The sequence below is a fragment of the Pleuronectes platessa genome, chromosome 15 (assembly GCF_947347685.1).
Source record: "Pleuronectes platessa chromosome 15, fPlePla1.1, whole genome shotgun sequence".
NCBI lineage: Eukaryota > Metazoa > Chordata > Actinopteri > Pleuronectiformes > Pleuronectidae > Pleuronectes > Pleuronectes platessa.
Window position 1 is genome coordinate 8,234,215 of NC_070640.1, and position 60,583 is coordinate 8,294,797.

The 60,583-nt window shown below is 42.0% G+C and overlaps 1 protein-coding gene across 1 annotated transcript; it reads right to left on the minus strand.

Moving 5' to 3' along the window:
* Window positions 1-25,829: 25,829 nt before the first annotated feature.
* On the minus strand, window positions 25,830-38,651 carry LOC128457629 (glutaredoxin domain-containing cysteine-rich protein 2). Its single transcript, XM_053442409.1, has 6 exons — window positions 38,633-38,651; window positions 31,166-31,227; window positions 30,653-30,833; window positions 29,170-29,279; window positions 27,360-27,587; window positions 25,830-26,003 (listed from the first exon to the last, which is right to left on the minus strand). The coding sequence occupies exons 2-6, from the start codon at window positions 31,220-31,222 to the stop codon at window positions 25,830-25,832; spliced, it is 750 nt and encodes a 249-aa protein (XP_053298384.1). The 5' UTR covers window positions 31,223-31,227; window positions 38,633-38,651.
* Window positions 38,652-60,583: the final 21,932 nt, after the last annotated feature.

A 60,583-nucleotide genomic window follows, 5' to 3' on the forward strand; every position in this document is an offset into this window, starting at 1 on the left:
GTCTTTTTTTGCCCCCCCCCCCCCTCCCTTCCAACGTGCCTATCTCTCCGCGGCCGCCCCCAAGTGCTCTGCTGGAGGGAAGCATTTGCATTTGTGAAATAAAGAAAGCAAACAAACAACAATTAGCTTCCTGTTGACATGGAGAGTTGTGGACTCATCTCCTGCAAATTATCCCTCAGTGAGGAATGGGCCTGGGAGACGGTAAAGCATGGGCTTTAGGTGTGCTTTAATGAACTGTCTACGTGGAGTTACAGAGGCACAAATTGTGAATTAAATATGTTTGTCTTCGTGCCTTCAAAGAGGAATACAAGGCCTCTAGCAGTACCTTCTTGTGTTTAAAACATTTGACCAGAGCCACATCTGAACCAACCGGGTTAACAGCTGCCGCACAGAAACGATCGAGAAGGATTCTGAAGTTCTTCGCACGGACGGATTCAGGAGGCTTCAAACTTTCAAACAATGTGTGATTTGTCAAGGTTGAGAGAGGAGAGAGTTCGGTGCGGACCAAAACACACGCCCACCAAGGCCAGAGGGACCCGTGGCTGGGACAATGCATTTTAACAAAAGTTCTGATGAATGGAGTTCTCTCACAAAAGAATACAGATGTGGTACAAAAAGTGTTTTTTGTTTAGAGTTGTTTTTCATTGCCTCTCGTCATAGACACAGGCCTACAACCATGACACAAGAGCATGGAATTCTGTTCATCCCGTGTTTCATGAGCTAACGTGCTCCTTGGCGTCTCACTGCACCATATTCATCAACTGCATATTTTATCTCTCCCCCCCCTTCCACCATGGTAAGAGCCCCCCCGTCCCTCGGTCAAAGTGCAGTAATGCGTCAGATAAGAGTCGGGACTTTGATCGCTCTTTGACTTTGAGCCGCAGCCCTGCTCCGCACTTCTCATCTAATGAATTTACCATTTCAACAGGCTGCACCACAGATCAGCTGAGGACTCTGCTCTCCTCCCTCTGGTTCATTATACATCACAGGAAGTGGATGAGAACTTTTTTTAAGGCATCTTCCTGAATACTAAGCAGCATCATAATTAAGCCACATTACACACACACACAAAGTTTGACCTTGACTGGTCAACATTTCTCTGGTGATATAAGTTTTTCTTGCAATCTAGTAGTAAGCAGAGAATATTAATTAAAGCACTGCATCACCAGCATCGTCTCACATGGCTTGTCTTGATCTGGCCGTGTCTGGCAGGTAATATTACATCCCACTCCTAATTATTTGAGGAATATCAGCTTTTGCCATCAAGCCGAAGAAGAGTCCCACATGCTCGACTGAAGAGACCGCAGAGCCGATTTGTTCCTCGGTCTGTCAAACTGTTAAATCAGAGTTTGATCTCTCGGCAGCCTCAGTGTTCCCGTGTGGACCGAGCACTGCAAGTTCAAGGGAGGGATAGTATCGATTGTACCGCAGCCACTTATTCATAATGTGTGTCGCGGTGTGTATTTGCTTTGTTGCTGTGCTTTTTTGGCTTGTGTTTTTTATACAAGATTAAACATTTCCAACTTTTTAAACCGGTTTTTAATTTGCTTAATATAAAATCCCTTTGTTTTTCGAGACACCAATGCAGCCAGGTCTGAATGATATACAACACGATTAAAAGTAATTTCCTTTTCTCACAGAGTCAAGGAGGCTAAATAATTTAACACCTGTCCTATTTTGAATTATTTATCGACTAAATGCAGAAGCATCCCTTCGTACACAATGGCACCTTTGATATTACAGGGAGACACTTTCATTCGCTGTGTGCTTTCGCTAATTGGGCAAACAATGGTGGAGTTTATTACAAGACAGGAGAAGCCAGAGAGCTGAGCTGAGATCCTCACTCGTTCCACTCTTTGCTCCCAAAGCCTCAACACACAGTTAAACTATGATAACACATTGGAATTGATGCAAGGTTCATTAAGCAAAATCAAGGGTGTTCGAAGAGCAAATTTTAAATAAATATAAGGGTCAGCGAAACGCTATGGATTTATTCAATTCAAAGCTTCACACACCAAAGACATGGTGTCATTATAAGCACTGCCTGTTTTGAATTGATTGTCCGCTTGACGGCGCAGTAGAGCAAATGAAGCACCATGAAGCTTCGGCCCATTCGTGCACCAATTGGAGGGAAAGCTCAGTACTTCACTACTGAATATACGTCATGTGTTTGACCAATGTCGCGCGCACATCGTCCGTCACACTTTTCACGTGACACCCACCTTCCTCCTATTGGTTCATTTTACTTAACCTCAGCCAGTCGTAAACAATGTTAGTGCAATGGTTTCACACGAAATTATGAGATCAGCCAATCTGAGTCAAGTTTATTTTATTATCATATTTTCGAATGTTGAACAATCAACCCGAAACCAGAGAACCTTGAGAAAACACATTTCTTAAAAGGCACTTTGCATAGAAGGTCCAGACCTTAAGAATCATAGTGAAGCACACAACGAGCAAGCACTTTGGTGACACCGGACAGAAAAAAAGTAAATGTGGGCCATCTGCCTTGACCGGTTATTTTGAATTAAATTAAGTATTTGGGGAAGCCAAAAATTTAGAAAAATCCACAGGAACTTGGCGACATAAGCTGATCTTGAAAGGAAGATACAATATATTATTCAAGTGCTGGGTCTTTCATTTCCAATTTTAAAAGCACACTTACAACACTGTGCCACTTTTTGCAGATTTTTTTGAAAATGACTGTCAAGGCGTTTCATCGTTTCTGGGTTGATCTCAAAATTTTCATCCTCGATTCCGACCCATATGTTTTCGAACAGACGCTCGCTGATGATGTTTGGGGATCTGAGATCTACGAACACCTTCACTTTATCAAAGATCCTCGAATACAGCTTCATAACAATTATCCTGAAGACTAATTTCCTTCCGTCCTCTGTTGGCTCTTGCTCTTCGCTGTATTCAGGAGTGGACACCTCGCTTTCTGAGCCAGACCCTTGAATAGCTGCCGAAGTGAGAGTTACTGACTGTGTGTGAAGCCACCACCTCATTACTCCAAGGAACCACCACACCATGGCAAGGATATCAGCTGATATGATTGCACATGCTGTAAAACCATTATGCTTATGCGCTTTGGTTGTGAGGGGTTCTTAGGTCTCATCCTATCAATGTGATTGTTGAGGATATTCTTCAGCTCATTGGTTAACTCGAGGGTTTCACCACTGAAAATATCATCAATCCATTGAGACACATTCTGCCCCTGCTGTATCTCAACAGCTACTGTTGGAAGCAGAGCGTCGATATCACTCATGACTGACTGCATTGACTGCCTACTTAAAACCTTGTCAAAGGCTGGGTTGTCAGGGCTGTCAAAGTACTTGTTATTCAGTCTCTACACAATATGACTAATGGACGCTTGGGCAAACTGCTTTGCAGTGCATGTCTTAATCCTTCCACACACTTTCTTCAGAGAGGGTGAGCTGTGGGCTGTTTCTAGATCATCTTGGTTTTGCGACATGATTTCATCCACAATCACCTCAGCAACGTCATCTGCAACATTCTTAATCTCCAGAGTGGAGCCAGACTCCAACTGCTCATAATCAGAGTCGGAAATTTCATCAGAAGAAGATTCGGTGAACTGAGAGACCTCATCCTTACAGATCTCCTGGACAGTTTTCGATGTTTCAGACAAAAGACTTTCTCTGTCTTCTGAGATTGTCTTCCGGGATGAGGATGATGATTGACTGACCTTCTTGAACCCTCACCCTAACCCTTAAGGAGAATATTGTGCATCTATGTGATTCCTACACACATCTCTCTTGTGATGTTAAATATGCATCCCTGCAAATCTTTGAGACCATTTTTAAGATGATTCAGGTTTGTGTGGGTATGTGCATTTTTCCGTCTCCGTGTGTGTGTGTGTGTGTCTGTGTGTGTGTGTGTGTGTGTGTGTGTGTGTGTGTGTGTGTGTGTGTGTGTGTGTGTGTGTGTGTGTGTGTGCAGTGGGATTTGCCCAAATCAAAAAACCTATTCGGCTTTCCAGCCCAGTGAAACTCAATGGTGCACACATTCAACGGGAAAGTGAGAAAACCGCTGAATCATCATGAGGAAGGGCGAGAAAAAGCCAAAGACGAATATTTTAACATTTTCAGCACATCAAGCTTTTGAGACTGCTCCTACTGTAAGATGTGATAAGTTATATATTATGTTTATTTTATTTATTTTTTACTGTAAAGTGTCTCCAATCATTTCCTTGAATTATGAAGAGCAGTTACAATGAATAGAGTCACCTGGAGCATCAGCACTCAAATTACCTTTGCATTACCCTTATTTATATCGGTGAATTATAACTGATTAGGGTTGAAGTCTTTTTCCAGTCTCGAGAAATAAATAAATATGTATGTATACTTTCAGCTTAAGTGGCAGAAAATTAGATGCATGCATTTGAAGGATCAACATCCCAGGGAGTTAATCAATTCAGCCCACACCACTTACACCACACCCGCATAAGAACCCTTATTTCACAGCTCGTGGATCAACACCAACGCAAGATGATTGAAAACGACCAAAAGGAAAATTAGACCAGCCAATACAAACAATTAATTCACAATTAGCATCAATGCAAATACTGCGTCAGGTAGAGGGGAAACAAGCAGCCAGCAGATGCCGGGGAATTACCCGCGAGTAGAGAGGAAAACAATGAAACTGTAGCGCTGGGAGCCTCCCAGCTTAATGATGTTGCCAAGCACACAAACGTGACTGAAGAGAGGTAAAGACAACAACTCAAGATGTTTATGTTAGCTCAGTGAGATGCCAGACATGCAGGAGGAGGAAAACCACTGTTTCAGCACGGTCTGGCTCTCTGTAGACACAAAGTGTAAACCGGACCCTTCCGACCTGGTACCATTTTCAAAATCCCCTTTGCTAATGAAGACAACAGTAACCTACATGCTTTTAAAAGGAGGATTTGGATTGTGTCCATTTGCACGGATTTAAGTTACTGTAAGACTACAGTGGGTGGTTGAGTTTAGTGCGGGTGAGACGTCCTCCATCCATTTAATCCAATATGGGCATTCGAACCCCAGTAACCCCCACTGACTCGCCGCCTATGACAAAGTCGATATATGTATATTTGTGATACGTCTGCCAATGTGAGACTTTACAGCATTGAGTGCATGTTTGAGACCCATAGCCCAAGTCATGGATAACCTCTGGATAGAAGGTTCCTCCCAGACAGATGTTTCTGGTATGTAAGTTTAAAGTTTAGCTTTTGTTGCGTGAATTTTTCTATATTTGATTCATGAGACCATAAAAAAAGCAGAGAAAACTGTTGTCCTCATAATGTGGACTGGGTTTAGGCCTCTAGAGATGTGTTGTATTAACCAGAGACCCCCACCAGAGAGAGATCCCGCCATACCTACTTAGAGGAATAAGTGGCTTTTCATCCCACTTAGTCCCCCCCCCCCCACCCATCTATGTCAGGTCCCACAGTAACAGGTGGACCCAGTCCTGCACATCCCCTCGCAAAGAAATCACAGCGACACACGCCCCCCTGAATGCAGATGTTTACATGTACATGCATTCATGTGGAAAAGGGCATTTGTCAATGTAAAGTCCCAGATGAATGTGAGCTCACATGTCAAAGCCCATCACTCAGTCAGAAAAGGTATTTCCAGGCAACAACCCCCACGAACATGGGCAGCTGTTGATTAATTTGCAGTTATTTGGCATTCAACTGAGCTCACAGCAAAACTTCTGCAGGATAAGTTATTTATCCAAAAAACGTCTGCCATCAGAACACTCCCTGTTAATCCTCTACAATCGTGTGATCTGCTGCGCTTGATGTGAATTTGAAAGCTTTAGAGAATGTGGTGTCTGATCTCCTCGGCCTGTTCTTACAATAACCAGCAGCTCCTCTTTACTGGCCGGTGACTAATGGATCAAATAAATCATTAAGGAGTTTGTGGGAAGGTAAGAGGGGGAAAGTGAGTGATGGAGCGATGCTGGGAGGGAGGGAGGGAGGGAGGGAGGGAGGGAGGGAGGGAGAGAGACAAAGACAGCCGAGTGATGTCCCCAGCGCACTTGAGCGGGAGAGGTAAAAAGAGGGGGCGAGCTGGGAGGAGAGAGAGGCAGGATGGGTACTTGATCGATTATGGCTTTATCTCCTGGAAACTTAACAGAATAAGAAGGAGAGGAGTTTCTTAACCACAGATCCCTCAGAGACCAGAGAGCGACGCTGCCACATACTGTAATACACATTCTGTCAAATGGAAAGTTAAGGAATTGATTTAAAATGAACCGAGGGGCCCTGAACTTTCTACCCAAACTTAGGAGAGTAGAGTTCTTTTTACAGACGTAAGCAGCACACTGTGGACTACAGAAAGGGCCGAAGCGATATAGTTTATTTTATATTTGACGTTTTCCTTTTCTAGCAGTTTCGTGGCAGAACTCCATGAGCACTTTGAAACCGTGCTCGGAGGCTGTGTGCTCTCGGGGGTGTGGACAGGAAGTTAATTATTACAAAGGACGCGAAGAAATATCAGAGAAATTTGCACGTTCAGCGTTCTCAGGCCGACAGTTTAAACTTTGTTAAATTATTATGAATTATTCAGGCCCTATTCAAGAACAAGCTATTTTTTCCGGGGCCCTAAAACAGTCATTGTCTAATTCCCTTGCTAGTCATTTTTAAAGGGGAAAAAAACAACATACATTATTAATTCCATTCATTAAGAGCCATTCCATGCATTTATATTCAATAATTACCTCTGTATGGTATGTAATCATTTATTTTATTGTATAGATACAGCCTCACCTTTTCTTTAAGACTACATTCTGTAATGGACCAAGCACCGTCCTCCACACGTTCCACTTCCTCTCCTCAGAGGAACCAGCACTTTGAATTGTCCCTTGGCCGCACTTAGCATGAAATCAGTTCTAAATTGTTTATGGTAAGAAAAACTAAATACTTTAGAGGCTATAAACCAAATGCGGGTGCCTAATTTTCAGCACTAATAAGACGGGTTATTGTCATTATTGTTGTTAGTTGTTCCATTGTGCGTATATGGATGAGTCGTGTTTTAATGCGAAAAAATGATTACAAAATCCAGATTAATGTTGTCTCATGTCTGTTAAACGCATATCAGATTTGGATTGAATGTACTCATTAGGCTAGATTGTAAATATGAAATATACAGCCAGAGCTCCCAGGGGCCCTTAACACAACTTTGCTAAGGGCCCCTTCTGCCTAAATGATCCATGACACGGTTATCTATAAAAACTAATTGCATTGAATAAATGATAACACTGATCTTTGGCTCTGCTGCCTGCTGAATATTTACCAGTCCAGTTTCTCTTCTACCAACCAACACAGCACCTGTAAATTATTGATGACAATACCGTTGTTCATTTTCAGCAGATTCTGAAGGCCCAGGAAATTTGTGGCCACAATTGTGTTGTTATCGTTGACCTGGAGAAAGGTTGTAAAGGGCAGCGAGGAACATAGAGGGCTGTTACTTGGGAGCATTTCCTTTAAGAGTCTGAACGGCAGCATACACACCGACTCTGGTGTGGAGTTGAAGTCTGGTTCCATGTTCAAACGCATTTCCCCCTTAATCTAACCTGGACCTAACTTCACCCGGGGGCCAGGTCATAATGGGAAACACAATTGGAAAAAAAAACACATCTTGGAAAAGGAAATAGACTTCGACACATCAGTTCTGGGCTTTGTCCTCTGATGTTAAAAACATGTTTTCATCAACAAATGTCTCATACATGGCCTCTGGAGTCTTCAGCGAGGTTCAAAATAATGAATATTTCTCAGTATTAATAGTTGCATCTCTCGTGGGCCACATCTTATACCATCATTCCTCTTTTATTCAGTTGCTCAATGTGAAATCCGCGATCCTGCGGCAGTAAAAAAAAAACACATTGCTAAAACAAACTGCAACTGTTTTGATCTGATTCTCATTCGTTCAAGTGCGGAATTTAATAAGTGTCATTCTTAATTACCTCATGACAATAAACCCATAATTAACTCACTGAGCGTTTTCATTAAGGGTTTAATTAATATGCACCAGACGCACCGAGATCCTTACAAGAGCAAGTAGCTGCCCCTTCCTTCAAAGAGCTTCACCGTCTACTCACATCGCAGCAAGCTGTCATCTGTTCAGATCTACGAGAGAAATGAAAACACAGCTGTTGAGTGTACTATAAAGCTAAAGCACCTTAGCCTGTGCTCTCACACACACACACGGGCATAGTGCCACACAAAGCACACATGAACACATCCTGACTACACTCCTGGCATGACTCCACAAACACTAGTTAATCACCTGTGTTCCCGGTGACGTCCCGATGCTCCCTGCTGTCAGTCGTCAGGTTGAACCCTGCTGCATTAAAAAGGGAAGAAAGGAGAATCTGTTCAACCCACTGCCACACACACTGTAGTCTTGTGCATATTTGCAGTCGCTGTTTAACTGGTTCTCTTCTGCAAACAAGCTTCTCAATGAGTAGCTTTAGAATGGAGGAGGCTGGAAATGACAACAGAACAAAAACTATTGTACTTATTCAGTTACTTTCATGATTTGGGTTTGTACCAGATTAAGAGACTCTTGGACCATGGTGCATTTTGGTCCATATGCATTTTTACATTCTTTCCTGATCCATCATCATTTGGCTCACTTCCCCAGAGGCCACTAGTCAGTCGATGCACTTTAATTGTCGGTTTTCTCATTTTCTGTGAGATACATTTTTAGCTGTTTGACGGATTTCCTGCCCCTTTTATTTTGCTGTAGTGACATCACATGAGACCACAAGTTCGATTTCCCTTCTCGTGAATTTAATTCCTCAGTGGCACTTTCCAAAAGCCTTGAGGTAGTGTTCAATTTGATTAAGCAGACAGGTGGTAGGTAAACAAGTAAACAAAAGTCCAAATAATAAACAAAGGAGCAAACCTGCAATCTGGATGTTATGGAGAAATTCAAGGATGTTACCAACCAGACTGAGGAAAGTGAGGAGCAGACACTTGTATTTGCTCAAAAGGAGGCAGGAGTAGTAAAACTCAGGTGGGACAGAGAGCAGGAGGAGACTATCATGAAGGAGGGAAACCCAGACAAAGACAGGAAGTAAAGTAAGAGACACATGCACACACACACACACACACACACACTCACGGAAAAAAACTTCAGAGTAAAACAGGAACTAACCAATACAAAAAACTAAATCTAAACAGAAGACCAAACAGAATGACAAATTAAATGACAAAAAAAAACAAAATTGAATATGTCATCATCTGGTATAGTCTTGTTAATCTTATTCTCTTCTCTGTTTCTGTTTAATTGTCTAATTTTACTTACTGTTGCATATTGTGGATCAGCATTTATGTTATGAATAATATATATATATATGTAAGTTTGTTATCATTTCTCTTTTTAACATCAACCTGCCTGGGACTGCGGATAATTAATTAATGTACACTGTCCCTTTAAAATAAATAAAAGTAATTAAATAAAGTTAATTATCAATCATTCCACCAATTCAAAAACTATTCTAAGACAAGAACAAATCCAAGGTCCAAACAGCAGAGGTCAACAGAAAGGGTCCAAGAATCTTCAGCCTAGTGACCTAATAAGGCTACAAATAGTTTCCAATGCAACAGGAACACCTACTGGTTGTGGTACTAACGTATCCAGCAACATCTCCCTGCTGCTCACACACCTGGAAGTCGCCTGAACTGTCGCACTGCGATGCCACCACAAATCTATCCTGCCTCCCCACAGTAAAATATGTGTGGCACATCTGATTGATTCTGTCTGAGAGCAGAGTAGCCATCTTTATTCATCACACAGAGGTTAAAAGACCAATCAATATGTGTCTATATTGTTTAAATGAGGAGAAACTGACATTCAAGCGAAGACAAGCAGACTCCACACATGACAACAGCTTACGACGGGATTCCTCTGGTTTTACGAGGTCATCAAAGTGGAAACGATACAACCAGCCGAGATATATATTCACATCCAGCTGTAAAGTGGAAACATTTCTTCTGAGGTCCCTGTGTCTCCTGAGAAAAGGGCCACACGGGTGACATTATATATTATGGTTGTTCTGTTGCTCAGGGCCAATAACCAGGGAAACTAGGGACTTGAGAAGCATCCCCACTGATGGAATATAGATCACATCCCTGCAGATCAGAAGATATCTGTTATATGTACATGGACACATCTAACAAGCACTTACACAGAATGCAAACCCCTGCACATCTCTGATCATTCATCTTCTGCCGAGGAAACCACGCTGTAAACATTTCTTTCTTAACTAGTTCAATCTCATTGGGTGTCACCCAGCTGATGACCTTTAAAACACATTTAATAGGTATTCTATCTATCGCTTTTCTGTCTTTTATAGATATCTCTGGCGCACAGTTGGCTGTAAATTGCAAACTGTAAAGTAGCAGCACATTTTCCCAGCCCCCAAATTGAAATTTTTTTTCTTTCATCATCACTGAATAACTTCTAAATTGAGGACACCAAGTTTTAAGGACCCCCCCCCCCCCCCCCCCCCCCCCCCCCGCTGAAATATTGAAGGGACACAAAAGGCACATTTCAGTGAGTGAGGCTCAGAACCACAGCTTGAAATCCCCGGGTGACTCCAGAGAGATTCCTGGGCACTCCAAAGCACCGCATGCTCATCTGATAGGAGAACTCACACAGCCACATTTCGTCCGACACTGTTATGCCCAAAAGGGGACAACATCAATTTTTTAATTCCCCACAAACAATCCAAGTTTAAGCAGAAGAAAGCCTAGCTGCTACAAGGCTAACCAGCATGATTGAGGTGAGGGGAATATCGGCGCATGGAACCAAGCACGCCTAAGCCCGTTTCCCCGATCACAAGCCTTGCCACGGAAATGAATTCATAGTTGTCCAGATCCGTTGGCAAGCCCGGTGGCACGGAGACGACAGCCGTGTCGGAAACCACAAAAGACTGCGATGTCCGCTCTGCCAAGTCACCTGTTTAAACCCAGCAACTTAACCGCTCACGGCAAAGAGTCACGAACCAGCGAGTTGGACCAGACGCTCTGTTTACTCTGCCCCTCCTCGGGCTCAGTGTTTTTCTCTCCAGCCTTTCGGGTGGTTACAAGCGACCGCCCTCTGTGAAAGAAGATTAACTCTACCTCACGGCTCAAAGAAAATCATTTGTTTTCTTTGCAGAGACTCTTTTTTCCAAGTCTGTCTTGTGTTTGTCGATGCACACCTTGGCTTTTTTCTCTTTTGTATTTGTCCGCTGATCTAAGATACCAATAGAAATCACCAATGTAAGGCAATTTTCCCATGTGCCTGTGCTGTCCCATAATGAAATTGTTCTTCGTGTGGTAAGCTGTAGCGCTAGGGAATACTGCATGTCCTGGATTTCACTCTCAAATGCAGAATATATGGTAGGTCACACGTTGCCTGCATAGAACATCACTTAGCACCTTATTTGCATCCTTTTCACAGAAGGTCATTTAATGCAGTAACAATATTTTTCTCACCAGCCTGGTGAATACGTGCATTATTCATGAAATGTTAACATACAGCAAAGACTGCTGTGCTTTCCCACAGTCTAGTTTGTCCCTCTACTAGGGACACCATGCTGGGGACATTTCCTAGATCCATGTAATAAACAACTGTAGTGTAAGAAGGGCCCATTTCTGCAGACATTTTACAAGCAAAGAAGTGTCTTCTCAATATCTGCAGGGCACTCGATTCAGTCTTCAACATTGGATTTTGCTGCAGGAGCCCTCACTGTTGTTGGTGCATTTGAAGGTGGATGTGTTACCTCCAGGTGTTGCGACCTTCATTAGACAAAGTTTGCCTCATTTATATTATCAGGCTCCTCTTTGACATTTATGTGAAATTCTGAAATATTGCCAAATTGGGGCTTTACATTTGGCTGTCCCCCAAATCCTCTGCCTTGTCTGTCAACCTTCTAAGTCTCTGTTAGGCTAATCTGCAATGCAACTCTGCCCCTTTGCTGCATTGAGCAGATTCTTTCAGTTTGTAATTGTATGTGTCAAATTAGGTACTGCTAATATGTAATGACAGTACTTACAAATGAATAACAAAAAAGATCTATAACATAGGTAGATTGCTTCATTACAATCCAGTTTCCAGCTGGTCCCTGCTGCAAACACCTGCCTTGTTGTGTCCCTGTAATTCAAGGTGTGTAAGAAGGTGTGCCTGTTTCAAACCCTAGAATCTAATTCTGTGGGAAACTGGACTTCCACCAGATAATAATTCTACAGCTGAACAATAGCAGCTCCACTCTGTCAGGCCTCTGCTGCTGATTCTTCACTTCACATCACCCAGAAGCATCGATCCCCGGATGAGAAGTCTTCAAACTTCCTGGAAACACTGGAAACACCAGATCTCTCCCTCTCTCCTGGTCTGTCTCCGTGATGTCCCTCTTTGTCTCGGCTCTTTGAAGTATAGAAAAACAGATTACTTACTTGGTAACTTCATTTTCCCAATCGTATCATATACTCAGCCTTGAGCTATATGCATAATTTTCATAATGCACAATTTCACACTTAGAACCTCCGATGAACCTCACCCAGAATTGAACCAAATAGTTTTTTTGTTTTTTTTGTAGCAAGATATGCGTAGGATGAAACAGAAAGTGGATCGGCTTTATATTTAATTTAGTGTCCTCTATAAGTCAGAAATATTTTTCTGTAAATGAAACCGTGTGTTCTTAATAAATAAATTATTCATGTATCACAGAAGCCTGTTTGGAATAGTTTGCAGTATAACCTCAGTTCAGTTGGTAAACATTGGTAAAAATAAATTCACCATCTTCAAATGTCCTGTTTTTGTTCATTTGATGTTTAGAGATTTTAGTTTGTGGTGGAGTTAAATTGTACAATGTTTAAATGACTCTAAACATCTTCATATGGATCATAAAAATTAATGGATGCTTCTTTTCGTATATGTTTACTTTAACTGGCAATTGAGTGCACGTGGGTATTAAGCCGAACAACCAGGAGTTTGACTGGATATAGTGTTACATTAATAATCCCCTGAAATCCACAAGAAAAATTAAACCCTGCACAAAATAAGCTCATGTAGCCCTCTCCGTATTACACCCATGGCTTCTTGTTTAAAATACCTAATGATATTTGTCCAAACTTTCGGGTTTTAAGAAACAACAGTAGGACGAGATGCACTAATCTTAATCCTGACAGAAAGCTTCAGACCCTTCCATAAATAAAACAGACACATCCAGCCGCTCCCTCTAGCTCGGAGATTTATGTGTTTCTTCCACACACATCCCCATGGATTGTGACTGAGCCATCTTATACCACACTTTATAGATAAAGGGAGAAAACGCAAAAAGGTTGCAGACATTTGAATAAGGAATTACCGCACAAACAAAAAAATGTGTGGGTCACCTTACATTATGCATTTTGTTACTGTCTGCAAAAACAATTCTCTCCTTAAATATTAAATATGTTCCCGTGTCTTGTCTTAACGATGTAACAGTCACTATTTCAATTGAAAACGTGCACTTCAGAATCAGCAGTGTTATTACTTCTTATGTCTTTCTAAGTTTCTAAGTTTCTAATATTTTTACTAACAAAATGGAGGCCTGACTAAACCTTTGATGTATCTGAGCACCAACCAGGATGCACAGGAGCGATCTTCCTGTCATCACGGTGTGGTACCAAACTCTGGTTCATAAATTGAAATACATTTGCAGTACTACGTAGAGATTCCCAGTACCTGAGAGCAGTACCTGGTTGAGACACTAACAGAGTAACTCGATTAACATGTTAGGATGTTTTTTGACTATTTTGGATTTTTGCATATTTTTACCAGTATCACCCAACATTACAGTATGCACTGTACAAGTAAATCAGTGGTGACGACAACAACAAAGACGTAGCAGAAATGATGGGTGCCACACCTAGAGAGCGCAAAGTACCAAAATAATGTACTGTTGTTTACTTGTACTGAATTCAATGTACCCAATGGGTGCTTTACTCTCTTTGTAGGTTTAACACCTACCACTTTCTGCTACGTAGTTGTTTTTGTTGCACTGGTTTCAAATGCCGCTTCCAGCAGTGTAGTTGTTTATATGTGGCTGGTGCTCCTCCCTGCGTGTTACACATTAAATCAAAAGCTTTGTGTCCTCCCAGCTGAGGATTTTTCCCATCATCCTATCTCACACACACACCACGATACACACGCCCTGTGTCATTAAATCCCAAAGGAGTCGTAAGACAGATAATGAAGTCAGCAGTCGCGAGGATAACTAGTGGCGCTTCAGGGTAAACAAGTCACTGTCACTCCTGCTTTAGAAAACACTTCATTATGTATAGGATGTCCTCTAAAGCAGCCTGCAGGCTATAAAGTTGGCAAGGTAGAGCAGCTTGGAAATTCACTTCAATCCAATTGGATCAATTGACAGCATGCGAAATGAAGTGCAGAGTAAGAACAGCCTCGCCAACCAGAGAGAGAAGCAGAGACAGAGAGCGGAGTCTGGCTTCCATTCAAAGTTTGACTTGTATTTGACGAAAGTAAAGGTCAATGTTGAATGCCTCCCACAGTTATTCAAGGCAAAACAATACAACTGTTCTCAGAGACCACACTCCTTGGTTGACAATACCAACTAATATCGCTCAAGGTGAAATCTGAAAAAAAATTAACTTCCACAGTTTGGAGCCGCCAGCCTTCAACGCGAGTACCCCCTGTCAGATCTGCCTCTCCCCTTCACCAGAACTGGATTTGAGGCGGAACCAGAAGGCGACGAAGAATGAACAGCAGACGCCGCGCCTCCATCTGCTCGTAACAAGCCAACAAATTAGCAGCAAATAAATCACTTAGAGGTGGCTCGCAAGGCGCCAGCAGGGGAAGCAGTGGGCCAAGGGATCAAAAGAACTGGCAGCGGGAGAGAGATTTGTTTTCCTAAAAGTTAAAGACAGGAAGGACTTTGAGTCTGTTTCTCCGCTGTAGCTCGGCCTCGCTCAACTGAGGACTTTCCATCTCGGGGTGAGGTTTACCAGCCAAAGATGATTAGCTGCAGACGCAACACAAGACTGTCAGCATCAGACTGCAGGAGGGGTTAAATATTTGTCTGCCAACAGCTGCTGGAGCTGTTGGAGAGCACCACAGCTTGTCACAAAGGCTGCCATCTTGAATGCTACGAAATCATAGTCGTCTAATAGAATAGTGTCAACGCAAGAAATGCAAGCAGCGATAAAACGGCATTAAGTAAAAAATGGTATAAAGAGTATTTGGCGTTTGCCCTGCACTTTCTTAAATTACAACTTGAGAGGAATAAGAGGCTGGAATACCGTTTAAAAAGGTTATGCTGCCAGATTTATAGGCAATAAGAAAGCCAGTGTAAAAACTGCAGAAGAAATATTTTCCTAGTTCCAAAGCTGTCGAAATATCACATTGTGCAAAAACACCGACCCACACACATTCACACCGCACACACACACACACACACACTTTTGTGCGCCCACAGCTCTCGCACACTATTCTCATAACTGCCATTGTCATCCAAACGAACCATTCTTCTGTATCAATCAGCCTCTCTCTCATAATGTAATCTACTGCTGCAGCTGCTTCTACCATCACTGCATCTCTCCCTGTTTCCATCAGTCTGTCTCGCACCGTCTCAATCCCAGATAAGTTGGAGGGCAGCCCGACGGGGAGGGGGGGGGGGGGGGGGGAATTGATGCCTCGCCCTCATCTCCTCGTCTGACCTGGACTCCAGCTCTTCAAAGATGAGCGCCCTGAGAGCAGCTTGGCTGGGGCTGCCACGGCTGGTGGGCTGGGATTATATTGATTATTGTGTGGCAAATGATAGCCTGTCATATGCTAGTGGTGGTCATTTCACATATTTTCACTTGTAACTCATAACCTTTTCTGTACCATGTTAATTTGGGGAATGTCTTATCAGATGTAAGTTGCATCAGGAGTCGCTAATTCTTCATAATGTTGCAAGCAAAAGTTTCTTTCAAGGTCTGAATCTCATGTTTGTTTTGAGCACTCAACTCTATATACCAGCTAAAGTAGAAGCTAAAGAAGATCTGCCTGCCGATGATGCTAAAAAAATGTACGGATGTTTTGACTGGACAGGGCAGATTTCTATCTGTGCAGCCAATGGCCAGTCCAGTTTGACTATGACAGACAGTTTAATGTGTTTGTGAGAGCGAGAGAGGGAGAACAGAGAGCGGGCGTATAGACAGCTTTATAAGTGCTGTAAATCACAAAGGTCGAGATTGATTCCTTTTTTCTTCCATTCGTTAGATGAACATATTATTCTTTCAGGGTCGCGGGGTGAAGGGCTGGAATCAATCCCAGACAGACGCGGGGTTCCAAGTTGGAGTCCAGACAAAAAATCTCACTGGTTGGTTTACTGTTCTTTCTTTGGATGTCAATCACTTTTAAATGCCTCTTTCCTACACTGGGGTAACAAAGGTGCATTAATATAAATGACCGTACCCTCCTCTTTTCCTGACCTTTCACTCTACATCTTCACCCTCTTTTGATTTAGCCTCTTCCATAATTAATTGATTGTGACACGGAGCTCTTGTTTACTTGGATCCTCTTGGCCTGCTGTGTCTATGAAGTGGCTTGATTAACTGGAGCGGGAACAGATTTTCTCAGCTTATTACATCCTGTTGTTGGAGGTCAGAGGTTCACACTGTCCATGTCGGAACAAAGAGCTCTCACCTGCTACTTTAACCTGCAGTAATCATTCAAATTAGCATGAAAACATGCTTCAAGTGAGCTGCAGGTGCAAAGATAGACGAGTTCTTTTATTCAAGAAGCTGTTACAAGTGAGTACATACTGTAAATGATTACCTAAATGCTTTTGTGTCGGTCAAAATTTGATATTTACTTATTATATGTTGACGAGGATATGATGGATGAGCTACTAGAGGAAGCAATGTGACAGGAAGGCCAGACATCAACATTGAAAACTATGTTACATACAGTACAAACGTATTCACAAAAAAGCTGTAAATATTTGAATAAATAAAATAATAGGGGATAGGAAAATGGTAAAAAAGCAGATCCTGTAAAACTACTACAGCTTTTGTTATTCAAACAAAAAAACACGACACAGGACAAGTTTACAATGTTTTATTTATTTATTTATTGTAAAATCAGGGGAATTTATTCTGTGGGTTTGAGAAGAGGAACTGGGGACAGGCAGTCGAGCTGAGAGGAGAGACTTGATTTATGAAGGAGGGATGGTTGAGCAGAACAGGATCCGCATCTGGCTGGAAATGGTGACCAGGGACAGTAGAACCATCATGGTGGACCGGAGGCACAGGGCAAGTGAAACTAACAAGAGGCAGGTGATCACAGGCCCTGGCCTTGCGATCTGCGGTGCTCTGGTGTCTACAGAGGGCTGAGGTGTTGATTAGCTGATCGATACGTGTGCAGGCGACACCACAGGTTTCCACAAAAAGACTATATGTGTCTGATGAGCGTCAGATGAACTACAAACACCCTCAGTAAAGACAAGGGGTCATATCGTCTGACCAGCTCTCCCACTGGCCTGCTGGTTGCTGCTCCCTGCTGCATAGCCCCAGCTCTTCTAGCCACACTCAGCTCTAATATCTTTGCCTTTGTGTGGCCCATATCTCAGAGTTATGTATCTTTTGGGTTCTGCACAGCGCAGCGTGAGTTTTTGTGCTCCTAGCGGAATTGAATCACTGGGGAACCCCCTCCAGTAACAGAGGCTTTTTAAAACCAGATAAGAGGAGATGAGATAGTCCTCTCACTTGTGATATGCACCATAGTATAATAAGTATTATGACTGGAGTTAAATCTAGTCTTTATCAGCATAATTCTGTGTCAAAGAGGGAAATAAGTAAAGTTGTAGCAGATGCATTTTTTTCTATACAATGCTTTGATTGCTAAAACTAAAGCATGTAATATATATATACTTTTTTTTTTTTTTTCTGGGCTTAATATCAAAAAAGAAGAGATACACTCTCATCCTGGAATCCAGGCTTGAGCATTAATAACTTGGATCAGGATGACTGAACCATTTCAAGTTTATTACTGCATGCCTATTGATCTCCTATTTATTTTCAAATGTAAAGCTACTCAAAAAGAACAATATTGAGGGTGATATAACAGATTTTGCATGAAATTGATCAGTGTTTTAATCCTGTACAATCTTTTGTTAGGTTTGAGACAGTATTTGAGGTCTACACCACTAATCGACATGATATAAACCAAGCTTTTGTACTTTATCAGCAGACAGGAATAGAATAAAAACAAACTTTGAGTACTATGCATTCCAATGTGGTTCCTTGACCCATAACAGTGTTTACACACCGAGATGGAAATGAACTCCAGCTTTCTGGTGAATAACGTTCAGCTCGTCTCATTCCACCGGACGCTTGGGAGGCATTTTTAGTTTGAAGATTGATTCTGCTTACACACCTGTATCGACTGATACATATTCAGTGTGGGATGAAATCTTTGCATTTGCTTCACGCTACAGAGCCGAAGAAGGTTCAGTCTCAGACTGTGATTAAATTGGTCTGTGTTTGCTTCGGGGAGACATTTTGCTGTTTTGCTGCTTAAACGATTAAAGCTGCCCTTTGGAATCAGGACGTTCCACATGTTTCAGCTGCTCTTTCATCCTCTCTCCACCGGAACGATAAGACACACAGTGCTTGGTCACAAATGAAATATGAACAAAAGAATATATTCTTATGTGATTATTGCATTTTGCTAAATATTAGTACGATTTATTCAACCACATGAAAATTGGTACAGCTATTGTTCTACTTTTAGTCCTCATCCCTATTTCTGATCTGATGGCCACTATTTACCGCTGCAATACAATAAATGAATAATTCCCATACATTGATATTCTATGAGCCTCTGGTCTGTTGGTCTTAAAGTATGTTTTTTCATTTCAATATGCCATTGAACTCAAGCCTCCAGACTTGGGATCTGAAGCAGTAAAAAGCGTTATAATTTACAAATGTCCCATTAGCAAGTCTATTTTTTTCATAATTTCCCATTGTAAAATAAATGATGTATTATACAATAATGTCTGAATAATCCATGGACATATTTTATTAAGAAATAAATGCATTCATTTTATTTCAGTGTATTTCTTACCAAACAAACGCTGTGAATAAACAAGACTGTGAATTATTAATTTGGGTAAATACAATGATGATTCATGTAACAGGCTGAAACTCTGGAAATGTTGGAAATGTCCCCACTGATATGCCTCCTTCTGTTTGTGACTCATCGGTGTGAAGCACCACTCACGTCTTATTTTACACTTCACTGTTATTTAGATGGTTCCGTTCTCACCTGTACATCGACCTTGCTCCTCGGTGTAGTGAGGCCAGTGTGCTGAGCCGTCCTCCTCAGCTCTGGATGTGGTGGTGACTCTTCCTTTTCCACTGCTCTGGGAGAGAGACTCCTCACAGCTTGGCAGTCTACGTTTTGACACACCGTGTATTTAGACCAATCATGTCCATGAAAATGAAAATGATGCAAATGTACCACATGAGCTGATCTTTATACAACAGAGAGCGATAAGTGAAACAAGGTGATAAGCAAACTGTTTTTAAGTCTGTCTTCCTCCGCTGCCACAATCAAGTGAAACTCTCGTGAGCCTTAACTGTGCAACGACATTATAACATCTCTGGTTCTATGATACATGCGGCATTATTTTGTTGTTTGCACCAAGGTCATCCATCCAACTGATTTAGATTGTGAGTGCAATTCCCCTTGAGCCACAGATATATAATTTGTGTCTTCATTTGTGGTGCAGGTTGGAGACTCCTTCCTTTAAATTGGATGATTTCCACATCAATGCATCGGTGTTCATTGACTGAGCTGCTTTTTTATTTTCTCAACTGTATATTTGAGATCTGATCTGAAGAACCAGGTCATGATCTGGAGCATTAGTGCTGCAGCTCAAGGTGTTGTCATTAGAATGCAGTTGGCTTTTCTCCTAACTTGTTATTGGCATCACATCAGCTGTTTTTCTCTGCTGGTACATGCATGCTGCTGGTACACCACAGATTGACATCTAGAAGACAGAGACCATCAGCTGCTCCGTTTCCTTCCCTGTTCAGTTCAGGGGGAAAATAGATTAGTGAATAAATGCTCCCTGCTGTAGCGAGACACCTCTTCCAGACAGGGCTCAGATAATAGACACGTACTCCTGATGTCAACAAAAAACGCACAACCTTTCACTAGCTGATGATTCTCCTCGATGCCTCGTTGCTTCGTCTCCTCCTGCCCTTCCTCACCGCCATCAGTCTCCCTGACGTTGTTTCCCTGGTGCTTATTATTCCTCTCATCCTTTTCTCGCAAGTGCCTCGTCCTCCCGGCTGCTGCCCTCACTGCCCTCAGGAGCGGGCAAAGCTTTGTCTTTCACCTCGCCATAAAAACTTTCAAGCATCCACAGTTGGAACGCATGATGTCAAAGTGTCAGTGTCACACACACACACACACACACACACACACTGATATTCAATAGTGTTGTCTCATTTGCTTATACAAGGTGTGACCCCGGCATCCATAATGCAGCAGGTACAATTATAGCACGAGTTAGAAAACCCAACACCCCAAAGGAAGAGAACATCAGAGGCAGGACCTACACGTGTCTTCTTACACTATGGACGTGTGAGAAGAGACAAAGTAGGTGAACGCATCACATGTGAAACGGTCTCAAAACCACAGATCTGTTTTAATTCATGATACGTACCGTGTTGTTCTCTCAAGTGAAAAACACACGTTTGAATGTGCAGTGGCTTAAGTGCACTGGTTATTTTGAGATCACGCTAAACCCTATTTCTTCAAGTAAATAACTGGACGAATATTGGACATGATACAGAAATAAACCACCTAATTGTAAACGTGAAGCTGAAGGTCAAGAATAAACAGTGTTTCTCTACATTGCGAGAGTGATAATGAACACAATAAAAACACAATTAGAGGATCTTAATTAGCACAAGGGAAAAAAGCCCTGGTTACCGACCTTGTGACCGATGTATGCATGTGAACCCTTGACGCCCCAGTTATTCATTTAATCTGAAGGGGAGGTAGGAGGTTACCATATTCGTTTGCACCTCCTCCCTCCCCAGAGAGGTCAGAGGCGCAGATCAGCTCATAGGAGCTGGAGGTGAGTTCAGTGTTTTTGCCCGAACGATGCTTCAGGAAGGTCGATGCTTGCTGGGACGGAGGCTTAATGTCTGATCCGTCTGCTGAAGGACAATCTCTCTAATCACTCAACGGCTGCAACCTAAGGGAAAAGTCATGCAATGTGTCTAAGCCATGGACTCTATATAGAGACGGTCTACGCGTCTCCACTAACTCCCACTATACCCAGACATGAAGCCAAAATATCCCTGATAAGAACGCTGCCATCTGGAGCCAGAGTCTGTGAAGCTAGTGATTATGGGATTCAAACGCAGTAGTGAGGCGTCATTGATACAGGCGCGATCGACCAATCGCTCTCCAGTCCTGTCAATCACAACTTTTTATACAGCATCAAATAAGTTATTAAAACCAAACTTAACGGACATGGTAAGTGACACCTACATTGACTTTGTGAAAAAAATATTTACGTTGTGCTTTAACTTTTTGTTGGTCCATGTCCCATCCACTAACATGGAGGAGGCAGGATTCATCAGCTTGACTTCAGCCAGCCACCAGGGGATGATCAAGCTCATTTGGCTTTATACACATTCTACGATCTAAACACTGCAAAGAAGCTCAACTTTTAAATTTCTTGACAAAGGTCTGCAGACTGATTCCAACATGTGTATTAATAGCAAATATAATTGTTATATGCTACACTCATCCGTTATAATAACAGTATATTTGTGTTGATATATAAAAGGTAAGAGATGGAGTGAGTTACATAAACCACACAGACAGCAGTACAGGATGATCAGTACTAACCAAACAGAGGAAAGCTAAAGTGCTTGGAAGATGAAATGTGGCTCTTACTTCCCAACACTGTGTAATATTCTCGTATGAGAGTCAGATGATTAATGTTCACGGTCTGCTCCCAGTCTGCTTCCTGTGTTGTATATTGCAAATGGGCTCTAGGAGATCACAGATACATCTATAAAGCATTATAAATGATAACGCTGCCACTGGGGGGGGGGATGGTTCCCTCTGCATTTGTACGCCATTGTTTTATTTGCTGCTGTGATTAAACAGGGCATTATTCAGTAATGGCAATCTCTTACAAATTACTATTTCATGTAATGATCTGTACTGTATCACAAGGATATATATTGGTTTAAACATGTGTGGGAGTGCGTGTCCACCCACTGAAACACAGTGAACAGAAGCCAGTGGAGTAATCAGTGAAGCCTGCAGGATCGTTGTTGTGTTGCTTTTAAGGACTGTTTAATGTTTGTGGGTCAAGAGCATCATGTTACAAGCAAAGAGGTATTAACATTATCAAAACACTGCAGATTCAGGCTGTTTTTCAAATGAAACACATTGGTAAGTGAGGACAAATACACATGGAGATGAGTAGTACAGGAGAAAGTATCCATTTTCTCTATTAAAACTCTTAAAGTTTATTACACCAAACTCTTTACTTTATAGGTGCACTGAGATGCATTGTTTTTAAAGAGGGTATAAGGCCGAAAAGAGGTTGGGATTCATTTGCTCCCTGTCCCGTCGCCCACTGGGGGTCGATGAGGATTTTTCAAATCAAACCCAAATGGTAAACCTGATGTTTTCAAAATCCTCATTTATTGGATTTTGAAGATGTTGATATATGATTAAATAAGATAAGATTTTATGATATTTTAAAGCTTCTAAGTGTTATCCCTCTCATAAAATATTAAAGTATTTTTTCATCCCGGCCATTTGCCTCACGTGTCACAACATTGCCTCTTTCACTTCCTCCCACTGTACAAAACATTGAGTCAAAATATCCTGGAAAAGTGCGCTGTAATGCACTGATGACATCATATTGTCCGTCTCTCGGCTGTCAATCGTTTCATCCCATTTTTTAGGCTTCAAATAACTAATTAAAATAAGTAAATAGGAAAAAAAACATTGTGATAAGATCTTCTCTAAATGACAGAAACCATCTTTGAGAAAAAAATATATATATTTAATGTATAATTTGACTTTTTGGTTTGGTCCATGTCCCGTCCGTTAACATGGAGGAGTTATACTATATCCACCCACCAGAGGGGTTGTCGTGTCGTCCATCTTTGATATACAGTCTATGGCTCATCCTGATTGGAGTTAGGATCCACTGTACAGATGCACTGTTTAATTCCTTTCACTGAGAGAATTGATTGCATTTCCACGCAGCTATCAATTACAACAACGTGTGTGATCTTCGTTTCTCTGATAATTATTTCTCCATTTGTCTAATTTCCACTTTCCTTAGTGGCACACACCTGCAGTACTTAGAACAGCTGCAGTCCCCATGCAGAGCACTCAGTGAGACTGGGGGAGCTGAAGTGACAGAGTTTTAACTTCGGCTTGTGTGGCAGATTTTTGAAGCAGCGCAGTCAGAAGTACAGAGAGGAAAGAAGGAAGGACCCTGGAGTCTCAGGCTTCTCCCGTCATCCCAGAATTTACAAGTGCTTGATTGCTGATGGGGCTTTTGGAGCAGGCTGCTGATAAGCGATATATACTTTAACCATGTGAAGCTAATATACTATGACAAAAGCTAATGGGAATGCCAGTACAAAGATGGGAGTATAGGGGCAGGGATAGTGGGTTGTAATGGTATCAGGGGCTTGCTCTGGTTTGAGTTTTCGGCCATTGACATCTCAGAGGGGGTGGTCATTGCTACCCCGCTGCTAACAATGATATTGATTGATCATCTTTGCCTCGCAGCATAAGGATAGTGACAAAAAAAAGAAGCCATTTCAGCAGCCACCATGAAATACCCCACGGCTCAGTGCAGTTGATATCTGATTACAGAGCAGGTAGGCATATCAAAAAAATACTTTTTTATTTTTCCTTAAAGGAAAAGCATGAGCTCCACCTTCACACATCTGCACAAGAAATAACCAACACATAAAATAGTTGTGCTTGGACCATTTGTGTTCGCTATTGATAGGTTAGTTTAAATGCAGAGAAGATTAATAATCACATGAAGGTCATGACAACAGCAGTTTTTTGTTTCATTGAGTTTCAAAGAAACCAAAACAACAAACCCACTGTGAAAACAGATCAAACGTATGAGCAGTGACTTTCACACGTCGGAGTCAGAGACACTGCCTCTTGAATTATGATGCTAATGAGATAACAGCCCTGAACATCAGATGCCATTGATATGATAGTAGTGTAGACTGTATATAAAGAGGACGACATCTCCACTTCCCCCCCAACGTACAAAACAAGATATCCTGGATAAGGGTGACATCACCTGCCAGACGCTGCCTAGTAGTGATTGTGGAGCTGCAGTATCAAGGTTGACCCGTTACATGCACATTTCACCCTGTTGTTATAGCATCAAATAACAAAAACACCAGTGTGAACGATCTGAAATGCCATCTTTCAGGAATACGCATTTAAAGTGCTTGACGCTTCACATTTACGATAAATTGAAGATGTATACTGCCGCCAGCCACCAGGGGGCGATCAAGATGATGTGGCCTCTTTTCGGGGAGCTGTCATGGCGTTGATCTTTATGTAAATGCAGTCAAACGTACGAATGCTGAATGAAACACTCACACGACCATGAGCTTCACAAATCATATATTATTTAAATTATTCAAATATTATGGGGTGTTAGCTTGCAAAGCCCACAAAACATCTGAGCCATATAAGCGCTTTGTGTTAATAAACCAATATAAAATAAGCAGAGGAAACATTTGGTTTTAAAAAGAGATTTAAGACACAGTATATTAAGAAGCATTGTAAATTCATCAGCTTTTATTTTCGTACATATACCAAAATTGCTTGGAATAAGTTTTAAATCAAGTTGGAGTGACATAAACCTGAGAATGAGACTATTAAGCAAAAATAAAACGTCGTCACAATCACCTTTATTTCACCTCCTGAGTTGGTAGAGAGGGTTGCTTCCATTGATATTACTGTTCTGTCATATTTATTATCTCTATCTCATCTGTAATTATCCCACAACAAAGAGAGACTTGGAGTGAAATCAATATCCTTAAAATGTATTCAGTATATAGGCTCGCAATGCGTTTTCTTTTTAAAGAATTCTAACTTCTCTCCATAAAGTCTCCTTAGCAACATCAGCTTTCTCTTTCCTGTGTCACCTTCCTCGGGGCAGTGGAGCTTGTTCCCATCATTGTCTGACATTTTCATTAAATCTCCCTTATTAATGTTGTGACCATTTAGGAAACAATCGTATTTTATGTTGCTCATCTCACAATCTGTTTATTCTTTAGGCTCCTTGTTGTTTCTTTCTCAATAAAATGTCATGCAGTGTTGTGATGTCGGGATAAATAAAAAATGTGTTCTCTCCTGATGAATGAAAGGCGATAGAAATAGCGCTGCAGAAAAAAAAATAATGAAACGTGAAATGTTTGCATCGTTTTAATTAGAATGATAACTCTGTTGTGGAGCCAGGTTTTATCAGGACGGACGCTGCAGATGCAAAATAATGTGACAACAAAAGAGTGATTATGTGTTTGTGTTTTCGCAAGCTGTTTTTTCACTGCACACAGTAAATGTAATTTATGATTCGTGCCCAATGCACAATTCCCCCTTTTCTCCCCAGTGATGGCTTTTGTTTCCTAGTAGTGCATCGAGAACACCCCACCAAGAACATTTTGGATCAGACTGAGACGATTCTGAGGAACCGATCACTCACTCACTCAGTCACTCACTCGCTCACACATGTGGGTGTCGGGCCAAACGGTGCTATTTGCCGGAGCAGGACTGGCACCTCTCCAGACCATGGGGGTAGCAGGCTTGGCACCGCAGATCACTGATGGACTCATTGAAGCGGTTCGCCAGCATAGACAGCTTGCTGCCGTGACACAGGGAGCAGGGAGCGCAGCCCGAGCCGCCACAATGCTGGCAGCTGTCAGCCTCCTGGAGGAAGAAGAAACGCGTTAGAGGAGGGGGGGGGGGGAACGCGGGAGTGAGAGACGGGAACCATGAGGTGAGGCAGGGTATGGGGACGGGTGAGGGATGCAAGGATCGAGATTGAGCTGAAACTGAAAGTCGCGCGTAAAGTTTTTTGTCACCCGAATATTACAAAGATGCTGCACGACTGTAATGTCACTGTCACAGAGCTGAATACTCAATTCTCATTGGCTTTAAAAGTTGAGTCAGATATGCTGACTTTTCACTTCTGTGTTTTTCTTCCTTCATAATAAACCACTGTTTTAAATATAAGTATATTGTTTTTTTCCTTGCAATCATTTCTAAACTGATAAACTTAAAGGTTCAGCGTGTAAAGTATAGTGACATCTAGTGGTGAAGTCGCATGTTGCAACTGAATACCCCTCACAATTGAAGGATAACCTGTGGTAGCCTTCAGTTGTCATAAAAACTCACAAGGTGTTTAGTTTGTCCAGTTGTTCAAAACATGGCGGCCTCCGCAGAGAGGACCCGCACCCGATGTAAATATAAAGTATATAAATATAAAGGCTCATTCTAGGGTAAAGTTTGCCTTTTCATATACAGCCCCTCCGGAAAATATCCAGTTAAATATCCAGAGTTTGGTGTATTTCAAGAGCATCTAAACCTACATTAGTGCAGGTTGCACGTGTTCAACCACTATATTAGCGGTTAGTAGTTTTAGTTGTACACATGCAAAGTACCAATCTAAACCTTGTATAGCAAATAAAGACAATGAAAAACTACCGAGGAGAAAGAAAGAGGGAGACAGGGATTCAAGTGATGGACCAAAAGCTGAGGATTAACTTTTTTTTTCTTGTGGCAGAGAAAATGAGAAAATAACAAGAAGAAGGTGAGAGAAGGATGGAGGGAGTAAAGACGAGGAGGAGGGCAATAATCATCCAAGGAGGAACGAGGGAGGGGATCCTTGTGGGCTGGTAAGTGGCAGGCAAATGCTGCAAGGGCAGAGTAAAACTGTGGACTCATCAGTATCTGTTCACAGTTGATAGATAACACTAGGACAATGGTGGCTGCGGCAGGAGGGGGCCGCGAGGAGGAGGAAATAATGGGAGTACAAATAAGGTGGCAGTTTCAAGGAAACGCAGAGGAGATTGTGGGTTGAGTGTGAACAGATTTGAATTACAAGAATATAACCGCACGGACGACCCAGCGCTTATTCTCTCAAAGTGGATAAAGAATGACAAGACGCACGCGAAGAAAGAAAACGAGAGGAGGAGAAGGACATGGTGAGAATACCTAGAAACACAAATGGGGTGATAAAAACCTAACCACACCACTGCGAATAATTTGGCTAAGGACCATTACCTTGGTCTCCGTGTTGCTGATCTGTCTCTGCTCCGTCTCCCCCCCGTCCTGCGCACGAGGAGCTTTGGCTCTCCTCCTGCTCGCCCTCTCCCTGGCCTTAGGGTGTCCCTCCATGTCCACACGGGGCTCTATCTGCTGCCGCACTGCTTCAGGGGCCCTCGGTGGCGCTCTGATGATGCGCAGGTTGCTGGTGTAGATGATGATCTTGCCAAAGTCCAACACTTTGGACTGAAGGAAACAGAAAATGTCAGAGATCAGTTTATATTAACAACCTGTGGTGCCTATGAAAATTAAATATTGTAATTCTGTATCTATGGGTTGAGAAGGGATGGGGGAGAAATTTGAAAATCTAAACATCAACCGAAAAGATGAAATAGGCATATCACTGGTAACTTTATCACAACAGAACAGATTATAAAAACCTTTAATATTATTGTATAAGAGAAATTTGTTTTAAAGGTTATACATATAATGTTAATAAAATTCTGTCACTAATGGATGTCACACCGGAGCACAAGCCTCGTGAACTAAATCCAGTGCTTCGTTGGTCACAAATCCTACATCTGCTTTACAGGATTTGATGAATTAATTTCAAACTTAACATCCAAATCGAAAAACCTGCAGAAGAGCCGCTTTATTTCTTTGTAATCTCCCATCATAAAACAGAGAGAAAACTCATTAGACCGTGTACAGCACAGGCTGCACCTCTCACACCACTGCACCATCCTTTAAATAATGCCCTTACAAGCACAAACTACATCCAGATTGCTGTCTTCCGCTGATAAATGCGACCTCGGTTGGGAAACTGACACCAGGCCAGCAGCCAATGTACCTGACCTCCCTCTCATCCTGCCATTCTGAAGCCACTGCCTCAGCAGCTCAGTAAAAACAGGCTTCTTCCTGCCGCTGTGGTTGTTCCACTTTAAGTATACAATTGGTGCTGCTTGCTGTCATATAGGACAAGATGGTGAACGTACAAAGGACCATCGTGTCCTATATTCTACAATAATTAGCCATGGATTGTCATCGTCTGTTTTAAGCCTTGTTCTGATCCAACTATGAATTCATCATTAAATGTCTTTGTGTTGCCTGATGAGAGTACATGTGCTGTGTCTCTTTGATTTTCAGCATATGAAGAGTTCTGTTGTTCTGTCAAGTATGAAAAAGGAAACAGTGAGTCCTTCCAAGGAGCTGTCTTTCTTTCTTATTTTACTTCCCACTATGCAAGTATGCAAAGAGATGCTGCACAGTTATCATGTGATACACCAATTATAGGGTATTGCAGAGATTAACAGTGAAAATAAATCACGTATGACTCAATTATCTGTGTCTGTTTATTTATTGCACATGGGCCTTTTTGTATAACAGATCTATGAGTCGATGGAGATCTGCAGCTGACGGGATGTTCACAGACAAAAGGCGCAGGCATCATAAATCTTCCACAGCAGTCAAAACGAGAGCTCCTTTCAAACGATAAGACATCCACGGGAAAGGTTAGCCGCTCTCTTTTATCCTCGAACGATAACCTCGACTCCTGCCTGCGCTCCCCAAGTGCCATTGAGATGCTACTGCTCTCTTAAAGATCACTGTAAAGTTAACCGTTGCCACCCCGGACAACTTAATTAAAACTCTGCAAAATCTCATTATTTTTCACACTAGGTCATTTAACGTGCACTGGAGATTGGATCTAGACAATTAAGAGAGACGTTTGACATCAGGGCAGACAAAACTGACACTGCAAATGGGAAATCTAATCCGGCTCTCACCTTGATACCAAAATCCAAAACTCGAGCTAAGAAGCTTTACTTACTTTTGCATCTCCCTCCGCTTCCTCCGTCAGGCCGACGGTCGGCTTGTAGCCTCCCACTCCTCTGTACACGTTGATCCTCTGGGCGATGAGCCCGGTTGGAGGATAGTCCCCTGGTACAGAATGAAACATGTTGTCAGGACAGATGGAGAACTTTAGTTTAGATGGTTTCATCCACAAGCGTTTATGTAACACACAGATGAGATTTTTTTGTCTTGTACAAATAATAAGTCGGAAGTCTCAACATGACCAGGTGTGACCAAACAGCCTGAGTTTTACTATGTAGCATTCTAGTCTTGACAAATCACCACTTCTCAGTATTTGTGAATTCTAACCATAAACATGAAACAATACAATATTTTTTAATAGCTCCAACCACAAACTTAAATTGCAGGGATCCTTTTTGCGAGGCCACCAGAAAAGTTAAAGCTCCCGGCCAATAAATAGTTCAACAACGGAGGTATCAAATGGATAACTGTCCTTTTCACACTTCTTTCTTAGCTTTGACAAACTGGATATGTTAGCTTTGGACAGAGCCTGGCTACCTCTAAGCTAAGCAGGTAACACAATTAGTTTCAGATTAACTTTCATTCATTTCTGTCTAACTGTCTGTTGCAAAGGGAATGATTTCTAAGAAGTACATTGAGGTAGAAACAGGAAAATAAACTATATTACCAGACTAAAATGGCTCAATTGCTACATTTTTAAAATTGGTTGTATTACGAGGTCACAGTTTCATCGACTTGCTCTGTTAATGTGAAGCTATAATCTCTTGCACAGACCCATTAACTGCTAAAACAATGGGTTGTAATAACCTTTGCACCTCAGGGTCAGGTCAGGTTTACTTAAGGTAAATTGCTTACTCTGTTTTCACTGTAGGGCAAATATTGTACCAATCTTTATCTTGCTATGATCCTTAAACACTTGAGCACTGTTGGCCAGGGGAAATAAAGTAACTGCTGCAGGCTGTAGTTGAGGATAATGACAAATATTAATGTTTATTAACAGTGAGTTGCAGTCTATTTTCTTATTTCTATTATTACTGTGTCTGGTAAGCCAATGTTTTGAGGGTTAGGGTGAGTATATACTTGTAATTGTTGTTTGTTTCTCCGATTTTTTGTGGTTTCATTCTTTCTGCAGCACAAATAATTGATTTAGGGACAAGGTAATAAACTCAACTTGTTCCTTAACCCAGACTCTGACCCCGCTCCAACAGAATAAATACTGGAAATAACATAACAATTGAGTTATGTGCAAGTGCAAATCATTGGGCTGCCGTAGCTTTCTACTGGTAACCACCAGATTGCTGCCACACTTAAATCATTATTAGTCCTAAAGATAAAGCGCCGTCAGATTTAGTGGGCTCTCAGAAATACAAAACACACGTGCAGCCACTGAATGAACAGTTATTTCATTACAAGGACAGCAAAAAATCATGGCAATTAAGGCAAACATGGCCAAATCGTTTCCTGGAATAAGAACCCACCCTTCTGCTCCCCCTGAACGTCCTGGAACCCACAGAGCTGCTCCATCTCCAGGTGGCTGGGGATCTTCCTGTGGACGAAGCTGTGCGGGTATTTCTCCTCCGGACTGTCCAGCTCCTGGCCGTCCTCGTACACATGCTTCAGCACGCGGCCACTGTAGGACGACGCCAGCTTGAACCTCACCTGTGGTTTGGAGATGGAGAGACGCATTGACAGGTTACTTACCGTGTGGCTGATTTGCATAGCTTGCGAGCAAAGACATAGAAGAATTCGGATGAGAAAAAAAAGTCTAGTTTGATCAGACAAGAGGGAAGAGCTCATAAATATCAGCAGCAAGTCAACATACAAGCTGAAATCCTCTTTCACTCCCTCGAAGCTGATCTGCTGCTGATAACCAAACAAATGCATGAAAATATCTTTGCGGAACGCTCAGTATCTGCAATGACCTCAATATGTCTTTTACTCAAAGTACTTCAAAACCCACGGAGCTGAGAGTTGTACCATAAATAACTCACCTTTCTGGGCTTGGTGCCTTCATAGCGCTGGTTCAGTTTCCTCTGGAGTTCCTCCATGGTGGCTGAGTGAGGATTCTGACGGATCCAGAGAGCGTCAGTCTGTCCAAGCAGCTCCTGACATCGGTCGAACTGACCTCAGGTGGACACCGGGCTGCCTGACGTAAAGATGGAGGGATTGAAATAGTTCTCCCGACTGAGAGCTGTTTGTGAGGCGCGGGCGGACGACTCAGCTTTTCTCCTTGTGCGTCCTGCCTCCTGGGTTTGTCTGCACCTGCTGTTTCCAGGGACCCACCTTTCCAGCTCCCCGTCCTGAATTATTAACGGCCAGATCGTGTGTACAAAAGGATTGGTTGAGAAACCAGAAGCTCTGTCATCAAATAATTATGATCACCAGAATAGACCCCAGTTGGAGCTTGTGGAGCACAGAGTGGGTGTGTAGTGTCGAGTGAAAGAGGCTGTAAGACCGCCTGTCACTGGTCCGGAGCCGAGCACCTCAGCGTTGAAAAGTCAACATGACGTTTGATGTGAGTTGCATCAGACTGAAATAACTGTGCCTTTATAGGGTTTTCTTTGTATTGTTTATACGTGTTTTTGTGTGTGTTTTTGTCTCTGATAGTAAAACCTAAAGAGTCCCATTCACGCTGGATCTCGTCAAACGTCACAACAATGAGGTTTTTCAGACACCTAAGAATAAACTCCAGACGATAAACCTTGGGAGATGGTCTAGAATCCAATACAATCCACAGAGATGAAACGGACTTAAATATGAATCATGCAAATCCTTCAGAACATACAGAAAAACACAGGGTTACTTCCCTTCAGACGGGAAACTGAAATGAACCCAATCAAATTCGTGTGAATCGAAAACAGGTCGACCCAGTTGGAAAAAATAGATTCAAACCCTTACTGGGTATCAAAAAATGTTATCTGCACAAAAAACCTGGACAGCATGAAATTTACACTTCAGAAACTTCTTCCTCCGTTATAATCCTGTGGTGTAATTACTTGAACTGATGAGTCACAATTAGGGTTTTTAACTAAATCACTGTGCGCTAAGTGTTTTCCTGCCCAGTGTAATGGCCTTAATTATTTGGTAAATTACATATCTTTATTCTGTGTTTAACTTGCAATTACCTACTACTTAGTGTGACTAATAGAAAGGGTTACCATTGCATTAAACACAGTGGAAAGAGGAAAATGGTTTGGTGATGTTGGGGAAAGTGGGTCTCCACATGCCTCATGTTTGTCATTTTAACTAAGATTTGAAAACATACGTGTTTGTGTCTTGGGAAAACGAGAATAAAAAACATCTTTCCAACATGTGCCAAAAATCGGGCTGGATTGGAATTGAACTCCATGTATAGCAATTATATTCTAATCATAGGCCCTTTGAAAAGAAATAATTTCCTGCCTATTTTAGAAAAGAATCCCCCGCATCTCTAATTTTGCTCATTCTCGTTTTCCAGAATTGACTCTCCACACTCTTATTAAAGCCACAGGGGTATGATTCATGCTGTCATCATCCTTTTGTGCATAATTTGATCACCAGTTCAAAGGCTAATTAGAGAGTTTGGTCACATCTGTTAGTCCCAGTTGTAAAGTTGAAGTCTGTGTCTCTTTCTTAAGGCAGTACGTGTTGGACCCTGTGTAAATATTCAATCTTTAAATGGACACATATTTGAATTAGTTTATTACCACCGTTTTCAGAAGGTTTCCTCATCCATGTTTAGATTGCACCAATGGCAGTGACTGTTTTTCTGTAATTTCACAGAACAAACACTAATGGACGCCGTTAACATGTATGTCGAGATAAATATGAGGGTGAATGGATTGTTTAAAAAAGGAGAGAGAGAAGAGTGGAGAGAGAGAGAGAGAGAGAGAGAGAGAGAGAGAGAGAGAGCGAGAGAGAGAGAGAGAGGGACAGGCTCTTGTCTCTCCTCTGACCGAGAGTCGGCTTAATCAGATTGCAGAACAAGCAAGTGTGGCCACTCATGTGAGAAATTGTTTTGGGGGCATCACAGTGGAGGATTTGTTTAAAGCCTCAGGATTCGTCTGTGCTTTCAGTCCAAATTATTGCAACAGTAAATAAGTCTCTGTCGCCACATTAACAGCTCATGTACATTTTAGTTTCCCCATTATCCTCCTTAAATACGTTATGCAATATGAGGTCCACCACTCGAGTACAGTGCATGATCTCTGCTGGCGATAGATCTTAACCTCATCATTGTTCACTGCTCTCATGGCTCGGATCAAAACATTAAAATGATAGTTTTCGTTATAGATTTTTCTGTCTAAGAGATAATATATTTAGAACCATTTAAATCCGTATGGATTATTCGCCAGATTGGCTGATGCAAACTGTACCTGTTAAATATTGTAGATGTATGAATTGGAATTAAAACTCCTATTCTGTAAACGATGTATTATCAGGCTGCTCCTCTATATTTGTCAACAAAACGTCTCTCTTGTTTACTTCTCTCCAGGACTTATTAAATTGAGGGACACTTCCAAAAAGTTCTAATTAAGCATCAAGCACACGGACGGTTCACATCAGAATAAATCATGGCGAATTAATTTTTTATATAATGAAGGCAACAGAGAACTATAGCTGTCCACGTCATGTGGAGATAGAATCAAATCCCACATAGTCATATGTTTAGTGCACCGAACAACACGCTGCCACTTTTCATCTCCATGTGAAGAAGTGAACATTCAAAGTTCCTGTAAAGCGGATGAAATTCAAAAACAACATTCAAAATATTCTACAAAGAAAGGAATGCACGAAGTATTCTCATTGAATTTAATGTGTGTCGCCTGATTCATAACCACTCCTCACACATTGGGTAACAGGCAAGAAAAAGTTTCATCTTAAAAGTTGACGGAGGAGAAATGATTGTCGTTGTCCAACAGTTTTATTGGGTACATATGGAAGCTCTATACAATATCTATAACAAAAAAATGGCTGTAAGTTTGTGTTATAACATATCAATATGGTTCTAATGGATGAATGAGGCAAAGAAACCATTGACATGGAAACATTCAAAATATTTCAAATGTATTGTCAAGTTCTACACTAATGGAGGTAAGAATCTTTTATTCTTTTTTTTTATATTTTGCTAAAAGAGACATTAAGTATTTTTCTTCACGTAACTTTAAACAAATACCTGATGAATTTACAGGAGTTGAGTTACAATTTTTATACAAAGAGTTCCACAGTTAAAGGGAAAATTTAGTGAAGACATTCATCAAATTAGAATGGGTTTCTGTGAACCAGGATACTTTTTGTTGTTTGTTCTGTTTGTTTTTTTTCCACATAACATACTCAGATATTACCTGCAGCATAGGCCAGGGCTACAAATAATCATTTTCTAATCAATACGTGCACACAGTGAGAAATAGCTTTTGGTAAAACCGCTCATCTGAACCCCATTGGTTCAGCCTGCCTGTGTTCAGAGGAGTTCACTGTATCTTTCCTGACTGTGTCAAAATCCAGGTCAAATCAGTTATTATGTAGTTGTGAAATATTGACCTCAAAGTGACTGATATATTCAGTAAATATTTTGAATCTACTTCTGTTTTGCTTTTCCCTGTGCACATCAATTAGAGAACCTGATCCCAGTTGTTTATGCCTCAAACCCTCCACAGCTACAGTTCCACATCCTACCTTACCCTGCATCGATGGATGTTAATTATAGAAGTCGTTGTGTTTATAGGAGCATGTGCATGTGGAATTTGATTGTTTCCCCCCCAAGGTTCCAGGATTACCCCAAGGAGGAGTGTATTACAGTTGGCAAAGTCGCATTGCAAGGGGGGGGAGGAAGCATACACGTCCTTGCTACCTTCCGTCGTGTATCGCCTATTCTTCTCTCCTGTTTCCTTCTCCTCCTTCATCACTCTCGCTTTCTCTCTAAACTTCTATACACCACAAAAAGAAATGTGAAAGCCTTGGTTTTTTTAAAGACCTCCAGTCATTATTTCGCTTGTACTTTTTCTGACGCCCTCCCAAGGGGAACGGTATCGACTGACTCTCATATCAGCAGCACCTATTTCGAGGCAACAATGAAAGAGCGATCGGTCACAAACACTGGATTCAATTTCTCTGTAGCGGCAGCTATCCTTAAGGCACATGGAGGCAATGCTTTTTATTTGGGGGGGGGGGGGGGGGGGGGGGACATGGAATTACTCTGCGTGTTGCACAAAGATTTTATACCGATGAACTGTCCCCTCAGGTCAACAGACTTGGAGGTTATGATCACCTGGTGTGAACCAATTTACAAGAGATTTGCAATTTAAGACAAAAAACTACAACCACCCGACACCGTCTCTCTCCCTCTCTGCCAATTTCAGCACAAACTGGTGTACCTTTTTGATTCTCTTCCTCGGGGAGCTGACAGAGGCAGAGGAGAGGAGGAGCGTGAGAGGAAGACAAGACAAAGACTGATAGACAGAGGGAGAAAGTGAAAGGCTGGAATTAGAGATGGATGGGACTGTAAGGGGAAGGAGGAGACGATAGAGGAGCGATGAAGCTGCATAAGAATTTAAAATACCATATTTGTCTTGAATTAAGTCCGGACACACCAATGTCAAATCCCATTTCTGAAGGTTACGGACACAAAGAAAAGATGTGCACCTCAGAATTTGGTCTTATAAGTGTGTTGTAGTTAGTAATTACTTACAGCTCTAACTGAATGGAATTTAAATCAGTTCCAGGTTCATATCCTGGATAATCAGAGACTCTAAAGTGACTGTAGGTGTGAATATGAGAGTGAAAGGGTTGTTGTCATGACCCTCAAAGGAGAAGTGGTAAAGATGATGGATGACTGGGATTGTAGTGGCACACGTTTATAGGCTATAAAAAGGGAGCAGTAGATGTTAACAAGAAAGTGTTGTTTGTCCAAGATATTGTTTCCTTCTTTGATTAATATTGTTGCATTATTGTATTATTTATTGCATTATTATTTGTGTTTTTGTAACAGGGACCATTATTAAGCAATTATTTAAATATTTATTTTTTAACAGGATTTGGAATAACAGGCTAAACAAACGTGGAAACTAGAAACTAGAAACTAGCTGCATGTACAGCTTTCTACTGTGTTTACTGACTGTCAGTTGTAATAAAGTGGATATCACACAAAGACCATCTCACCTGTGGGACACTTTGGCCTTGGAGGTTACTCCAAGTGTTTTTTGGTCTTTACCCGACTCAATCTCCAAACAGCCAAGACAAATAATACGTTGTCTGACAGCTGTCTCCTGACCCTGTGTGAATCATTTTGGATTCCCTTATCACTGCAACAGCTGTTGACATGGAAGTGAGCACAGATTCACCACAAAAAGCACCCGGCTTATTAGCAATTAACATATAAATGACTCAATTTAAACATGAAAACAAAGTCTGAGTTACAAACCCGACTTTACACAGTTTACAAAGAGACTAAATTGATGACATAGCGGAACTGCTCTGCACTGAATTAGATTAGACTGTCGTTTGAAAATCTGCTCCACAGCAGCAATGTTTTAAATAGAACTCCTAATGTATTTAAATTTCATTATCTTAATTACAGTGTCTATCAAATGATAGATGCTGCAAGTCACAGTCACGTTAATATTTAATATTTCACTGGGACTGATGCACTATCTCATTTTAATTAGCTGTATGGTTGTGTTGATGGTGCACGGCTCGCTGGGAAACTTCAGTCCATGCAGAAACTTGCAGTTGGGGTGCTACACAGGGCTCCTCCTGTGACCTCTCCACCCAACTCTAATTTCAGTCCCTCTCAAAAGATGATGCATGACTGTCTCCACCACCTGCAATACCGGCTAAAATGAGATTCGGGACAGGAGCGAGGGAAGAAGAGAAGGGAACCAGATGGAATCATACTGTTAGACTCTGCTGTCGAAAAATGATTTGTCACAGGGGCTTGTGAAGTGAATCTCCTAATAAACCAACGTGTGTAAACAAACAGGATTTTGATTAAAGCTTGAACAAGTTAAAAACAGAATTTAAGAACATTTAACAAGACTTAATACTCTTCAGGTTAGCAGCTATGTGAAGCTAATGGACAAAGAGACGTTGAGCTACTTCTAACCTAATCCTGCTAACACGCTCACAATGAAAGTGTTAAAACGTCTTAGTTTCATATTTTTCAGTAGCACAGAAAGTACAGCAGAGGCTGGCGGGAAAGTCATTAGACTTGCAGGTCAAAAACCAAAGTACTGGACTTCTTGCAAAATGCCACTAGTCAGTCATTTATCCTGAGAAGAGCCTGAATTCAAAAGTCTTCAAGACATTTCACTCACAGATGTGAACCTTTCAGTTATACAACATTTTATAGCAATCGATCTGATTCACTCATTCATTCATCGTAGCACTTATTTTACAGGATAAATATAAATATACATTTCCAAAGGGCAAAAATGTCACCCTGCTTGTGGCATTTCGGGAAACGTGTGTAACGTGTGTACTCAATCGAGTAGCTGTTGAAATAAAACAGTTGGGAATAAAATTAACCATTGATAATAATGACCACAATAATTATGCAGTTATCATGGCGACATATGCAAACTAAAGAGGTTATTGAAGAGAAGTTGTACAAGGAACTTTTTGAAAAAGCCGTTATGACAAGGGCTGCATACCGGTGGCATGTGGTGAAGCAGGGGCCAATATAACTCGTGTATTGAGCATGCGGTTACAGGTTCGAGATTAAAGACACACTAGTGTGATAAATCATTATTTTCTTATTCATGCAGGACAGCTATATCTTAATGCTTTGAAAGGAAAAGCTCAGTCGAGGGGAGTTTGAACGCCCATAGCTATCACCTGTTAAAGATCCCAGGATTGTGCCAACATCGAACAATTCTGCTCCCACCTCTTCATGACAAGTTTCAGCCTTTATCTAGCGGCCTCCATCAAGTGGGCCACATACACAAACCCATAAAAATGACATAAACGATAATGACAATAGCCTACTGCAGCCATTAGAGCAAAGTCATTTACAAGATGAATGCTAACTAGCAATATCAAATTCATTGGACAAGATGTAAGGGGAGCTATCGCTTCCACATCATTGACTGATGTCTATATTTAGCTTTAATTGTTCAAGCACTGATTGCCGTGTTTGTACTGATGGCACGCCACCGGCTGCAACCGCACCTGACATCTGGTGCTTACAGGAGGGAAATGGCATGCTACCATTCCATAGGCACCAGAGACAACATAAAGGCTCAGCGGTGAAGCCTTTCTTTCACAGAACTAAAGGTTTCATTAGTGAAGTGGAGGAGAGAGAGAGAGAAAGAGGTTTATTCCGCACCGGTGCTCACAAAGAGTGGATGATGAGATTTCCAACCGACCACGACGGACGCTGCCACATCAACCAGCTCCACCTGAAGCCTCCCAGTGGGCCTCTCTCCACACTGTTAGACGTCTGCTGCACCCGGCTGCCAGGACCGGGTTGAAAAGAGAACTGCAGCTCCGGGAGCACTACATCGGGGAAAGAACAAGATCACTGGAAACCGCATGAATCTGAATTGACTTATATGTCACAAGACGACAACCAAACCCTCTCTATGACAACTGAACAAATTCCCTCCACATCGCGTCGAGTGAAATCCTGAATTCCCACATAGGAGTTATTCTAGCTATCTCATTAGTTTCACTTTCTATTTGAAACCACTGTGCGGTTGACTTGTCAGAATGTATCAGGCTAACTTGAGACGGGCCAATCTGCCTGATTAGCATACGTGTAGCAGAGGATGTAACAGACAAATACATAATTCATCCTTGGTGAACCTGGGTATTCAAATGTCAAACTGTGTCTGTAGGCCAGTGACTTAACATATTGATAGACTGATACATGTCTGGCGCAATTTGAACGGACATCTCCATTAAACTACTCAGATCGCTCAAGTTTAATCAGGCAGGAACTTCAAAGAGTCCAAACTCAATTCAGACATCTTGAATATTGTTTGATCAGAGCTTCGGTGCAGTGACCATTCTGTGCAAGTTACACCGTGTGCTACAGTCTCATTGAATCAAATTCATAGTTTGAAAAAAAAATAACATCATGCATCCAAGAGCATAATAAAAGCAACAGGGGTGTTACGAATTTGAAAACAGCTACGGAGCAATAGTTACCAAACCAAGTGTGATGGATGGGATGGCAGAGTGGGACCAGCATGGGTTGACTGAGAGGTTCAACAGATCATTATAATCACAGACAAGTGTGAAGCGGCTGGGAATGGAAGGTAAATTATCACAGAAGAGAGAATGAGAGACTGTCATTTACCTGCATGAGATGTGTTTGTGAGTGATGATCTCGGGGGGGTGAGTACCTGAGCATTATCACCTCACCTTTGCTTTATTGCTTCCCCTTCAGTACAGCAATTAAAAACATCCTCAGCAAATGAGACAACAACTCAGATGAACTCTACACGGGTAGGAATCAAATCTCAGATGAGATAAAATGTTGGTGGGCACGTTCCACTGCCAAGGTCCAACAGTCCACTTAAATAGAACCACACCAAACCAAATTGTACACACTCATAGATGCCCGTCCCATAAAGATACCAGATTTTATTCCATAAAGATCCATGAATTATTGCCTGTGGAGGAAAAAACACCCAATCCTCTGTCATCCAGATTTACAGCGAAATGTTATGGTTTCTTCCCTTGACATCCTTCCCAATTTACCAAGATTTGTAGGAATCACCTGCTAACAGACAAATAAACAAACAAACACCCAAAGACCCCACCTCCTTGGCGGAGGTAACAATATAGATCCTTACTGCGACCTGAGCTAATAAAGCTGCAAACAAATCTGGAAATGTCTGCAGTAGAAATGACCGAGCGAGGTCCCGCTTGGGGAGGTGAACACAAAAAGGCAGGAACAATTTTAATATTTAATTTAATTTCTGCCCTAGTAATTATGCTTAAATCTGTGCCTGATTTAATAGTTTGGTTGTTTGTTTGTTTCCAAAAAAAAGCCAAAGGGGCAAAAGGAAATTGAAGCAGCGTGTGGCTGCCTAAGCCTCCATTTAATGACTCTCTTGGCTTTGGAGGAGCCCCCTATTTTCAAGAGGGTCTGTCTGCTTTGCAAAAGAGAGAATAATGCTGTGGCAGATGTCACTTGAGAAGATGGCGTTTACTCCGGAGTGAAATCAGGGAAACACATAATGCTTACTTCGATATAAACACAATGGTGGTGACACAAAAGGATGCAGATTCGAATGGTCCAACACCAACACATTTATTTACAAACATTCTTACATACACTTCCGTGATGACGTACATTCATGAATGGCATTTCATACAAGTGCGTCTTCCCTGAATCCTAGAGCAGACACCACAGCTGTTGAGGAAGCTGAGCCATGTGTTCAAGCGTTTTGGTGCAAACTGAACAGAGGGCTGCTTATAAGTCTTTGATCCATTTATCTAATTACTTGAAGCAACAAGGGCTTTGGACAAGATGCTGCCGGTGAATCGAGGAAAGTTTGATCTAATGACGATGTCACCGGGAAACAGTTGATAACTTAAGTTGATTTCAGTTATGCACTGTCTCTGGAGTGGGTGCATTTATGAACGCACTCCAGTCCCCCTGGTATAAAGTCTGCATAAAGCTCATAGAATCTGATGTGAGATTCTATGAGGAGATGGGGGTTGATGACTCTTCTAACACGAGAGACAGAAAAAGAAAATCTCCAGGTGAAAAAGTGGAGCCACAGACGAAGAAGACACTGACAAAGGATTATTACTTCCTTCCTTCACCTGCTTCACCCGGCTGCTTCACCTCTTGCCTCAACAATGCAGAGGATTTGTTGCCGCTGCGATGACCTCCCGCTGCGTTGTGCATGTGTGAAAGGAAAGCTTTGGAGAAAGTCCGGACCCAATTCTCTGGAATTTATCTGCAGGTCATGTCTGAAAATGGCTTCGGTCTACTTTAAAATCACTCTACTGCATCTTAGCTTCAAATTTCTCTCATTCCCACTCCTCCTAGGCCTGACTGATAGTCACAGTTTAAAATCCCATAATCAGACCCAGCAAGTTCAAGAGCAACACAATAACTGTAGTTATTCTGTGGCATTAGGAGTTTAGTGTGTTTGTCACAGTGACAGCACTTCGTATTCCCAAAGTTGGGGATTATGAGAAACAAACCATTTGGTCGGGTTTCAAGTAAGTGACTGGAAATCTACTCAGCCGCAGCTCTGGTAAAGCGATTGATTGGCTTCTGGATGCATTTCAAAGTTTAACCAAAGCAAATATGAACCTTCGGCAGTCTGAGTTAGACAAACCAAACAAGTGGTGTACCACAAGTAGGACTCAAATACAAAAAAAAACAGGTCAGCAAAACCCACAGGTAAACACTTCCAAAGACTCAAGGCTGGACCGCTGGTCACAACATGTGGTACAACAGAAAGGAACCACAGAGTGCTAAATATTCTAGGGAGCGGAGAGGCAATAAGACACAGGTGTGAAATGCTAGAGCCTGCCAGAAAATAAAAGCAGCAGGTGACACAGAACTATATCAGTTGATGGTTTTAGAGATGTGAAGAAGCCTTAGATAAATATAAGTGTTTCAGAAAAAACAGTATTCTGTCTATTTGTTATCTCTCGGCAAGAAAATAGTGTTCAGGTAAACGAAAAAAGAGGAAACCTCGCAGAAAGACTGTAACTCTGTAAGTGGGCCATGTTTCCTAAAACCAGCGAGTAGCTGTGTCCTGATGAAGAGGTCGCTTTTGAAAGAAATGTTACACCATGAAATCGCATGTCAGAAACGACTCTTCATACCTATTTTGGGATTCCTCTACCTGTTCCCATACATCACCTGCCATATTAAGTCTAAGGTCCTGAAAACGACTTTGTGTTGTTTATGCAGATTTTGCCAATGAACTCCCACAGGTGTCACATTTGTTTTTCATCCTCGTTGTCTTTCTCAATTTAGCACAGTTCTCTCTCTCTCTCTCTCTCTCTCTCTCTCTCTCTCTCTCTCTCTCTCTCTCTCTCTCTCTCTCTCTCTCCTTTTCCATTCACGTTATAATTGGTCTAATAATGGGGGAGATGACAGCTTGTGGCTGGGGCGCCGCGCTGCGCTTCACCCTGCTGTAGAATCCCATCATTTATATAACGAGAACTGGTTTCATCTTTCCAGCCCAGTGATGGTCTTCGCTCTGCGCAGGTCTCCCCGTTCAGAGGTCACTTTTCCCTCCGTTAGTTCTCGTGCCACGACCCTAAGGAAAACACTAGAGTTGAATAAAAGACAAGATTGAGTTGTTTTCTACACTAATTTGTTATGGTTCACAGAACAGTTATTAAAGTTCACTGAGGAGATGGAATTGTAGAAGCCAATAAAAAGTTAAAAAATAAACTGGGAGAAAAATAAAAGTCTGAATACTCTCCCTCCTCTCTGCTGTGTTAACATCATACTGGCTCCAGACAAATCCACTCATGACCTTTAGAGGGATCTCACCCAATAACATGATAATTGAACAGTGGGATCATACCAGAGAAACAGATAGATAGATAAATAGAATAAGCTCATATTTGTTTTTGCAGCAGGCTCCTGATTCTTTCAGCGGCAGGTTTTATTAGTTCCTTACCTTACCATCCTCAGCACTACACAATGACAAATACACACATTGGTGCCGTTATGTCATCCAATAATTATTATATTGATTGTTTTGTGAGTCCTGTGAGCATTTACGACAACAATTAAAAAACTGCATATACAAAACACACATCACTTGACACAGAAAAGAGAGAGAAACACTGCTGGAGCCGCTAAGCCTCTCGATGCTCAACTGGTTATGAAGCAGCGAGGCAAGCAGTTTGCCATTTCTCATGCTCCGTATCTAACTAAGTCTTACTCTCTATCACTGTTTGTGTGTGTGTGTGTGTGTGTGTGTGTGTGTGTATTTGTGTGTGTGCGCGCCATTTTCCCTCTTCTTGCTAATGATTTTTTATGCATAACAAAAAGCAGCTTACCATCTCTTGGTTGGCGGTTGTTCCCGTTGTCTGTCTGCACACTCCGTCTACTTAGCCTGTCCATCCATCTCCTCCTGAATCCTGCTCGATAAGCCCAAAACAAGAGACATCACAGGCGCACAAAAAGAAGATTTGAATAAATCAACTCAGACGGACCCACAACAATGCGACCGTGGCTAAAGCAAAGCAAATTGGAGAGTACCAAAGGGAAATTGGGGCAAGAGCAATTAAAAAGCTACCACTTGCCAAACTGGCAATAATAAAACAATAATCCACCATGTCTCCAAAAATAAAACCCGACTGCAGTGTAGTTGCAGGGTGGACGACAGCATTTACTATCATATTACAGTTCTCAACAGACTAATGCATCAGAGGGAAAAAACCATAAAGAATTAAAACATGGGGGGAATGCATCAGAAATCCGAATATACCTAAACTAATGTGATAGCAAAGTAAAATACGTTTTAAATGAGAAATAAACACAAACTTCAGCTGCAAGCATCAGTGGAGTGGAGCGGTGCTGGACCTGTTTTGTATTAGCAGAACAAAGCAGTTCAAGCTTTGCACTGATTGCTCATGCATCAGGTATCACAATGCAATTTAGGCCCAAGTAATTACAATTGGGTTCATCGATTAAAACTGCACCTTCAAATATAGATGAGAGAAGATTTTCACACAAAAGCAGTGAAGGTTGCAGACTCAAAAAACGTTGACAAAAACCACGTATTATTGTAGTCTTGGTTTAACACAACAAACACTGGCTTTGTCTCCTCAGGAAATGGGAACCTTTGTCCATACGACTGTGCAGGCATTGAATGGTGTGTTATGAGTAAGCACTCGACTATGGAGGACTACTGACAAGAAGTTTCAGGATCAATGTATTCTGTGGAGTAGAGGAGCACCAGCATCAAAGACCTTGGACCTTTTAACTCAGCAGAATGTTAACACATACAAAATCCCTGTGACACACTTAGAGAAACGGAAAAGACATAAAACTTAACCTTATAAAAACAAGTAAACATCAGTCAGTGTATTTTTTTAAACTAAATATGATTTTACTCTACTATAAACTCACTTGTTTTTGGAGCTTATGCTGCTTCACAGGATGTAAGTTCACACGACACCTACTCCTTGACATATTTTCATCTCTCCTGTCCATTGATACATTTCGGCTGCACTAAGCTCCACACAATAATGTAGTGATGTTGGGGCCTTGACTCTTTCCCCTTCCTCACTTCCTCCCCCACTCCGACCTCCATTTCTGCTCTGCTCCTCCCTCCGTCCCTGGATCTTTCTCCCTTCTCTTCCCTCTAAACCCAATTTGTCTGCCTAACTGTCAAATCTGCAGCTCTCCTCTTGCTGCAGCCTTCCTTACTCCCTGATCTGTCTCCTCCTCATTCCCAGTACCATAGAGCTGAGAGTCTTCTTGTGCAAAGCTTCAGGTGCATGTGGTTTCTCTGCAACACAGAACGAGTATGACACAGAGACATGGTGTCAGAACACTTGTTAAGGGAAGTGAATGGATAGATATAGAGGACGGGCCAAGACTGAAATATTCTGTATCATAGGGTCTTTAAAAGGAAACCAGCTCGGTTTTCATGAAACAAATGATCTCAACCTACAGGTTTGACTGTTAGAAGGGGATATTTATGGGTCTTTCATTTGCATCTCATCAATCAGATTTAGGGTAATCAGACCACATTGTTTCTCTCAATTACAGATCATCGTTTTTTTGCACAACAGAAGTCTGGTAATCTAAAGAAGTCACTCTTTATTATTTGCAGTGGTTTCCTGGTTCATTTGTCCTATTTATCAAAGAAGTCTCCCGTAGTACAGACGTTTCATGGCCACTGACAAGGAAGGACGTCACTTAATACTCTTCTCCACAGTTTTTTTAACCATAAAAGTAAATTAAAGTATAGTGTACAAGTGTAAAGTATGTAACCAGTATAGTACAGGAGGATGTTGTATCCGAGTAGCTTTTTTCTGCTGGTAGAGATGGATTGTGTTTCTTTTTGACGGGCTCTGTAAGAACTTGGTCTTTGCAGTATTTGCTGAGAAAATCAGTGCACTAATGGTTTTAAGTATCATATGAACTATTAGTGTGCAAAAAACTCTCTTTTACAAAGTATTGTGTCCTGTGGATGATATTGCCTTTGTACTTTTTGTACTAATTGGCAAAGGTTCATTCATTTTCTATGAGATAATGTGCTGTGTGGAAGGCTGACAGTGTGAGTGAGGTGAGCTAATGCTGTATAGAGTTGTTCAGTTCAGTTTTATAATGGTTCATGTTCAAGTTTTAAGAACAACAAGCTTGGAGCGTGCGCGCGCACACACACACACAGACACACACACACACGCAATTCATTATCTTTCCCATTATTGCTTTGGGAAACCCAAAAAAGGCACGTATTTGTTAATCAGGACAGATTTGTGTGAACCCAGGTGAAAGAACAGTATAGCCGGGGGTTAAGGCTCGCTCAGGAGAGAGCCGGGCCGAGTTGAGTCCTTTTATCCAGAGATGAATTTAGGTGAGCAGGAGTAGAGCGGAGGCAGAGAGGTCAGGCAGGAGCGATGGAAGACAGAGAAAAAACTCCAAAAGAAAATGCTTTTAAGGAGCGAAACAAGTAAAAGCTGGTGTGAGACAAACCGCTGTGCCTCCAATCGCACAGCGTGGTGGAGATGGAGTCCGGTGTTTGAAGGTGAGTGTGAGCCGATCTGAGTAGATTGCAGATGATCACCGGCTTGCTGCCCGACACCTTCACACCCGATCCCACTCCTGAAATAAGCACACAGAGAAAAACAAGAGAGAGAGCGAGTAAGAGAAAGAAACTAAGTACTATATAAGAGAAATTAACTAATTACTATATAGTGAGTTCAAGATGATCTTAGTGTAAAATGAACCATAATCCTGCGACCATGATGTCCATACCCTGACCCCTGTCCGAAAGCAGTTTTTCTCTGATGAGCTCACTACAAGGTGCTCTATATAGAATACCCTATATAAGGTAGGGGTTAGTGAATGAGTGGCTGATCATGGACACAGAGAGAGACAGAGGGTGTGACAGTCGTCCTTTATACTAATCTCCACGTGCTCTGCTGCATGTCTAACACCCAGACCTCTAATGCATTCACAAAAAGGGCTTTGGCATCTCTGGCTTCATCTTTTCCCTTTGGGGCAGCTCTCCATCAGCCAGACTGGGAAAGAAGTGGTCATATTTATGAAATGATAAGATAAGGCTTCCGATTCGGCCATTTTCGTCTCTGCTCTTCTCTCAGACATAAGGGATCGCTGCCAAAGAATGAGATAAGCAGCCATCCCTAAACATGATATTACATAAACAGTCTGTCTTCCACCCGGGACCTTTTGGACCTTTTACAGCTTTTTCAATTTTCCACAGCATCATGTTGCTGCAAATTACACAGTATTATTTCATCAAACAAGCCCTGTAAAGACTGCTACCAACTGTTGTTTTCATTATCAATATGTCTCACCATTACTTTTCTTTAACAGCAGACTTGTTGCCAATTACATTTCTGTCAATCAACATGAAGCCCAGTCAGATAAAGATAATTAGAGAAAACTGGTGTTCGGAAAATTCTTTTTTTCACACGTTTAATTCATGTTTTAAATACAATATTTACACCTGGCATGAAATGTGTTTTTGGTGACCGGACTGCAAACGGACAGAGCTTGACCACATGAAAGTACGGGTGTGAACGAATCAGATCCACCAGATCACCTCTGGATGGTCAGGGAGGCACTGTGGCATCACACAACACAAATCTAAAAACATTTTGTCGAACCATATACAACAACTGCATGGACGCCAGTCAACACACACAGTAGAAGGTGGCGTCAGCTGCACAGAGCAAACAGATAACTATCAGACCGCAATGTGGACGCATATGAATACCAGGCGTATATGTAATCAGATTACAATCATAATTGCATTCAATCTGAATACAAGATGCCAACCTCTCAAAGAGAGAAATTCATCAAACTGATAATGATAATGCTTCATATCTATCACATACCACAGAAAACATGAAGACTAAGATTTTTATAGAAGCCTATTTTTAAAAAGGACAGCTATAACCACTTAGTTTTATTGTCGCAGGGCTAATCGGGGTTAAACTGCTGCAGGGATGTGAGCATGTTCACAGGGGAAGAGAACTGATGAGGAAACTCAAGGACACTTGTTTTTTGAAAGGCACCATTTGAAGGTATTGATTTCCTGGTTCACAGGTGTTAGTGGTGATTTGAATCACGCTGCTGCGAGCAGGGTCGACCACAACGTTAGCTTTGAAATTCACATGTATTCTATCCAGCTAACACGACTCTAGTATTTTATTTTTGTATTATTTTACTTCTTTAACTTATTTAGACATTTTTGTGAAAATGTATCCTTTACATTTCTTTTACCTTTTTCAATCCCTTCACCTATTTGACACTGCTCTTTTAAATCTTTTATTTTGTTGCTTTGAACTAATTGTTTTGATCATACATTTTGACTTTGAATGAACTCATGTTTAATGCAGCACCTTGAATCTGCCCTGACCTTACGTGTACAGTAACGGTAAATATCATCCATTATAGTGGCGACAAAAGGTTTCGTTCTACCCTCCTTTAATCATCCCTCGCTTTCTTCTTTAATTCCTTGACCTTTGCCTTCGTTTCTCATTCTACACCCACCGTCTGTGAATAGCTCTCTTAGCTCAATATTAGTATGGCACAGTGAGGGGGGGAGGTATTTTCAATATGGAACAGCACGGAACATTTCATGGAAGAATTAGTCTAAAATGCATCATAGTACGAAGGCAAAATTCATATTTCTGGCACGGTTGTCTCCAGAATAGAAAACCCTTTGGTGCCACATTCTGTCCGTTCAGCTCCATTTGTCATGGGCAGTGCAGGGGGCAGCTCAGTGTAGCGTGGGCGAACATATCAAGTTGTGTGTTTATGCTCATCTAGAGTCGGGTGTGGATGTTTTTTTTAGCAATAATGAAGCAACTTTATCTACAACCACAGACTCAGCTCTCCGAATGCCTTCTCATCACCAGGGGCTATTTTGAAGGAACTTTGGGGGCCCGAGGAAAAATAAACCTATATAGAACCAACTCTTCAATCAGCCGTCTAAAATTACAAAGCTTTTATTATCAGAGAGCTAGTGGCGTGGGGCTGTATATAGAGGGTTTGTGAATTTCAGGGGGCTGCTGTGGACAAATGCAATATCAGCGTCTTTCAGTGGTCCCCTCTCAGCTCTGAGCCCACCCTGCTGCACGCCCCTGCTTGGCACCTAACAACATTTCATGACACTTTGGGACACTTAAAAAATGATTATGAGTGGGCCCCATTTTATTAACATTGTGTATTCTCAACATAGGGCAACAGTTGTTTGCACTGTCAGTTCACAGCAAGAGGATTCGTACCATCAGGGTATTTCTGTGTGGAGTTTGCATGTCTTTCCTGTGTCTGCATAGGTTTTCTCCGGGTTAACTTCAGACATGCAGTTTAGTTGAGTCTAAATAGGTGTGAATGAATGGACTTCTAATTGTCTCTGTGTGTCTGACCTGCCATTGACTGGTGACCTGTCCAGGCTGTAAACTGCAGCTGAGATTGGCTCTCGCCCCCATGCAACCCTCAAAGAATAAGCGGCGTGAAAGAGCAGCCAAAAGTAGAGCAGTGCTGCACTTTGGGAGGAAATCTGAGCTTATTTTACTGCAGATGTTGTTGTTAATGTACAATTTAGTCTAATGATCGCTTTCATTTGAATATAAACCTCAGCTGTGAGGAGAAATAAGTTGTTAGTCAGAGGAAGCTTGTAGAAGACACCGCAGTAAACAGTCGAAAAACCACAAGCCCCAGTTAGAGGTGGGTTATTTTTCACTTGTAGGAACTGAGCTCGACAACGTGAACATAGTGATGCTTTACATTCACCTGAATCCTTCTGTTCTCACTTCCTGTCTGTCAGGTTTTAAGATCCATGGGGCTCCACACACACTCTGACTGTCGTTTGTTTATCCTGCGTTTGATTTCACTCAGTGTTTCTCTACCTGTGTTTGCCTCCTCCTCTTGTCTTCTGTCCCTCTCATCCTCACCTTCTCTTTTTTTTTCTGCACATGTCATCCCCCCCCCCCCCCCCCCCCCTTCCCCCCTTCTCCGGATCATCGCTGACACTCTCGGAGGAGGATGTAGAGCACATTCATTCCCTCTTTCTCCTCTCATCTCCAGTTTTGCATAAATAAATTGTCTATCTTTGTCTCAATCTGCGTCTCTTGATATTTGTATCGCTGTCTCTCTTCCTGTCTCGTCTTTTGGTCTCCTCTGCTGCAGCTCCTCTCTGTGCTCATGAAGGGATGAGTGTTGCCTGGGGGGGGGGGGGCCTGGTTCTTCCTAGCGGGCTGGCCCGGGGGCTGGACTCATCTCGACCACAGATGTCGTTACCCCGAGAGCTTTGCGACCAAGCTGAGACGCCACACATGTTTGGAACATTGTACTGCAACCATATACATGCACAAAAGGACTATACGCGCACGCAGACACACACACACACACACACACACACACACACACACACACACACACATACACACACCATCCCAGGCCTCCTAACAGACTGGTGTTTGCTGTTGTCCCTGGGAGTGGGAGTCACAACAGTCCTCTGTAATTGAATCCCTGTTGCCACTGTGCACCTCCCTCCCTCTCTCTCTCTCTCACTGTGGCAACAATCTCTCACAGCATCTCGCAAAGTCCGTGTCTTCTTTTGAAGTGTGTTTATTTTGTGTCATCGCTCGCCTGATGAAATGTTTTTCTCTCTTTACGTGTCTCTTTACCTGACCCCCCACGCCCTGCCCCTTTCCCCCACCCCACCCCTTCACATTTTGTGTTTTCCCAACTTCGTGTGAGCGCCATTTTCTCTCACAGTTGACCATGTGTAACTTTTGTGAGCACCCCTGGGCGTGTACACCCCAGTACAATTGAATGTGTAAGTATACACATTTCCACATGTGTGTGTTTGTGTCTTGTATATGTGTTTGTTTGTGTGTGTATGTGTGTGTGTGTGTGTGTGTGTGTGTGTGTGTGTCCTCTGTGCGCTGAATGACACCTCTACCAGTCGGTCTCCTCCATGCCTCATCGCTCTCCATGCTCCCCCGTTCGTTTGACTGACATGTCATCCTCAAAAGATGTCGGCGTCGCCTAGACACCCTAGATTGGACACGCTTGTGCGATCCCAGCCTGGGCCGTGTTTGTCGACAGACAGGCAGTTTGGTTCTGGTTTATTTATAGTCTCTCATAGTTGTTCCCACTCTGAAGACCATGTTTTGATTAGACACCCCACACAGGGAGCTCGGGGCCCCAGTCGTCTCACACCGTCTTTGTTTTAAATGTCCTCAGTTTGTGTCGAACCGAGACAATACTGACAATTGGTAAAAAGTTTTCCTTCACAGGGGAGGAGTCTAAACTTGTTGGTTAATATTTGTCTTCAACACAACCAGAGCTCTGAATGGAACCCAGCAGAGCACATACCTCCACCAGGGTCCAACAGTTCCCTGATGAAGCCACATTTGAATCCACCAGATCTAGATTTTAAGTTTGGATCCGAATTAGTCCCCTAAATATGCCTAATGTTTTTTTACAAGATCCATGAATTACTCACTGTGATATCGGTGAAAATAAATAAAAAATTCCTGGATTAGCTACAAAATCTAAGGGGTTCTTTCTTGGACCCATCCTTTCACCAAGTTCAGTGGAAATCCATTCAGTAGATTTTGTCTAATCACTGGCAAACAAACAAGTGATGTGGGTGAAAACAGAACCTCATAGGCAAAGACAGGCCATGAATAAAAGACATGTCAGAGCTTGAACAGTCCAGAATGTTATATATTCAGGGAAGGAACAGCATGTTCATATTTCAGTAAGGTTTTTCTTTCCTTAAGACTATTTTTGGTTTTATTTGACAGTCAGTATATAGAGAGAGAGAGAGACGGGAACACAGGGCGAGGGGCAGGACACGGCACAAAGGTCCCCCGCCATGGAGTCAAACTGTGGGTGTTGCATTTGCACCTTAACCATTAGGTTCCTCACATCTCTTTCCATTCGTTTTTTTTAGCACCAGCAGCCACAGGAGAGTAACATCAAAGTAGAACATTTGAACATTTCCTGCAGAAGCTGCAAAAGAAAATTATACATGTTTCTATTCACTACTGTGGATTTTAAGAATTTGTTCACTGGGCTAAATCACTGGTGTTGCTTATTTTCCACTTGGGGTGAAAACTGTTGCACAAGAACAGTGTGCAAAGAGATGATGTTATTAAAATAACACCCGTCAAACCTCACATGTTGAAACATTACAGAAAACATTAAAACATTTAGTTGTTTTTTTCATGTATTAACGTTAGTGTCTCATTTATTGCTCCTGTTTTCATCTGCCGCAATTGTTTGACTTCGCTGGACGTTGAGGTGACTTCATGAATTATTCTCACCGTGTTTCCACTTTGCTGCGTCTTACATCTCTTACAAGTGGCAAAACCCTTTTGCTGAGATATCGATTTTTTCCCTATCTTTCCACATTTTCATCTTTATATATAACAAACGCGAGTAAGAAAAGAGAGTATGGAAACCTAGGGGTTTCCTCTAGCACCATCATTGCATCATTTTTTTCCCCAAAATGTGTCCAGTATATGTCATCTATGACTATATCCAAAAGTGTTTGTATCACCCTCAGTTGCAGTTGATGTGTGGTTGTCATTAACAGATAAACTAGGATGTTGAAAATGGGGAACATTATATCTGCTGACATTGTCTTTGTGAGCATGTTAGAGTTTGCTGAATGTCTTACCTGCTCTCTCTCCACACTTCTCTCACCAACTATTCTATCAACAAAGGGAGCATTAGATAGTGCAATCTAATGTGCTTCCATACTCAGAAAAATAATATAAGATATACTTTATTGTCCCCATGGGGGGTAATAAAGTATATCTCTAATCTGCAGTTTCACATAGAAACAAAAGAAGAACTGGATTGTAAATGTAGTGATTGCAAAAGGGCTGCTACCCATCAGTGTATTAAAAAAAAGCCACTTTGATTGCTTCTTGAATAATTAAACAAAATATAGTTATCATTAAATAATCAATGCACATTTACTGAGGGACAGAAGAGAGTGAGATGTATGGACAGGTGAACGAGAGTCACCCACCGACCTGTGAGGAAAAAGCTCCGGTCATATCTTTAAGTTACAAATATGAGGAGCACAAAGGGGTCTGTGATGGTTTAATCCAATCACTGGTGGAGGCCGCTGTCCTGCTATCATGCTGAATGATGGAAAGCAGCTTTCATCTTTCATCTCTCCCTCTGACTTTCACGCACACACTTACATTTTTTATCATTTCCAGTGATTAATCGGCTTGTGAGCGCATGTAGGTGGCGAGAAGGAGACTCAACCCTGACACAGATAAGAAACAGAATGTTTCCACTCCACCCAGGAGGCGGGGACGATTGTGCTTCATTCACTTGCTCTCAAACAGCTCATGATCGAGAGATCGACTACTTGGACTGTGAACGAGTCAGTAGAAATATCAGACTTTTATAGATTATATAGATATTTCCAGAATGCTTCATGAATTGACAAAGTGGAACAAGATGGCGACCGCCGCCGGTAAAATGCTCATAAATCAAAATCTTGCAAAATAACCATGACATTTTTTTTAAACTGAGCAGAAGATCTGTGACAAGCGTTTCAGGTAAATCGCTATTCACGCCATCAAAACAAACTTAGATACAGTCTGAGCGAGAGTAATGTTCGTTACTCTCGTGTGCTGTACATGACATTTGAAAGATAAATGTCATGTACAGCACTAAACTAAATGAACGCCTGTGCAGACTGACGGACAATAATTCAGGAGGGTACGTAAACAACAGCACGAAAAGAAATAAGGATTGAGGTTTTGGCAGGAGAAGAGTCACACACATATACACATGCACATGCACACACACACAATGACAGATGGACCAGAACACAATTCAAAGTTAAGATCAAAGTAAACTAGAACCCCCTTCTGTGACAGGTGTGTGTGTGTGTGTGTGTGTGTGTGTGTGTGTGTGTGTGTGTGTGTGTGTGTGTGTGTGTGTGTGTGTGTGTGTGTGTGTGTGTGTGTGTGTGTGTGTTCCTTAATGAGGCCCACAGAGCTACTTGTTGTTTTGATGTTTTATTTTTTGTTCATTCTGGTACATTTGGAACCATGCACATTTCTTCTTTTTTGGTGCTGTGTGTGTGCTGTGTGTGTGTGTGTGTGTGTGTGTGTGTGTGTGTGTGTGTGTGTGTGTGTGTGTGCGTGTGCTTCTCAGGCATTACGTGACAAAAATTGGTTTCCTCAGTAACATTATGGGAACTTGTTTTTCTTATAGGGACACAAAGTTTCAAGTTAAAATTTGAAGGTGAGTTTAGGGTTAGGATACTGTGTGTGTGTGTGTGTGTGTGTGTGTGTGTGTGTGTGTGTGTGTGTGTGTGTGTGTGTATAGGCATTTTAATTGTTGCTAATTAATGAATTGGGTGTTGCTCCGGAGGCCAATTGACAAATGTTTCAGCTCTAATCTCAGAGGAACCACAAGTCAACAAACAAGAACCTTACTCTGAGAAACAAAGAGCAGGCTGCCTGCAGCTCGATCTCTTGAACAAAAATTAGTAACTCTTGAAAAATCCTAGAAGAAACAATGAATCACTCGATGAATATTTGAACGGAAAATCAGGAAACACAAAAAACCTCAAGGATTGAACGCTGACCGAGAGTAGAGTTAAACAAAAGAGAGAAAAACATTCAGAATGTAAAAACTAGTATTACATAATAAGGAAATGTCACTTTTTGCTTTAATGTAATGTGAATTTTCACCACATTTCGTGAAAATTAACCAGCAGTTTTTTTTGTAAGAACACTCTCTCCTTTGAATTATTTAAAATTGTGCATTTTCATTATTTATCTTCATCTCTATGCAAAAAACTAACATCCTGTGCTTCCAGTGGGGCTGTGTGCCCTTTAACAAACGCCGGTCTCTCTCTGAAAGGACATCTTTGTTCACGTGCCGCTGTGTTGGATCTGCTGTTAAAAAACACCAGCTCAGCACTGGAATATTCATAAAGGTAAAACCACAGCGGTGTCACGAGGGAAATTTTAGGTTTGGATTTGAATGTAGCAGAGATTTTGACCCTTGACCCGGAGCTGAGGAAGTGTTTTCAGCCATTAATCACAGGCTGGAGTGTGGAAAACAAATGACGGGACAGCAAATCCATGTAAACAACCTCACTGGTGTGATACAGGTCTGATTATTGTCATTGTTCTGATTGTTATGTTCATGTAAACAAATCCTTTGTCTAGCATCCTCATTTTCATTCTGCAACGCGCAAGTAATCACTTCTTTACAATAAGCTTTTATTCAAAATTACATATGACATTTATTGGAAAAAGGCTCAGTATAATACAGAATGATTTTGGGTGCACAGCAAATACTTTATACTACTAACAAGCTTCAACAAGATTTGACACATATTAATGAGGTATAAATAGGCTCTGTGGTGCCTCACAGCGAGAAGGTTCCCGGTTCGATGTGCAGCTTGTGCAGAGTTTGCATGTTCTGCCCCTGTCTGTGTGGGTTGTCTCCAGGTGATCCGGCTTCCTCCCACAATCCAAAAACATGCAGTTTGAGGTTAAGTTGATTCAGTTGGTGTGAAAGGGAGAGTCAAGGATTGTTTGTCTTTGTGTGTCTGCGCCCACGATACAGAGGCGACCTGTCCAGGTTGTAGCCGGCCTCTCGCCCGTCGTCAGCAGGGATTTGCACAAGCTAATTCCCCCCCCCCCCCCCCCCCCCCCGGATCCTCAATGAATACGCTTTATGGATAATTGATCTATACATAGTGGTTCTGGAGAAATGTCAGATACCAAAGAACTGATTTGAAATTATTGCGAGGGCCTGATAATAATGACAATGATAAATAATGAATAACCACATCAGACAATTGCAGAAGGAGCACTGCAAATCAGCATATCTCTAATAATGTGGGTTTTATGTGTGTTGCAGGTTGTTTCAGTGTATTTATTGTATTGCTCAGGGTTCTGCAGAGGATTTGTTTGTAGTTCTGAAGCTGCTACACGAGTCTAGTATGAGATGGAGGAGAGAGGGAGAGATGGAGCGAGGAGAGGAATGGAGGACGGAGGTGAAGAATCCCAAAGACTGAGCATCATTCGCTCTCGCTCACTCTCTTTTCCACCGTTGCAACTGCCTTCGCTGCGCACGCCCACACATTTTTCCACACTTACCCAGGCATTGCAGCCTTTTGACATGTAGTAATCGCACACACACACACACTCGCACATGCACACAAGCACACATGCACACACACACACACACACACAGGGTTTGGAGGTGCCAGCAGATAAAAGAACACCTACATCAATGGCAGGACGGTGGAAGCACATGTGTCATAGAGATAAAAGCATTATGCAACACATGCCAGCGTGTAACAACCCTTCATTTCCTGTCAGGCACCATACACACACACATACACACACACACACACACACACAAATACAGTATACACACTTATAGGTCACGTGTTAGTTGGTTTATCTGTATGGAAACACATACAGGAGACATGGGAAACTAATGTGACAGGACTGACAGTTGGATAATGGCCTGCAGGAGTGTCCTCTGCCCAGAGGATGATGATGACGGGTGGCGGCGTGGCAGCGTGGCCTTTGTGGTTCATGCAATTATGATTTATGTATCAGAAACACCCGCAACAGACGTACATAATGATGCAAGCAATGTACAATGTGGACTAGATATCAGCATGTTACCCATATGTAAGATTGTAAGATTGGCAGAAGGTAATAGTTTTATCAAGGAAATCGATCAAATGTCAAATACACGATTTTAGGAGTCATTTGCTTATTCTTCAGCAAACTGAAACACAAGACTGAATTCTTATAAAATCCTCTAACCTCTCTGCTGTTTGCTCAATCAGTGAGAAGCTGCTTTGCACAGAAAAGGCTCCTGGCAAACATGATGAGCGGCAGAGTGGTTTTTAAAGCTTTATTTTATTGTAGCAGCGAGGAGTCTTTTACCGTTACCCACCGACCGGACACTGAGATATTACAGAGCGCGGGTCCCGGTGCTTGAGAGTGAAGCATCATTCTGTCAGAGCCGCATGTGTCACATCAGCCGGCGGTAAATACAGTGGACAATGAAGAGTAAATCTCCTGGGTCTGTTCCCTGCTGACAGGATCCACCACTCTGTGCCGTCTCCTGTGCTGCAGCAACACCGTCTTTGAGGCTGAATACATTGTTTTATCACTTTGGAGCCGGATTTATGGTTCTAATTACTATGCAAATGTGGTATAAAGGTTTTTATTGATATTCTTTTATTTTTATTTCATCTTGTAGGCAAAAATGGTGTCACAATAAAAGAAAAATCTCGGTACTTTACTTAAGCAGTAGCATTAATGCGGAGCAACCAAATTCTGGAATAACACAATTATATAAAATGAGACATTTACACACCTTTACACATTTCTTATATCCCAAAATGATTTACCACAGAGTAGGGGGGGGGAAAGAAAGACAGAAAGACATTTCGGGATAATTGCTTTTCTTTGCGAGAGAACCGCTGTCATGTCTCTGCATTTGGAATCAAAATAGAGCTGGAGCCAGGAAGTGATTAGCTTATCTCAGCATAAAGACTGGAAGCAAACAGAATTACAAAAAGGACAAGTTGTGATTTAACTCAGAGACTCCGGCACCGGCACTATCCACTGAGAAATAGTTACAGTAAAAGCCCAGAGCAGCAAACAGACACGTAGGAAGATAGTGAACCATCAAACGAAGAAGTCTTGGTCAACTGAGGTATGAAAGATGGTTTTTTGAAAAGAAATGATTGTTTACAGCTGGAGAACAGGAAGTTAGATTCAACACTTTTCAGCTCAGACGATACAGACACATCTAATAGGCGTCTGTTTCCTTTCACACATCACAGCAGGTGGAAGATGATGTGCTGAAGACTTGTTATCAAATGTAAATGCTTTAAGTTACATAAATAGTTGACTCATCAAACCGTTTACACTTTTCATCACCTCGGCCCCAGTTATGCTGTTTATGCCGTCTGTCTGTCTGTGGAGGGATGAGGTGTGATCACATCTGGGGGTTTTTAGGGATCTAGTAAATATAAAAACAGTTTCATAAGGAGACTGCTTGTTTGTTTGTTTGTTTGTCAGCATGATCGCATTTGATTGATTGAAATTATGTGACATTGACAAAGAAAGAAGCAATTTAAATTTTTGGGAGAACACAGTTGATATTGTCTAAAATATTACTAGAAAGAATATTTTCACCACTTGCAGGGACTAATTCATACATTTTGATGAATATTTAAGCGACTGATGTTTACATGTGAAATTTGTTTTCGCTTAATTTAATTGAAAGGGACTGCTGGATGGGGCCTGGTGGAGGTTTGCCCTCTACTGAATGTCATTCAGGTCTGTGCTCCTCACATCCGTGGATGGAAATGCTCCTCTCACTCACAAGCAAGAGCTGCTGTGTGAAGTGTCTCCTATTAATATTTCTCATTGCACATGCAGTGAAATGGTATAAAAAAAAAAAATCTCAACCTAAACATTCACTTTGAAGTTGTGGCAGTGGAGGCGCCATCGTGACACCTTCAAAGCGCCTGTTTGTCCCCTCAGGTTCTCTGTTGGACATTTAGGACGACTGACATCATGCGGTGTGGATCCTGCCGGTCTGCAGCCAGAAGGTAAAGGTGATCACACAGTTGCAAAAAGAATAAAGCTTCCTATGATTTCACAATCTGAGCTCACATCAACATAACTTTTTGTCTTTTCAAAGAGGAAGATTCATAAGCCAGTGGTGCTGAGAGCGTCTGTTTTTTCCCGTAGTGGAACTCCACATGTGCTCAAAGAGACGCTGTGGAAAATTATAACTCTACGAGAAGAGCGAGAAGTGTATAAATCACCATCCAGGCATAACTGTATTAAAAGGATCTGTGCAGGAGGGGAAATGAGTCAAGGAAAGTGATGTAGCGGCTTCCTTCTCTGGGATGTTCCACCACGAGTGAGAGACATTCTCGAGATTCAACAGGGATATATTAATTTTTCTGTCTTTTTTCAAATATCTTATCGAGTTATGCATGGAGGCCCTTTACTCTTACTTGGAAACAGAGGAACTAAAAAGGTTTCTTGTTTTGTTGTATTCAAAAACATCAAAGTGCTTCTTGTTGTCGTTGTGGGTTATTTGGAACCTGAAATTCTTATGATTATGAGGCTTGTTTACATCTGAGTTTGTTTGCTTTTTAGCAGGATTATGCAGAAACCAACCAATTTTCATGAAATGTTGTGGAGGGGGTGGGGCGTCACCCAAAGAAGATTCCATTACATGTTGGTGAGGATCCAGATCAGGGATCAGATTCAGGACTATTATTTCACTTCCTTTAAAATTGTGAGACTCAGCATTTTCATTGACTTCTCAGTGAATAATTCATGGGGGGGGGGGGGGGGGGGGTCAGGCCTGTTTTTGGGGAAGGATATTTATGAGTGAGTGCAATTTGGTGCAGATCCAATTAAAAAATCCAGATCTACTGAATTTAAGTTTGGTTTCACGAGGGGACTGTTCCATTCTTGTTTTTATGATTTGACCTATTTTGACTGTTACTTGCCGAATGTTGCTTCAGCTCACATATTAATGTAATCGCATCCAAAATTGTTCTAAGTTAACACGTGGCTCTTATCAAAATGTAGCTTTGAAGTCTTGTTATATTAGATTTCTCAGCTTTCTTTTCAGAAACCAAATAAGGTGGAATACAACATGTTATAATCAAATTGTTGCTCCTGAATTCATCATCAACTGGTCTAATTAAGTCTTTCAACACATTCATTTCTCTAAAACCTAATTCGGTGGAGCCATATTGTAAACACGGCCCTTATTAGTTTTTTTCTAATTAATGCTGGTGGGAAACAAATGGATCTGCCAAGTGTGTCTACTTCTGGCAACCGTCGAATTTCATGACCTCAAAGGACACAAAGCCGCCTGAATGAAAAGAAATGATCCTCCCTCTTCTTTTCAGACGAGGAATTTAAGGATACATTCTTTGGCAGAGAAGAATAGAGTCCCGCTGCGGAACAAAAACTACAAAAGCAGGCAAATCTCTGGCATTATAATCCCTGTGTATGACAGCGGTTTTTAAAGTCAAATCATTCCTACAACAAAATCCTCCTCCTGTCTGTCTTGTGAGGGAGAAAAAAATAAGAGCAAAATCTTTAAAACAGCCCTCTTAGTCTGAGGAGCGGAGGGGTGCGACAGAAAAAATCCAATCCTCCATTATCACACACAAACACACACCACAATCCAAAACACGGGTCGCTGCACAAACTGCAGACGCTTCTAGATTCGGGCTAAACAGCAGCAGAAGGAAAACACAGAGCGAGACACTGGGAGGGCAAGGAGAGAACATAATAGTACCACAGAGAAAGAGATATGAGGAGCGAGAGAGTGTGAGTGTCTGTGTGTGTGTTTGTGTGTGTGTGTGTGTGTGTGTGTGTGTGTGTGTTATGTAAACCCCAGGTGGTGCTTGTTGTCCTGGATAGAAGTATCACCAGGGGACGACAGCTCCAGCTTTGCAGGCCTCCCTCCCTCCCTCCCTCCCTCTCTCTCAAGGAGGAGTTTGGAAAAGAGGAAGAAAGGAATCAAATGATGAAGGGCCAAAGAAGGAAAAGTGAAGGGAGGCAAAGATATGGGGTGACTAAGAGGAAAAGAGGGGGAAAGGATGAGAAGAGTTGAGGAGAGGAAATACAAGTGTGCTATTCGGAGGAAGGGGAAGAGAGAGAGAGAGAGAGAGAGAGAGAGAGAGAGAGAGAGAGAGAGAGAGAGAGAGAGAGAGAGAGGGGGGGGGGGGATACATGTCGGAAATCCCAGGGTGCAGTTTTGGAAATCACCACCACTCTCCACGTTGTTATTCAGACGCAGTGTGTGTGTGTGTTCAACTTGGGAGGGAGTGATGTGTTTCTGCCAGTGTCATGGTTCGCATTCCCCAGACAAATGCTCAGTATGAGTTCTTGAAGAGCACAATCCTGGGGAAAGCCTGGTGCATCTGCATACATCACACCCCCCCGCCCACGCCAAAAAACACAGCACCCCCGAGGGCCCGTCGTCCATAACAGCCTGTGCTCTACACCTGATGCCTCAGTAGGGATGCTCGTCTTCCTGCTGACGAGGCAAAGAGACGTTTTATGGTCCCTGTCCAACTGCTGACTCGGGATGGGCTTCGCGCTTCCAAATCTTGACCCCCACTACTGCTGTGGAAATCCCGACCCTGACCCCAGATCAGCAGTAAAGACTAATTTCACCCCACTGAGCAGCTGCTGGGGGAGAAGAATGGGAA

Bases quoted from the DNA above. Each gene is read 5' to 3' on its own strand.
- LOC128457629 (XM_053442409.1), bottom strand. From the start codon at position 31,222: ATGGAGGAACTCCAGAGGAAACTGAACCAGCGCTATGAAGGCACCAAG. The intron at 27,588-29,169 runs GTAAGTAAAGCT...TGTTTCCTTCAG, and splicing joins AAGCGGAGGGAGATGCAAAA to TCCAAAGTGTTGGACTTTGG. The intron at 26,004-27,359 runs GTAATGGTCCTT...TTCTTCCTCCAG, and splicing joins TCAGCAACACGGAGACCAAG to GAGGCTGACAGCTGCCAGCA.